At 40.5% G+C, this 72,089-nt stretch overlaps 2 protein-coding genes across 2 annotated transcripts; one reads left to right on the top strand and one right to left on the bottom strand.

The window, feature by feature from the left end:
- Positions 1 to 19,171: 19,171 nt before the first annotated feature.
- TRIM14 (tripartite motif containing 14) lies at positions 19,172 to 44,902 on the top strand. Its single transcript, XM_075208143.1, has 6 exons — positions 19,172 to 20,057; positions 32,334 to 32,429; positions 35,817 to 36,050; positions 37,287 to 37,449; positions 39,395 to 39,487; positions 41,089 to 44,902. Exons 1-6 carry the CDS (start codon positions 19,446 to 19,448, stop codon positions 41,622 to 41,624), a joined length of 1,734 nt encoding a protein of 577 aa, XP_075064244.1. The 5' UTR covers positions 19,172 to 19,445; the 3' UTR covers positions 41,625 to 44,902.
- Positions 44,903 to 48,172: 3,270 nt separating this feature from the next.
- NANS (N-acetylneuraminate synthase) lies at positions 48,173 to 65,503 on the bottom strand. Its single transcript, XM_075208130.1, has 6 exons — positions 65,249 to 65,503; positions 55,804 to 56,019; positions 55,036 to 55,135; positions 51,644 to 51,798; positions 50,999 to 51,265; positions 48,173 to 49,243 (listed from the first exon to the last, which is right to left on the bottom strand). The coding sequence occupies exons 1-6, from the start codon at positions 65,378 to 65,380 to the stop codon at positions 49,034 to 49,036; spliced, it is 1,080 nt and encodes a 359-aa protein (XP_075064231.1). The 5' UTR covers positions 65,381 to 65,503; the 3' UTR covers positions 48,173 to 49,033.
- Positions 65,504 to 72,089: the final 6,586 nt, after the last annotated feature.

Below are 72,089 nucleotides of genomic sequence, written 5' to 3'. Positions count from 1 at the left end.
AGCTTTTTCCTTAATACTAGCATCTAGAGCTTATGTTTTCTTTGAGATTGACAGTGTTGTTTGCATTTTCTTATACTTTCTTACACTTTCTTTTCTCTTGATCTTTATTGCTTGTAGAGGCTGAAAAAGTGCTACTACTGACAGTACTAGTATTGTGTTTCTCTTGATCTATAGACTGATCCATGATTGACAACAGGAGTAAAGCTACTTGAAGTTGGAGCTACTTGTAGCTGTCATCACACCACGTGACTGCCCAATAAGTGCAAATATGATACTGCCCCTCACACAATTATCTTCACAGTCAAATATTTAGATTTTAAAATCAAAAAATACTTTCTTTTGGGGGGAGTGTGCTGCTCAAAGTTAAAAACAGGCAAACAACTCTCACTTTTGCTGGCTTCACTGAAAAGAACCTTGAAAAAGTCTCCCTGTGAGATGAAACGCGTTGGTTAGACAATTTAATGTGAACTCTCCCATACCTTGTAGATAGAAAGTGACGTGCGTGCACTCCACAGTGGAACGCACGCGAACAGCCGATCTTATACTAGCATGACCAGCGCTCTAAGGAAGTACTTCTCGGTCCACCTGACATACGGTGAGTCGTTTATGTAGATGGAGCATGTATTTGGTTAGTTTTATTTACTCATCGTATTAAAGTTCATTTTAAGCAGTACTGCTATTGCTTTTGACCTTATTAGCTTATCCCATATTATTAAATAGCCACCACATGATCATATTTGCCTACTAACTGGGTTCCTGACCCGGATATCTCGGTTTGTTTCCTTTGAGGTTCCTTGATACAAAGTGCGCCCCTATGAAATATATGAACACCCAATCAAGATCCTCCTAACATTCCCCAGGATATCTCTCCAGATTCAATCTCCGGTTGGGACAGTTATCGCCACACACCTAAAGAACAAGCCAGATATGATGTGCTAATTCCTTGCTGTTTATTAGACTGCTCTTTGGCTTTGGACTCTGGTTCACTATTACCACCATCTATTGGGACTTTATCCTTCATATTCTGATTTCTTTTTTGGACTATTCATTGTTATCCATTATTGATTGTATAGCCGTTTGAGAGGGTCTATTTCCAATCAATGTGTTCTTGATTACCATTGGTTTCAAGCTGTACATGCAAGACACCATCTGTTTTTTTACACGAACATCATTCATTTAGTCGTGATAAGGCTATTATAAGTGCAGCTGAGACCAGTGGCGAATCCAGGATCCAATCAGAGCAGCCGGGGAACATACTGTCACTGCCGAACGGACCTGCACATACTGTGCAGCCGCCGGCAGCCTTAGAAGTCAGAAAGGGGGCGGGGCCTTAATCACCCCCCCTAAAATCGCCCCGGGTAGAACAATTGTCTAGATCCGCCCCTGGTTGAGACATCCTATTCATTTTTAAATTGATTAGTTAAGGAAGGTCCCACTGCTGCTGTAATTAAGCTTGTGTTGCCTAGTCTGGTTGAGCGCAGTGTAAATTTGTTGTTTTCATGGTTCACTGAAAAGCATATCTTTGTCAATCTGATAGAAAAACTCAAGAATATCATAGCAAAATGACTCACCCCACTAAGACACTCCCTAGGATTCCTCATTGCTGACAATGGAGGGAACATAGTGTGTGTATTATGACTGGGTGAATTTCAACATGTACCATGCTTTGCACACAAAACTTGGTTGGTCAGAATTTCTTTAAAAAAAAAAAGAGAGGTTAGTGCAGGAGATGCTGTCTGTGTCACGTAAAATTTCTGGGCATTTTCAGCACTCAGCGAATGCATATAGATCATACAGCAGCTACAAAAAAATTACCTGTCATGCCACAAACTGAAGTAAGAGGGTATGCGGTTGACAGCTAGAAGTTCATTTGGTCAACATCTAGAAAGTCGACACATTAGGTCGACAATTCAAGTGTCAACAGTATCATTAGGTCATCAATTCAAATGGTCAACAGTATTATCAGGTCGACAATTCAATAGTAGACCGTATTACACCGATTAGACACAAAATTAAAACAACCTAACTAATATTGTGTAGGTTCCCCTCTTGCCTCCAAAATAGCTCTAACCTGTGGAGACTTGGACTCTACAAGACCTCTGAAGGTGTCTTGTAATATTTGGCACCAAGACGTTAGCAGCAGATCCTTTAAGTCCTGTAAGTTGCGAGGTGGGGCCTCCATTACTCGGACTTATTTTTCCAGCACATCTCACAGATGCTCTATCTGATTGAGATCTTGGGAATTTGGGGGCTAAGCCAACACCTTGAACTCTTTGCTGTGTTCCTCAAACCATTCCTGAACATCTTTTGCAGTGTGACAGGGTGCATTATCCTGCTGAAAGATACATTTGCCATGAAGGAGTCTACTTGGTCTGCAGCATGTTTCGATAGGTGGTATGTGTCAAAGTAACATTCACATGAATGCAGGGACCCAAGGTTTCTCAGCAGAACATTACCCAGAGCATCATCCTGCCTCCGCTGGCTTGTCTTCTTTCCATAGCGCATCCTGATGCCATCTCTTCACCAGGTATTCAACAAACACGCACCTGGTCGTCCACATGATGTAAATGAAATGTGATTCATCAGACCAGGACACCTTTTTTCATTGCTCCATGGTCCAATTCTGGGTCTCACGTGCCCATTGTTGGTGTTTTCGGCGGTTGACAGGGGTCATCATGGGCACTCTGTCACGTTTAAATGCAGAAATCACAGCTAAGAAGTCCGGAATACGGTGAGAAGCACAATGTTTATTAGTGGAAGGTACAAACCAAATGATGTAGGAATGAGGATTGCAGGGAGATGCAGAAAGCAAATACCAGGAACATGGCTGATGCAGGTAAACAGGTAATTTGAAGAAATTCAAGGGAACGGATGAATCAAGAGCACAGCAGGTAACAGCACAGCAACAGCAACAACAATAACCAGCAAGGTATGCTAGGAGTTACAGGTATAACTAGAGAGACATCCAGGTCCAAGTGCAATAAGTTAACCCCTGGTGATGAAAGGGAAGGCACAATAGCAGCACCTCTGATGAACAGAGAAACTGCAGATAGTACATGAAACACAAGTCCAAAGTCCAGGAGGCTGGAGCTGTCAATGCAAGAGGGCTGCAGGCAAATCCTGACACACACACTGACCAGTTTGCGGCTACGCAGCCCCATATGCAGCAAACTGTAATGTACTCTGTCTTCTGACACTCTTCTATCATAGCCAGCATTAACTTTTTCAGCAGTTTGTACTACATTAGCTCTTCTGTGGAATTGGACCAGACAGGCTAGCTTTTGTTCCCCAATTGCATCATTCCTTGGATCACTTTTGGTAGGTACTAACCACCACATACCAGGAACACAGACAAGACCGGCCATCTGGGAGATGATCTGGCCCAGTTGTTTAGCCATCACAGTTTGAATCTTGCCAAAGTTGCTCAGATCCTTAAGCTTGCCCATTTGACCATTTTGGCTTGGCCCCATGTGCAGGTTTTCCATATCTCCTTGCTGGAGTACAGGTGTATTCATTACTGACTGACACATTGTAACAGATCCACAGTGGTTTTGGATTTACAGATTAAGTACCCTAGCACCCTTTATATTAAATGTTGTATTGTAATGTGCGGCACCGTCGCCTTTGAAATAGCACCGGTTGTAGAATGCTAAGAGTTTTCTCTTGGTACATGTAAAAGGATTTACTCCGTTGATGGGTTTTAATCTCCTTAATAATCTAGCGAATGTATGGATGAACATTTAATACCGTTATATATGACTATTACCGTCAACCAACTCCTCGCAAAGGTACTTCTAAATTAACCTAAGAAATATAATTCTTAAATTCCCTTAAATCCACAGGACCAATATTCGTAAAATATCTTATGCTCATATCTTGAAGAACCACAGCAATATATAACTTAATTTAAAGTGTGTTGTTAACATTATAATTGTGAAACGTATGTATATATTATGAAACAGTAAACAGCGTAACAATATTTTACACAATATTTTACACAAAGTATAGATTTTGGTGCCATATATCATTAATTGCCTGTTCTATAAATATACAAGTCATTGTGTGTGTGTGTGTGTGTGTGTGTGTGTGTGTGTGTGTGTGTGTATTGACTAACTATTGTCTAAAGGTGTGTGTGTGTATTGTGTTTTAAGCTATACCTATTTTGCCAGGCGTGTGAATGCATTGTGTATGTGCAGGGGGAGGGGAAGGGAGACCACACAGACACACTCCATTCATCTCAGATATATTTTTCAAAGTCCAACAGCCATTTTAACACATGGTATTTCAACCATATTATCTCAGAGATTCAGAGCCACAAACTACCCGTTTAAACCAACAGTCCAACAAAACGTTATATTTAACAATCTGACCACTTCCTGAACCATCCAATCACCCTCCATGCATCCATGACCAAAACTTAATCAATACAGAACCATGTATAACACAAATGCCTCCATTTAAATCAACAATCTATCCCAAACACAACAGGAACTCCAAGAATTGTACAGCACTACAGGAGTCAAACACAGTGTCAGCCATCTTAATACATGTGCTCACAAAGACCTAATTAACTGCCAATGCAGTCTTATTAGACTACACAATCACATACAAATCAGACTAACACCATACCTATGTTATATCTACACAGCATTGCAACATTATTACAAGGCATGAAATCAACACAAGCTCCAAATAACTCTTGCACTAAACTCAAGACAATTACGTTTACATTTATCATCTGTATTCAAACTTTTATATCACTTACGACAAATGATAATCCAGTCTCATATACTATACACATATGCGTCCAGATTCGACCATCTTCCATTCAACAACATATTACGACATTTATAACATTTATGTTTCCAGTCTCACTCACCTTTCATTCATTCCATTCAAAAACTCCATCATTCCTACTAGTCAGGGCCTTTGTAGGCCATGAGGTAACTCCCTTCCCTGCATGTTCACCTAGGAGCTGTTTGCATGACTGACCAGTCTGGCAGCAGCTCACCAAAAGGAAAATGTCTTCTTTTGTAAGTGTATGAAAAACCATTCTTGTGGGCGGAGTTTACCTTTTCCACTGGAACTGCTCACAGCATTCACATGCTAATTACAGACCAACTGCTTCAAAACCTGTTTATCTGGTATTTACAAGCCTCATGTTTTCCAGTGGGGGAAGGAAGGTTTTGTTCCTAATCAGTGTGCTCATTCAACTATGGCTAAATTCTGATATATGTTATAAAGTGAAACATAAATAATAGATTATTATTACTCTTCATCAGTAAATATTGTTGCTTTATTACCATCCTTTATGGTTTTTGTACTAGTCCCAAACATGGCTGTCTATTTATATATGTATATATTCAATTATATCCCTACTATGCTGGCATACAGCCTAATAAATAATGGATTTTCTCTATATCTCATTAATTCTACATAACGATTATGCTAGTATTACATCCACAATAAAATGGGGCTGTATGGATCCTGAATGGGACTAGTGTATTTGTGTTTTGCATGATGGTGCCGCACATTACAATACAACATTTTGTCCATATTTAGTGTTACTTGGTTATGGCAAATTAAGTTAATTGTTTTTAAGTTTGTCATGGAAAGGAATCTGATCCAATACATTGTCATCTGACCCCTTCCATTTTTTCCAATGTCCACAAATAGGAATTCGTAGTTGGCATCCACTATGGACATTAGAACAATGCTGAAGAATCCTTTATAGTTGTTATAATAGGTTCCAATTTTTGAGGGTGGCATAATTCTTACGTTTGCCATCAATGGCACTGCCACAGTTTTGGAAATTTCAAAGACTTTCAAAATCTTCTGCAATAACTGGCCATTGCTCTACCGTGTGTAGAGCAATGCATGTAATGTATAATCACTACTTTACATTCTGTTTTCATTACACAGCCTGCTGTCTTATCTGAATATTGAATTTATGTGGCAAAGTAATATGATACACCAATGCATGCCAGCCAGTTGACAGTAGACCGCAAAGAAATCACAGATCTACCAGCAGAGCCTTAAAGGGACCAAAGGAGGAAAAAAATTGGTCTGTGATTTTGAGTAATGTGCTCACATAAAAGATGCAAACTAACTGATGTCAAAACAATCTCAAGAAATCAAATCTGATCTGTTTGGAGCAACGCTTGCAAGCAAAATGAGGGGTTCAAGCACAGCAATACGAATAGGGATGGAACGGTTGGTTAATGACATCATTTGTAGGCAGCCAGGGAGGATCTCTCGCCAAACACTATTTTAAAACCATCCACCCACACACAGGAGCAAAGACATTTCAGGCCAACACCATCATATATATTTCAGCCACTCCACATGCAGCGTCCAATCAAGGGAGGACAATCTGTCAACCCGCAAGCCTACATGACTTCTACACTTATGGGTAGCACAAGTATGCGACAGTATACAGGGAGTCCATCCCCAATGGCAAACAGCAAACTTTTGCATTATGAACAGCTGTGAACCGCTTCCTTTTTTTATTGTATAGCAGTTTTAATATAATCTGTATAGTTTCTATTTTAATAAAATAATTTTTTAAAAACATATTTCTTTTACCAACCTTCATATACTGTCCACACAGAACTTAAACTATAGCGTCACAGGTCTCGGGTATTATCAAACCCAGAGCTTGCTGTGAAATTGTTGTTGCTGTATTTCAGATCAGCCAGTGTCCTTCCTGTGGCCAAAAATCTTAGGGTAGCAACCAGTCTCTGCTCTGCAGATATGGGTCTCCTTAAATGGGTGTCCTCCTTCTTAATGAGTGGAGTGAAAAGCTGAAGCAGCTCCTGGACTGTGGGATCATTCATCCACAGGAAATTCTTGAAGTCATCAGGGTTATTGTCCCGTATCTCCTGTAGCCGGGGCATATGTAAAAATGGGTCTCTCCTCTGGAACCACTCTTTGGTCCAACAAGACCGATCCTTTCTCCTTTGTTCCCTCTGGGTCTGTGCTTGCTGCCTTATTTCCATAGCGAGAAGCAAAAGATTACAAGCATGCTGTAGTTCAATGGTATCCATTACATTAAAATAAATTGTTACTGTGCAGTTGCAAAAAAACATACATTATAGACAAAGATGTGTTACAGAATGAATGACAAGTATTGGTTTTCCCAAAGTTTGCTGCTTCAGTATTTTTAGACCTTTTTGTCAGATGTTTCAGTGTCAAAGGCTTTTATTGAAAATTACATTGTTTATGCAAAGAGTCAATATTTGCAGTGTTGACCCTTCTTTTTGAAGACCTCTGCAATTCGCCCTGGCGTGCTGTCAATCAACTTCTGGGATACATACTGACTGATGCCCGCCCATTCTTGCCTAATCAATGCTTGGAGTTTGTCAGAATTTGTGCGTTTTTGTTTGTCCACCTGCCTCTTGAGGATTAACCACAAGTTCTAAATGGGATTAAGGTCTGGGGAGTTTCCTGGCAATGGACCCAAAATTTCGATATTTTGATCCACGAGCCACTTGGGTATCACTTTTGCCTTATGGCAAGGTGCTCCATCATGTTGGAATAGGCATTGTTCGTCACCAAACTGTTCTTGGATGGTTGGGAGAAGTTGCTCTTGGAGGATGTTTTGATACCATTCTTTATTCATGGCTGTGTTCTTAGGCAAAATTGTGAGTGAGCCCACTCCCTTGGCTGAGAAGCAACCCCACTCATGAATGGTCTTAGGATTCTTTACTGTTGGCATGACACAGGACTGATGGTAGCGCTCATCTTTCCTTCACTTGACAAGCATTTTTCCAGATGCCCCAAACAATCTGAAAGGGGATCCATCAGAGAAAATGACTTTACCCCAGTCCTCAGCAGTCCAATCCTTGTACCTTTTGCAGAATGTGAGTTTGTCCCTGATGTTTTTCCTGGAGAGAAGTGGCTTCTTTGCTGGCCTTCTTGACACCAGGCCATCCTCCAAAAGTCTTTGCCTCACTGTGCGTGCAGATGCACTCACACCTGCCTGCTGCCATTTCCGAGCAAGCTGTGACTGGTGGTGCGCCGATCCTGCAGCTGAATCAACTTTAGGAGATGGTCCTGGTGCTTGTTGGACGTTCTTAGGAACCCTGAAGCCTTCTTCACAACTATTGAACCTCTCTCCTTGAAGTTTTTGATGATCCGATAAATGGTTGATGAATGTCAAGTCATGCCTGACATTCAGTTAGGAGCAGCTCAGAGAGGACCAAGAAAGAAGCAAGAAGAGAGAAGACAGAAGAGAAGAGAAGAAAGAAGCTAATAGAAAGGTAAGTAAAAAAAGGGAGGAAAGAAGTAAAGCACAGTATGAGGGAAAAAGGGGGGAGAGAGGCACAGTATGAGGAAAAAGGGGAGGAGAGAGGCACAGTATGAGGAAAAAGGGGAGGAGAGAGGCACAGTATGAGGAAAAAGGGGGGGAGAGAGGCACAGTATGAGGAAAAAGGGGGGGAGAGAGGCACAGTATGAGAAAAAAGGGGGAAGAGAGGCACAGCATGAGAAAAAGGAGGAAGGAGAGGCACAGTAAGAGGAAAAAGGGGGAAGAGAGGCACAATAGGACTATTAATTTAAGATGGGGTGGTTTGGGGGCTACCGAATGTGGGGGTGAGTTTGGGGAGAATTAGGTCTCTTTATTAAATGTGCCTATGAATTATTTAATGGCATTGATGGTTGCGGGAAATAGATATATTTCTGAAATGTAAATACTGTTAATTTATTGCTGAGGCTGTTTGTAGGGAGGGAAATAGGTTTATTTATTAAATGTGAATACTATTATTTTAATGTTGGGGCTGGAGGAAGGCCTAATTATTAATCGTGGGTGCTAGATCCCCCCTTCTAAAAAAAGCTGTATTTGCTGCGTGCTGAAATTGTAATATAGCAGCACTGTATATTTCTGAATTTGCACTACAAAGTGTTTGTGGTGTCATATACCCCCTTATAAAAAAGCGGTATTTTCTGAGTGCTGAAATTCTAATATAGCACTGTATTGTTTAGGGAAGGCCTAGCAGGGATTAAACTGTATTTTTCTGAATTTGCACTGATAAGTGTAGGGTCTAATATACACCCAAAGATGAGTGCTCAATTACGAAGAGTCAGTTATTAAGAGGAAGACAAGCAGGCTTGTCTGTAGAATTTGCAGGCAATACCCAAAGAGAAGAGCTCCATTGCTAATTGTAATTGCTGAAATAGAAATTCTAGGCCTGCCTGGCTTGGTCTAAATCTGCGGTTACATTTTATTGTACCATAGCTCACTCACAAACAGGAGAGGTGGCAGGGTTCAGTGCTAATCTTCCTCAAACAACCCTAATTCATCCCCACTGGAATGCACCATCATAGAAGCCTGTGTACTTTGATGTAATTGCCGATAATGGCCTTCCTCATGGAATTTGTAGTTCATTTTATGGCAGAGCTGTCATGATGTTTGGGCAATTCTTTTAGAGCAAAGCAAATATCAAAATGTTGTGCTGACTCATCTGCATCACCACTGGGTGTCTTGGGAAAGCTAATTTTTTTCCGAGAAGCAGTTGCCAGAGAAACTGAAGGAGGAGGCGTCATTACAAGATGTTGATAGCTCTTGGATCCTGGCGAAGCAAATTAAGTACTTAATCTACAATTACAATACTACAATACTTCGTTTTATTTCATCCGTAAAAATTTCTCTAGCTGCTTCTCAAAAAGTATAATTAAGGCAATCACTTGACTCAAGCTAACCGTGTCTGCACTCTCTTCACAGGTGACTACTTTGCTGGACTAAAGTACATTCCCCTCAAATGCTAGCCTTCTTGCAGTTGCTGCACTCTCCTACATGCTGTTGCAGAATCCTGAAAATGACCCTAACTTTTTTGGGACACAAACAGCATCTCCTGCATGTCATTGTTATTTTTTAAAAGTTCTGTAACACCAGGTTGATTGTGTGAGCAAAACAAGAAATGTGATGGAATTCCCCCCCGCTGCAATGCTCTAACGAAATTGGTGTCATTATCAGAAATCGCATATCCTCTGGAGAGTCCAAGCAGGATTAGCTATGTTGCAATGACATAGTGCAAACATATGAATTGTGCAGAATTACCGATTGAAGATTTAATAGAATTCTAGCCAATATAGATATAAGCATAAAAACTGTGGTAGCGAATGATAACACTCACATATGTAACAAACAGTTGTTGAAAAATAAAATAAAATAAATATTAAACGTGGTAAGTAAATATCACAGTATAGCATGTATACAGAACACATATATATCTAGGTAATCTTTCATAAGAGATATATCGAGAGATAATTAAACAGCATTTGAAACATCGCATAAATCTTAATGAAAGAACGGATAAAAAGATGTAGGTAAATATATGCTCTTGTTCTCATTGAGTGAGAGTCATAAACGTGAATATCTCTCACTCGTGTGAGGTAAATATAGGAGATATCTGTTTCTGTTGTAATCCGGACAATGCAACCATTTTATAATATTCTTGCCAGTTAAAAAATAGAAAATAAGTATGTTTAATTGGAATTACAATATAGCTCCACTGAGATATATAAGAGAAATTGATTCCTTTTGCCGTTCATAAGGCCAATAGAATAAATGAATCATAGATGTCTTAATTGTGCCTTGTAGCTGGAATAATAGATATATTGCGAGCCCAGTTAGTAGGTCTTCTTACCGCTATAGCGGCTAATTAGTAGAAAGAACCACCATATACCTCCAGTAATACTTCATTCGATCTTGTCACCAGCACTGTCCTGAACAGAGAGTCATTAAAGGATTTACCTTTTCTTCGCCGGAGCGGCTCAGTCAAAGTGTGTATAAAGCAAGTCTCTTCGGTGCGCACCTCCAGGGAATCCGGATAAATAACAGTTTCACAAAGAGACGTTCCACTTGTGAACAGAGTATTTGGTAAGCTCATAAACAGCGAGGCAGCATAGATCAAGCGACGCATTTCGTCTGAACAGACTTTCTCAAGCAATTAAACTGTGAATCAGAAGCGGCCTTTTAAAGAGGAATACCTCATTAATGTTGCAATGACATCCCTTACTTTTTGTAACAGATTGTCAGCTGTATGCCTCTTAGTGAAGCCGGTGATACACAGAGAAGCCTGCTTAGGAAAAATGCGACGTACTTGGGTACATGCTGCTGCAATCTCCAACATGCTGTTGGAGAATGGCGGTAAAGTCCAGAAATTTTTCCAGCCACAGACAGCATCTCCTGCACGTCCCTGTCATCATCCTCATCAACAGCAGCTAATTATATAGCGCCAGTAATTGTGCTGCGCTGTACAGAGCAGATGAGAACTAAGCAGAAACCATTATAAGTTATGTTAGTTATGTAGATAGTTATAAGTTATCTTAGTTATGTAGATAGTTATAAGTAGAGATGAGCGCACTCGGATTTCTGAAATCCGAGCCCACCCGAACGTTGCCGATCCGAGTCGGATCCGAGACAGATCCGGGTATTGGCGCCAAATTCAAATCTGAAACTGAGGCTCTGACTCATAATCCCGTTGTCGGATCTCGCGATACTCGGATCCTATAAATTCCCAGCTAGTCGCCGCCATCTTCACTCGGGCATTGATCAGGGTAGAGGGAGGGTGTGTTAGGTGGTCCTCTGTCCTGGTAGATCTCGTGCTGTGCTGTTTAGTTCTGTGCTGTGCTGTTTAGTTCTGTGCTGTGCTGTGCTGTGTTCTGCAGTATCAGTCCAGTGGTGCTGTGTCCTGTGCTCTGTCCTTCTGAGGTCAGTGGTGCTGCTGGGTCCTGTGCTGTGTCCTGTTCAGTCCAGTGGTGCTGTGTCCTGTGCTCTGTCCTGCTGAGTTCAGTAGTGCTGCTGGGTCCTGTGCTGTGTCCTGTTCAGTCCAGTGGTGCTGTGTCCTGTGCTCTGTGCTTCTAAGGGCATAGTTATTTCCCCAATATTCCCCTGTGTTTAAAAAAATAAAAAAAAGTTATTTAAAAAAATACCAAAAACTAATTTAATTTTTTTTTAATTACCACAAAATTTGCACAACCAATCCTGCAGTATAAGCCCATTGGTACTGCAATATTACCAAGTTCACACATTCAGCAGTAAAAGTCCAGTGGTACTGCAATATTACAAAGTTCACACATTCTGCAGTATCAGTCCAGTGGTGCTTTGTCCTGTGCTCTGTCCTGCTGAGTTCAGTAGTGCTGCTGGGTCCTGTGCTGTGTCCTGTTCAGTCCAGTGGTGCTGTGTCCTGTGCTCTGTGCTTCTAAGGGCATAGTTATTTCCCCAATATTCCCCTGTGTTTAAAAAAATAAAAAAAAGTTATTTAAAAAAATACCAAAAACTAATTTAATTTTTTTTTAATTACCACAAAATTTGCACAACCAATCCTGCAGTATAAGCCCATTGGTACTGCAATATTACCAAGTTCACACATTCAGCAGTAAAAGTCCAGTGGTACTGCAATATTACAAAGTTCACACATTCTGCAGTATCAGTCCAGTGGTGCTGTGTCCTGTGCTCTGTCCTGCTGAGTTCAGTAGTGCTGCTGGGTCCTGTGCTGTGTCCTGTTCAGTCCAGTGGTGCTGTGTCCTGTGCTCTGTGCTTCTAAGGGCATAGTTATTTCCCCATTATTCCCAAGTTTTTTAAAAAAAAAAAAAAAAAGTAATTATAACCAAATTTGCAAAACCAATCCAGCAGTATAAGTTCATTGGTACTGCAATATTACCAAGTTCACACATTCTGCAGTATCTTGTGCTACATATAATGGAGACCAAAAATTTGGAGGATAAAGTAGGGAAAGATCAAGACCCACTTCCTCCTAATGCTGAAGCTGCTGCCACTAGTCATGACATAGACGATGAAATGCCATCAACGTCGTCTTCCAAGCCCGATGCCTAATCTCGTAGTACCGGGCATGTAAAATCCAAAAAGCCCAAGTTAAGAAAAAGTAGCAAAAAGAGAAACTTAAAATCATCTGAGGAGAAACGTAAAGTTGCCAATATGCCATTTACGACACGGAGTGGCAAGGAACGGCTTAGGCCCTGGCCCGTGTTCATGACTAGTGGTTCAGCTTCACCCACGGATCTTATCCCTCCTCCTCCTCCCCCCCCTCCAAAAAATTGAAGAAAGTTATGCTGTCAGCAACAAAACAGCAAACAACTCTGCCTTCTAAAGAGAAATTATCACAAATCCTCAAGGCGAGTCCAAGGGTGTTGGTGGTTGTCAAGCCTGACCTTCCCATCACTGTACGGGAAGAGGTGGCTTGGGAGGAGCCTATTGATGATGTAGCTGGCGCTGTGGAGGAACTTGATGATGAGGATGGTGATGTGGTTATTGTAAATGAGGCACCAGGGGGGAAACAGCTGATGTCAATGGGATGAAAAAGCCCATCGTCATGCCTGGTCAGAAGACCAAAAAATGCACCTCTTCGGTCTGGAGTTATTTTTATCCAAATCCAGACAACCAATGTATGGCCATATGTAGCTTATGTAAAGCTCAAATAAGCAGGGGTAAGGATCTTGCCCACCTTGGAACATCCTCCCTTATACGTCACCTGAATAATCTTCATAGTTCAGTGGTTAGTTCGGGAACTGGGGCTAGGACCCTCATTGGTACAGGGACACCTAAATCCCGTGGTCCAGTTGGATACACACCAGCAACACCCTCCTCGTTAACTTCCTCCACAATCTCCATCAGATTCAGTCCTGCAGCCCAAGTCAGCAGCCAGACTGAGTCCTCCTCAATACGGGATTCATCCGAGGAATCCTGCAGCGGTACGCCTACTACTGCCACTGCTGCTGTTGCTGCTGTTAGTCGTTCATCTTCCCAGAGGGGAAGTCGTAAGACCGCTAAGTCTTTCACAAAACAATTGACCGTCCAACAGTCGTTTGCCATGACCACAAAATACGATAGTAGTCACCCTATTGCAAAGCGTATAACTGCGGCTGTAACTGCAATGTTGGTGTTAGACGTGCGCCCAGTGTCCGCCATCAGTGGAGTGGGATTTAGAGGGTTGATGGAGGTATTGTGTCCCCGGTACCAAATCCCGTCGAGATTCCACTTCACTAGGCAGGCGATACCAAAAATGTACAGAGAAGTACGATCAAGTGTCCTCAGTGCTCTAAAAAATGCGGTTGTACCCACTGTCCACTTAACCACGGACATGTGGACAAGTGGTTCTGGGCAAACGAAGGACTATATGACTGTGACAGCCCACTGGGTAGATGCATCCCCTTCCGCAGCAACAGCAACAGCTGCATCAGTAGCAGCATCTACAAAATGGCTGCTCGTGCAAAGGCAGGCAACATTGTGTATTACAGGCTTTAATAAGAGGCACAACGCTGACAACATATTAGAGAAACTGAGGGAAATTATCTCCCAGTGGCTTACCCCACTTAGACTCTCATGGGGATTTGTGGTGTCTGACAATGCCAGTAACATTGTGCGGGCATTAAATATTGGCAATTTCCAGCACGTCCCATGTTTTGCCCACACCATTAATTTGGTGGTGCAGCATTACCTCAAGAGTGACAGGGGTGTGCAGGAGATGCTTGCGGTGGCGCGCAAAATTGCTGGACACTTTCGGCATTCAGCCAGTGCCTACCGCAGACTAGAGGCACATCAAAAAAGCATGAACCTGCCCTGCCATCACCTCAAACAAGAGGTTGTGACGCGCTGGAACTCCACCCTCTATATGCTGCAGAGGATGGAGGAGCAGCAAAAGGCCATTCAGGCCTACACAGCCACCTACGACATAGGCAAAGGAGTGGGGATGCGCCTCAGTCAAGTGCAGTGGAGACTGATTTCCGTGTTGTGCAAGGTTCTGCAGCCATTTGAACTTGCCACACGAGAAGTCAGTTCCGACACTGCCAGCTTGAGTCAGGTCATTCCCCTGATCAGGCTTTTGCAGAAGCAGCTGGAGAAAGTGAGGGAGGAGCTGGTAAGCCATTGCGATTACACCAAGCATGTAGCTCTTGTGGATGTAGCCCTTCGTACGCTTTGCCAGGATCCGAGGGTGGTCACTCTTTTAAAGTCAGAGGAATACATTCTGGCCACCGTGCTCGATCCTCGGTTTAAAGCGTATGTTGTGTCTCTGTTTCCGGCGGACACAAGTCTACAGCGGTGCAAAGACCTGCTGGTCAGGAGATTGCCCTCTGAAGAGGACCGTGACATGCCAACAGCTCCACCCTCATTTTCTTCCACATCTATGGCTGCGAGGAAAAAGCTCAGTTTTCCCAAAAGAGGCGCTGGCGGGGATGCTGATAACATCTGGTCCGGACTGAAGGACCTGCCAACCATTGCAGACATGTCTACTCTCGCTGCATTGGATGCTGTCACAATAGAAAAAATTGTGGATGATTACTTTGCTGACACCATCCAAGTAGACATGTCAGACAGTCCATATTGTTACTGGCAGGAAAAAAAGGCAGTTTGAAAGCCTCTGTACAAACTGGCTCTATTTTACCTGAGTTGTCCCCCCTCCAGTGTGTACTCGGAAAGAGTTTTTAGTGCAGCGGGGAACCTGGTCAGTGAGCGGCGAAGGAGGTTGCTTCCTCATAACGTTGAAAAAATGATGTTTATAAAAATGAATAATCAATTCCTCAATGAAGTACAGCACTGCCCTCCAGATAGTACAGAGGGACCTGTGGTTGTGGAGTCCAGCGGGGACGAATTGATAATGTGTGATGAGGAGGAAGTACACACTGTAGGGGGAGAGGAATCAGAGGTTGAGGATGAGGACGACATCTTGCCTCAGTAGAGCCTGTTTAGTCTGTACAGGGAGAGATGAATAGCTTTTTTGGTGTGGGGGCCCAAACAAACCAATCATTTCAGCCAAAGTTGTTTGGTAGGCCCTGTCGCTGAAATGATTGGTTTGTTAAAGTGTGCATGTCCTATTTCAACAACATAAGGGTGGGTGTGAGGGCCCAAGGACAATTCCATCTTGGAACTTTTTTTTTTGCATTATATGACCAATCAACAGTCGTTTGCCATGTTCAAAAAGTAAAACCAAATTTAAACAAATTCAAGAAATTAAACCAAAAGTAAAATGCCCTGTCATAATTTAAAACAAGAGGTATTGACGTGCTCTAAAACTACTGTATTGTTGTTTATATTTTATAAACACTACACTTGAAAGCTTGAGTCTTTCAATGAAAAAGTAACTGTCCATTGCACGAATATTTGCAACAGGGACAATTTTAGGGTTAAGAAAGTCAACTAATAACACTTCGACGCTGTCTGTCTTTATAAACACTACACTTGGAAGTTGGAGGAGGTATTGTGGCCCCGGCACCAAATCTACTACCGGGGCCACTCCACTGTGCAGTCCATATTTAGGTGTATCAGATATTAAACAACGGTGACAGTTGATGCCCAATTTTTTAATTATATTGTTGGCGCTGTAAAAAATTGTGTTCCGGGCACACCACACTACGCAGTCCATACCCTTTTTTGGTGGAATTCTGACCAGTGGAGGGTTTTTTAATTATATTGTGGCCTCGGTACCAAATTTTGTACCGGGGCCACCACACTACGCAGTCAAGATAGATAGATGCGTATCATAGATAAAGTACATTCAGTGTTGTGGGGCAAATTGAAAAATATTCAAAATGCACTGACATTGTCAAAAACAAGAGGTTTTCACACGCTGAAACTCCAACATGTATATGATGGAGAGGATGGAGGAGCAGCCGTATGTGCAGTGTAATGCAGACCTGTTGAAGGTTTTTTATATATTTTATTGTGGTGCCCAGTGCCCACTACTCTACGCAGTCCAGATACTACTTTTGGGTGTAATTCAGACCTGTTGAAGGTTTTCTATATATTTTTTATAGCAGTGCCCAGTGCCCACTACTCTACGCAGTCCAGATACTACTTTTGGGTGTAATTCAGACCTGTTGAAGGTTTTCTATATATTTTATTATGGTGCCCAGTGCCCACTACTCTACGCAGTCCAGATACTATTTTTGGGTGTAATTCTGACCTGTTGAAGGTTTTCTATATATTATATTGTGGTGGCCAGTGGCCAGTCCTCTACGCAGTCCAGATACTATTTTTGGGTGTAATGCAGACCTGTTGAAGGTTTTCTATATATTATATTGTGGTGGCCAGTGGCCAGTTTTCTACGCAGTCCAGATACTATTTTTGGGTGTAATTCAGACCTGTTGAAGGTTTTCTATATATTATATTGTGGTGGCCAGTGGCCAGTCCTCTATGCAGTCCAGATACTATTTTTGAGTGTAATTCAGACCTGTTGAAGGTTTTCTATATATTATATTGTGGTGGCCAGTGGCCAGTCCTCTACGCAGTCCAGATACTATTTTTGGGTGTAATTCAGACCTGTTGAAGGTTTTCTATATATTATATTGTGGTGGCCAGTGGCCAGTCCTCTACGCAGTCCAGATACTATTTTTGGGTGTAATGCAGACCTGTTGAAGGTTTTCTATATATTATATTGTGGTGGCCAGTGGCCAGTTTTCTACGCAGTCCAGATACTATTTTTGGGTGTAATTCAGACCTGTTGAAGGTTTTCTATATATTATATTGTGGTGGCCAGTGGCCAGTCCTCTATGCAGTCCAGATACTATTTTTGGGTGTAATGCAGACCTGTTGAAGGTTTTCTATATATTATATTGTGGTGGCCAGTGGCCAGTCCTCTACGCAGTCCAGATACTATTTTTGAGTGTAATTCAGACCTGTTGAAGGTTTTCTATATATTATATTGTGGTGGCCAGTGGCCAGTCCTCTACGCAGTCCAGATACTATTTTTGGGTGTAATTCAGACCAGTTGATGGGTTTTTAATTGTATTGTGGGGAACACTCCTCTACGCAGTCCAGAAAGATACCTCGTTGCAACGTTTTGTACTAAAAAAAAAAAAATTATTGTGAGGTGTTAGGTGTTCAGAATAGCCTTTAAATTATTGGAAATTATTGTTATTGAATGTAATTGAGGTTAATAATAGCGTAGGAGTGAAAATAAGCCCAAAAACTTGATTTTTACACTTTTTAGTTTTTTTTCAAAAAAAATCCGAATCCAAAACCTAAAATCCGAACCAAAACGTTTCGGCAGGTGTTTTGCAAAACAAATCCGAACTCAAAACATCGAGAAAATCCGGATCCAAAACACAAAACACGAGACCTCAAAAGTCGCCGGTGCACATCCCTAGTTATAAGTTATATTAGTTATGTAGATAGTTATAAGATATAGTTATAAGTTATGTTAGCTCACATCAGTCCCTACCCCATTTGGAGCTTACAGTCTAAAATCCTAACATAGACACACACAAACGCAGCCAGTTAACCGTCTGTCGCTAGTATGTTTTAGGACTGTGGAAGAGCACCGCAAAGGCACGTGCTGCAAGGTCTTGCATCGTCATGACTGAACTTACAAGAATATGCCTCAAAGAAAGTTGCAGAACTAGCACTCATACAGAAAGGCCTAACTCTTTCCTTGCCACTGCGTGTGTAATGGCATGTTGGCAATTTAATTATTTTCTGCAGTTAACTTTGCCTTGATTACAGGTGTTTTTTAATTTACCAAGGAAAATTTAGCTTTTTACATTTTGGTTTTCCTCACTTTAAAAACACTATACACCTCAGTCTTTAACATAGGCTTTAGCAGATGAAGTACAGGCATTCCTATCATCATGACTGGTGCCAGCAGCTGCTTGGTGCTCCTGGTCTGTTCTCAACTGGTGTGAATCCATATCGATGGCACAGTACAATGTCACTTCACTTTAAAGACCACTGCCAGGCCTATTAATAATGTCATGGCACAATACAGTGTGAGTGGAGAAAAATAAATTCAAGGCCAATTACTTCTGTTGAAGCACTGAACACTGGCAACTATTTGGGGATGAGCTATGGCACAGTCTTTAGGGGAAAAGTATATGAAAATCATAATGTTAGGTGCTAAAAATTGACTGGAAATTAGTGTTATTGAGGTTTATAATAATGTAGGTAAAAAATAATAGCTAAATTATTTCATTTTCGCCCAAAAATTGGCATTTTTTCAAAAAAGGCAAAACAAAACCAAAACACGCAAGGGTGTTTTAGGCAAAACCAAAACCCCAAGGTTATCCAGATCCAAAACCAAAACCAAATCACAGAGGTCAGTGAGCATCTCTAGTTCTTATTCATGTTTATGTATAACTGAGCTTCTAGGTTAATGCAACGCGTCACATGGTAAATAGAGCCAAGTTTCGTTTCCTGGTGTATGTAGTGAGTGAGAGATTAAGGTCCTAGGTCGTATGCATTGTACACGGAGCAGTGCAAAAAGCCAACTACCCAGATTTCGTCAATGACATGTTTTACAAGGACAACGAGAAGATTTCCTTGACGCGGCTTACGTGATTCAGAATATATTGTAAGGCTATTCTCTACAAGTACTCTATTTAACTTGTATTATAGTATCGTCATAGAGAGAGGAACAGCTAAATGCAGTAGAATAAAGTGACCTTTGACACTTGCTGCTTGCAGAGCAGAACAGCTGGCTGGAGGAGCAGATATGGATAGACAAGGTGTAAGTGACAGGCTACACAAGAATCGCAGCTCCTGCACACGTTCTCCGGTGACACCCAAGGGTATACCTGCAGTGGAAACATGTGGTGTATGTGGATTTAGATGCCCAGTGCCCGTGTTATTGGTGTCATGTGGGCACCGCTTCTGCCTTGGCTGTCTGGAAGAATTCTGGCAGCGTCATCCAGATGGTGACAGGCCATGCCCCACATGCACCTTGCCTAGGGGGCACCAAGCGTCTCCCACACAACAGCCATTACAGTGTGACCTGTGCCCATCTCATAGCCCATGCATTGCCCGATGGAGCTGCTTGACTTGTGGAGAATCGTACTGCCCTGAGCACTTTCAGCCGCACATACTGGGCGAAGAGGGTGAAAGTGAGGGTATGGCCGGCCACCTAGTGTGTGACGCTACAGGAGAGGAGGCCCGAAGAATGCGAGAGCTGAGGAGAGGGACACGCCGGTGTCCAGAGCACATGGATCGGACAGTGGAGCTCTTCTGCTCGATGTGTAAGGTGTGTGTGTGCACATTGTGTCCCCTACTTGGAGCGCACAAAGGACACCCAGTGACACTAGTGCTACAGGAGGCTATGCACAAGAAGGTACTGTAATGCAATTTACTTCCACTATTTTATGTATTAAAAAAGTTTCAAACAGTTATTAATACTTAACATGTTATCTATGTCATACCTTAACAACCGAATGACAAGAGGGGAGTTGTCTTAAACATTTGTAAATATTTGTTGTAGAGTTGTGCATGCTGTTAAATGTTATATCATGTTAAACTATATCTAACTTATTTGCTTTCTTTTCTTTTCCATACTGAGTTTCTCCAGATTTTCTGACTTTTTTGTGGCAGTGGCTAGTAAAAGCTGTTCTCCGCATCAATAACTTATCTCTCCCTTCATAGTTCTTTTAATTGGTTTTTAATTAAGTATTTAAATAAAATAATAGTTTTGTAACAATCCTTGAGTGCTAGAGGAAGTGAGTGATGTCCCTGATATATGTGAGCAAGTCCACTTGGAGGGATGGTTGGAGAAATTGGTGCATCCCACTTGTTTAAAAATAGTGACTCAGAAGTACCAAGTAATACTTTCCTTGGGGGAGAAAAGAAGCTTACCTTTTGGGGATTTCCAGTTGTGAGTTGTGACCACTTAGATTCTATGTTCAGGTTAACCATGCTGCTCTGTGATTGGGTCTGTCTGTGTTCAGAGATGGGTGCTCTGGAAGCCCAGTGTCAGATAATAAGATGTGAAGAGGTTGGGAGTGAGATTGAGAGACATTACAGGGCATGATGGTACTGACCTGTCCTGATAGGAAGTTGGGCATATAAGCATGGACAGGGCCGCCAAGAGGAATTTAAGGCCCCCGGTACAGTAACTATTTGGGGCCCACCTCCGTGGGAGAGTGGGAAGGGAGACATTATGTATTGAAGCGGTGTTGCTCTCACCTACCTGTTATTGCAGCTTTTGAAACTAGATACTGGATTCTTGTGTGGATCCTGGAATGTTGAGACCCGTTGGACAATATAAATATGGAAATCAATAAGTGAACAATAGCAATAAGTGAACACAGATCACGCAGTATATAATACATACAATATAATAAAATATTACCTTTATCACGCCCTCTCCAGCCACATCACGCAGCCCCTGAACACATCACGCCACCCCACCAGACACATTATGACACCCCACCAGACACATTATGACACCCCACCAGACACATTATGACACCCCACCAGACACATTATGACACCCCACCACAGACACATTATAGCACCCCACCACAGACACATTATGACACGTCCACAGGCCACTGCACTTACCTATGCTGTGCTATTGACATCTATCAGATGTAAACATCCTGCAGAGTGAGCAGGAATCTTAGTCTTGCAACCTTTAGATCTCCTCGGCTGTGGGGCAGTGTGTGGTGTTACACTCTGTCTGGGGACTAGGAGCCTCTGTCAGCTCCCTCCATCCACCTTAAATCCCCTTAGGCGCACCACCCACTGGAGCAAAAAAACTAATTAAAGAAAAAATTAAATAAATAAATAAATACTTGGCTCCAGTGGAGGATCGGCCCCATTTCCTCTCTCAGCGCCCATGAGCATGGCTGTTCACTCTGAGAGGTAACCGTAAACGACAAGGTTGCACTTCAGTGGGCTCTGAGATAGAAAGTGTATTAGTGCCCAGAGCGAGAGAGAAATTGTGTGGCCTCAACCATGTTAGAGGGAGAGGACTGACACAGGGTGGCAGAGAAATCCAGCTCCTGTGCCCAGTGTTACAACGTGTGTACTATTGCCAACTAACTAAGAATTCTGCTGGAATATAAATTGTTGGAGATGTAAACCAAGCAACTTTGTTTATATCCATCAAAGAGAGATGTCTGGTGCCCATTATTACATCAGCTGGTACCTGTACACCACTACACTTGCTACAGCTGCACTACACAACTCTTTCTGTTATCAACCAACATGTGTGGGGGTCCCTGTTTGCTGAGTCACCCACAAGGGCCTGGGACATAAGAGACTGAGCTAGACTCTGGGTTGCATACCCAAGTGCACATTAAAGGAAGGTGTGGAGTAGAAATGCACATATGACACCTACTAGGTGAGCCTGGGGACCACACTTTTAAATACTCTCAAAAGGGATAACAGTTTTCACAATTATTGCCTCTTTAGAGGCCATGCTAGTCATGATCCTTCACATGACTCAAGTGCACCGAAAGCATTCATCTTCTGACTGGTTTTACCAACATGCCGGTTATTGACACTCTTGCAGTGGCGCACGCAGGGGGGGTTTCTGGGTCTCCAGACACCCCCCCCCCTCTGCTAAAAAGTGCCCTACATATCGGCACTGTAGTATACAGCTGCCGTGGCGCTGTTTAAGAAGCGTCCGCGGCGGTGCTGTATTGTATACAGCACCACCGCGGACGCTTCTTTGACAGCGCCGCGGCTGCTGTATACTACAGTGCCGGTCTCTAGGAATTTTTTTTTCAGGGGCGGAGGAAACCCCCTCCGAAAAATCCTCCGTGCGCCCCTGTCTTGATATCAATAAGATCAATATCGGACATCACGGTCATTTTGGGGCCACATACGTAGCAATAATACAGCATGTGTAGCCCATCATTATGGATACCAAGGCTCAATAACCAACCACACAGAAAATATAAACTAATGGTACCCAACCTTATTTTAGCCTGGACTCTAAAAGATCGTTATTAATGGAATATGGTTAGCACTTCTGCCTTACAGCACTGGGGCCATGAGTTAGATTCCCGACCATGACCTTATCTATGAGGAGTTTGTATGTTCTCCCCGTGTTTGCGTGGGTTTCCTCCCACACTCCAAAAACATACTGGTAGGTTAAATGGCTGCTAACAAATTGATCCTAGCCTGTCTGTGTGTCTGTCTCTGTCTGTGTGTGTGTTAGGGAATTTAGACTGGAAGCCCCAATGTGGCAAGGACTGATGTGAGTTCTCTGTACAGCGCTGCGGAATCAGTGGCACTATATAAATAAATGGTAATAATAATAATGTGTTGCATATTTGACAAACAGGGTACTTAAGGAACATATTGTGACCTACAGGGTGTACACCTCTGCTATAAACAGTGTGCACTTCTGAGATGACTGATTGTTTTGGAAACAAAATATTTTATGTTTTCAGTGCCAGGGCATGTGTGTATATACTAAGACAATAAGATTCTCTACATGCCATTATCGACCCTATGATCCCTGATTGAATAGTAAGTATAGAGGTAGAAATTCTATGTCACCTCAGCCAAAACAATATATTTACCCCCTGCCAGTAACAGCACATATGGTTACAACTTATATAAATTAGCGGTCTATTTATGACCCCAGAACTGTAGCCCTCAATATGTACCGCTACAAATTGTAGTGGTACATAAAGAAGCACTGCTGCAATTTACTATTTCGGGGTTGATCTGGGATCCCCGGGGTTAAACTCCCTCCTATACAAAGACTTTTTTCCGTTCACCAGCAACCAATGGAGAGAGTGCCCGGGAGGTGTCCACTTTATACTTCATATAGATATAAAGGAAAACTATATAAAAAAATACATTTATTTATTATTTATAATAATAGATATTCTAGACATGTGTAAGAATTGAGGTACAATAAATCTTATTTACAGGAGACTTATAAATATTTAACACTGATTGTTTATATTTCTGGGATATCTTATTTAACCCTGCAGAATTTCTATACTTTGGATAAGTGCAACAATAAGTTAATCTGTGTACACCCATTCCTTCCTGTTTTTCTTTGTTTAATCTTCTATAAGTATTTGATTCAAATTAATGGGTCTGATTATAAAGCTCTTACTTGTATATATCAACAAATTTATGTGGTTATTTCTGTAGCAAAAAGATAGGGACTTTGAATTACTAACTAGTTTTCTACAACGTGTTTTGGGTATATACAACGGTTCTCTTTTTAACTATAGATTTTTACCCAACACTCCATGTGAACAGAATCTGATTTGAACGTAAAAGGGAACTGAAATTTAGTGTTATATTAACATGTTTAAGCAACACTGTGTCCTTGAGTCCTTTAATAGACAGCTCTCCAGCAAGTTGTATTATATATATATATATATATATATATATATATATATATATATATATATATATATATATATATATAAAACGGCTCTCTTATGCCTTTTGATATTCACTCGTTATTTATGTATTCCATTTCAACAGAATATTTCACATTTGAGCTGCAGTGTATCCTTTCATATACTAGGCAGATCTGTAAAAAGTCTGTATATTACTGTTATCTAATGTTACGAGGAATTGACTTCACTATTATCATTATGGTTATTATTATAATTTGATTTGCATTTTATCTTTCCTTTAGTATGATGTCTTTCATTTATCATATTATTCCTAATTTATCTGGACAGTATTTAGAACTGATTAGTGATGAATGTATTTCATTTAGACACAGCCTGATTCATTAATTACTAAGTGGGTGTTTTTTTTCTCCATGCCCTATAGAAAGACACTAAAAATAGGACTTTGAAATAGTCTGTAATAACGGTCGTAAAACATCAGAGATAACATATTGTGAACTTTCATACTCCAGCTGAACTTTAACAGCAGTTGTATTTGTCACAACTTGATCAATTAACTCTTCAAAGGTAACGTGAGCTGAGCTACAAAAGCATATTTATAACCCCTTTGCAAGGATTTATACCATTGATGACCATCATTACAGCCATTAGGTCAGACTCCAGCATGCAGTATATACAAAGGCGGTACCCAACACATGACTGCAATGTAGAATATTCCCAACATGGTTTGAGCGCTGAGAGGATCATCTGTTTTAACATGTTTTTTAAGTGTATTATTAAATTGGAAATGTTCTTTTATTAATTTGTGTTTATCTTAAGACATTATTTTTGGAAATAAGTAAAATCTTCCATCACACTTTTATAGAGATTGAGAAAAATTTGGGATATTTATTGTTTTGCACATTTTACATAGCATGTGTATGTAGATTATTGGTGAATATTGCTTCTGTATCTATGCCTAATATACATGGTTTTTTTTTCATGAGGCGGAAAGTTCTAAACTAGTTCTTAGCAATTTGACACTTGTTCCACATAACAGTCTGGTACATAAGATGAGTCTAGGGCATGCCTGTCCAACCTGCGGCTCTCCAGGAGTTGTGAAACTACAAGTCCCAGCATGCCCTTCCAGCTATCAACTGGTTGTCTACCGGCAAAGCATGCTGGGGCTTGTAGTTTCACAACACCTGGAGGGCCGCAGGTTGGACAGGCCTGGTCTAGGGAAAGTATATGGGTCATATTTGCCAACGTTTTGAAACTCCCCTCTGGGATGTTCAAGAGGAAAGATCAAGAGGCAAGCATGGGGGTCGTTGCACTGCGAATCACAGTGACGCAATTGCATATTTACACAGTAATGTACATTTTTGCTTTAGATTCTCCATCTTTAGCGTTAGAAACCCCATGGCAGATGCGGTCATTTCAGCTCTTACCTCCTGCACTTTAGTATAGTCTCATTAGAGAGTTTTGCCATTTTGCAATAACTGACAGTTTTTTGACATGGAAGGCTCTCTAGTGTTTTCAGGCATCGGAGCATCCATTTGGTTTGTCTCTGAAACCAGGGATCAATTTGTTCAGCAGTCCTGGAGCCAGTGTTGATTTGGCAATAGTAGTCAAGTTTAACTACCATTTCATATTATGCCACATATTTGTGCCCCAATTCATATTATGCCACATAGTTGTGCCCCCAGGTCAACTTCAAACATAGCTGGTAGCTTCTTTCTTATGTGCTACTAACCTCTGGACTCAGCTCATGCCTCTTTTTTTCCACATTGGAACCAGGGTGCTGCTTCACTAGAGCGAAAGATTTAAGCAAATTAGGTCAGATGCATTTAATATAGATAAATGTAGATTTATGCATCTCAGCCATGGTAATAACTGTGCTAATTGAACATTAGGTGGAACACAATTGGGGAAGCTGAGATGGAAAATGATTTAGGAATCCTAGTTGACAGAATGGTGAGTAGCAGAACCATGTGACAGACTGTGGTTGGAAATGTAAATAGATCACATCTTGTATATAGGGTACAGTTTTGGGCACCTCATTGTAAGAAGGAAAAAGGAGAATTGGAGATGATACAACGATAGGGATCCTCACTAAAAAAGGAATATTTATATTATAAAAAGAGGTTAAGCAAAACTAGGTTTGTTTACTTTGGGAGACAAAGGCACCTTAGTGGTGACCTAACTGTCATTTCTAAGTTTATATGAGATCAAAACAAAGGATTTCATATTAAGGTACATATAAAATCATCAATTGTGAATGTAAAAAATAGGGTTTTAGCTCCTTTACGGTAATAGCTAAACTGTTTAATTCCTTACCACATGAGGGGGTGATGGCAAATTTACAAGCAGAATGTAAAAACTGTTGGATGCAGTGTTCCCTCTAAGCTGACCAATCTGGAAAGGAAAGAGTTAAAAGGTCACTCTAATGAGGGCTCCACCCGAAAGGTTTGCATTCACAATCTGCAGGATGTTTCCTAGTAAGATACAAATTTAACTCTATCATTTCCAGATTGCTCAGCTTAGAGGGAACACTGGTTGGATGCCTTTTTTCTTTTTCTTTTTTTTTGCAAGAAATCATTTGTAGCTATAATTCAGGAAATTGAAATTGTATATTTTGTGGTCAGAAATGATAGTTTTCTATCCTTTAGGCTAAATTGACAACTGTCACAGTGGGGAATTTCCTTTGGCCTTTACCTACATCAATGCAACTACAATTTTTACCTGGTGGCAGGAGCGGATCTAGAAAAGTATCCTACCCGGGGCGATTTAGGGGGGGCGATTTAGGCCCCGCCCCCTTTTTGACTTCAAGGCTGCCGGCGGCTGCACAATATGTGCAGGTCCGCTCGGCAGTGACAATGTGCTGCCCGGCTGCTCTGATTGTGTTTTAAACATAATCAGAGCAGCCGGGCAGCACACTGTCACTGCCGAGCGGACCTGCACATATTGTGCAGCCGCCGGCAGCAAGCCCCTGCTAGGGGGGGCGATCGCCCTCCCCTGGATCCGCCACTGCCTGGTGGACCCTTGTCTTTTTTCAGTGTTACAAACTAATTATATGTAACCATATTTATAGTTTTCTTATAGACAAAACAAATTATAAAAAATATTTACAGTGTAATTGCAAAGGATAGAAACAGATTTCCGCAGAAGGGGCCTGAAGCTGGATGGCAGTCAGCATAAAGACGTTTTGTGGCAGACTACCTATTCACAATATATTCAGCGTAACATACTTGTACTTTATATTCGCTATGAAGATGTAGATGTTAAAAAACATGTGAAAAGAAAGCAAAATGATAATTTCATGTTAGTGAATGTTTCAAGCTCACTGATAGATAGACAGCCAGAACAAAGGGACTCATATAGAGCTAGACGTATTTTACATAAAAATCACAAATGTAAAATGTGTAAAAAAACAAACAAAAATCTGCAAAATCTGTATGTTGAGTTGCATGTATCTTAAGATAAAGGGCTAGATTTACTAAACTGCAGGTTTGAAAAAGTGGAGATGTTGCCTATAGCAACCAATCAGATTCTAGCTGTCATTGCGTAGAATGTACTAAATAACTGACAAAGAGAATCTGATTGGTTGCTATAGGCAACATCGCCACTTTTTCAAACCCGCCGTTTAGTAAATCTAGCCCAAAGAGTTAATTGAGCTGGTGCATTTATGTTCCCTGGCAGCCCTAAATTTCTTGGGTATACTGGTGCTTACAATCACACGCATGCCCTGGCATCCAGCCCGCTGGGACATGTAGTGCACCTGTAAAAATGTATTTTATCAGTAAATACATTAAATCAGTGTAGCTAATTGCAGTTAGTGGTGAGATCCCAACCAATACAGAACTACTTTACCACACTCTGACCAATCAGAGCGAAGTCACTCTGTTCTGATTAGAATGGTATTTCGCTCGCATCGAAGCTCTGCAAAGAGCAACTTCTCTGTGATATAGTTTTACATTTTTTTCCAATTTGATTGAAACCAGGAAGAAATAAGTGGATGAGGTGAATATTAAAAGAGGGTACAAGATGGTGTGAAGGGGGGTGTTAAAAAAAAAAAAGTAAAAATACTTTCTCATGGTGTCTGTGGTTTTTTACAGGACTTTTTCTAGTCCCAGCGGGCCCTGAATGCCAGTGAATGCTGAAGCTTGAAGTATGTTGGTACAGCAAAAAATTCTGAATAATATATTACCCCACACTCAGCTCCCCAGTGTTTGAAGTGCACTGGGCTCTTTTTCCTAAGTGAACCCAATTTTCCTAGGGAATTCAGCCCCGTGCTGAACAAGCTAGGTCTGGTTGACATTATGACTGTGGGTTTCTCTGTTATTTGTGTCAGCAGCCCTGACTGTTATAGCCCAGTACTGATAGCTGCTATTTCAGCGGGAATCAACGCTGTATGTCCCCCCAAAATTACTGCAACCTGCCTAAGCTATAAGTGCTAGTACTGGTAGCACTTTTGGGAGGAGAGCCACGCTTTCTTTAAATTATTAGAAAATCTCATTTAAACTCCCATCACCAAGTTAATGATGAGGACTGGCGTCTCTCTACTGCTTGATATGCTTTAAACATATCCACCTCCAGCATACATATTTTAACTAGTTTGCTTAACTAGATTGCTTAACTAAGTTGAACTGCATGTTATTTTTTTAGACATTATTTTACTTGCAAAGCGTCCAACTCTACATCAGATGCAGTCTGCTCACTTACTCCTTTCCCAGAGTCCTGGGGACTGCTCCATTTCTGTAATGTTACAGCAAACCTTTTAAGTTAAGCACTTTAAAATAACTATGGAGGGGGTGTGTGGGCTGGAGGACCAATTAGAATTTGCCATCTCCAGGATTAAGACTTCTGACTGATATTCAGGCTGAATCCCCCTCTTTTTAGCATCACACCACACCAGTTTTCATCTGGGGCTGTGAGATGAACCCCAGAGTCCCAGGAAAAAAATGCTACATAGAGCAGACCCAATGGCTCTTATGAATACCGCTATGAACAGGGTGAATTTTTCACCAAATCTGAGAGTACTGCTTTAAGAGACAGGTTATATACAAATTCATAAGTTGTTTCACTTTAACACGCAATATACTGTATCATCATCATCATCACCATTTATTTATGTAGCGCCACTAATTCCGTAGCGCTGTACAGAGAACTCACTCACATCACATCAGTCCCTGCCCCATTGGAGCTTACAGTCCAAATTCCCTAACAGACAGACAGACTAGGGTCAATTTCTTAGCAGCCAATTAACCTACCAGTATGTTTTTGGAGTGTGGGAGGAAACCGGAGCACCCGGAGGAAACCCACGCAAACACGGGGAGAACATACAAACTCCTCACAGATAATACCATGGTCGGGAATTGAACTCATGACCCCAGTCCTGTAAGGCAGAAGTGCTAACCACAACACCACCGTGCTGCCCATCACTGCTAATTCACCATGATTACACCCTTTCGTTTATATATAATTTGGTTTAACACTGATACATTAAGTTCCCAGTATTTTGTACTAATTCTTTTGTTTAGGGGATTTCGGAGGTTACTTAGCTGGACTCTCTCCTTCATAGTCCTCACTGTCAACTTTATTTTCAGTTCCCCAACTCGGGAGACGTCGGGTTCAGTCTATCGTCTGTTCTTATCACTTCCTTCCTCTAGTCTAGTAATTTCTGCACATCGCCTTCTTGCCCCAGTACCCATATGTTTCCCCCTGAAATGCTTAAACGCTAGAGGGAAGCATCTCTCTGACATATGATCCCAGCAGGAATCAGCCTTAAAAACTAAATAAATTATAATAATAATCACAGAAAATATATAACTTAGTAAATGGTCATCAATAAGCAAAGCTGCAACTGTATATCATAATAGTTCCATTTATTTATCTAACAAGTGTAAGCAGAATTATGTTCTCAAGGTCACAACAGAAATATCACTATACAGAGGTCTGGTTGTCTGCTGACATCTGGTGGATCGTTTGAAATATGGAAGAAAACAAAGGCTTGAAAGAACTGGCAGTTAAACTGAGAAAAGTATTGGCAATTTGCCCCTGTCTTTCGTTATTATTTTTCTTTAAGTTGGTAATTAATGACTGCCACATGCTAAAAAAGGAATCCTGCTTAAAAATGCTGACAAATGTACAGCAGGACAAAAAAAAATCCCTCCTGTTAATTAGTATAGCAAAAGCAGTGTTAGGGCATCAATCTTCGTTCACCATTTAGGGAAATTGCAAAAATGGCAAACATCCGAACAAATCAGCTATTCTACTGTATCTTCTACTCTTTAGAAGATCACAAATTACTTTTCTATGAATAAAGTTTACTTTCTGCCCTGTGCACGCCAATTAACCTACTAGTATGTTTTTGGAGCGCCCTGAGGAAACCCACGCAAACACAGGGAGAACATACAAACTCCACACACATACGGCCATGGTCAGGAATTGAACTCATGAACCCTGTGAGGCAGAAGTGCTAACCACTATGCCACCGTGCTGCCAATGTAAACATATTTATGATCATGTTTGCAGTGATGATGTAACAAATGACCAGTAATAACTAACTGACTCACTACTCAAAGATAAAAACAATACAATTAACAGGACATTATGACAGTATACAGTAATATCTGTTTTATTTCTTATGTCCAGTGCATAGTTGAATATTTTTGTGAGCTGAGCTGAATATATGTAGTGTTTACATTTTTATTGCCACAAGATTCACCAAAACATAAGAACGGAAATATAAATGTCCACGCAATAGATAAATGAAAATTATGAGAAGTGGGGATGAGTTAAGCCCGAGGGAAACTAAAAGCTTTGGGTGGGTACATAATCAAGTCAGATATCTGAGGGGTTAACAAAAATAGTAGGAGGTTTAGGTGCAATCAGGTGTCATAAGGGGGCGGGTGTAAGGATTTAGTCTAAAAGATTGGGGTGGAGTTATCTCAGTTTCGTGGCCCAGGACGACAAGCCCTCCCGCCCATCCCCTCAGTCCTGGGGCAAGTGTTCGCTGTCAGCTAAAGTGCAGAGTCTCATGCTTCGGTACATATGGCCAAGGTATGCAAGGGCCAATTAGATGATGCAGTGAGGAAGCAGGCCGGAGATATGAGGAGCCAATTGCAGCACGGGCTGGCGGTATGGTACGGGTGTTAACCCGGAGGTATGGTGGTTCAACGGAGAGTGAAGGTCATGGTATGGTACGAAGGCTGTGGTTCAACCCCGGAGGTATGATGAGCCAACTGCAGCATGGGCTCATGGTATGGTACGGGTGTTGTGGTACAGCCCCGGATCTATGAATGGGTCAGCGATGACATCGAACAGTGGCATAGTACGGGCTGTGGTCCAGCTCTGGATGTACTGGGTACCACATGTTAACTGACCTTGGTACGGTACGGGTGTTGTGGTTCAACCCCGGAGGTAATACAGAAGTCTTCGGTCGGTATGAAAAGGGCACGGTTTTGCCATTCAGCGGCTGGGAAACCTTTACCGTGGCAGGTGAACACTGTACAGGATAAGCAAAGTGGTAAAGCACACATTTATGTTAGTCAGGCTTGTGGAACTCCTGCCCTTTGAAGAGGCGGCTTAGGTTCGGTGCAAGTACAGCTCATCTGGGCTGACTTGCGGTGCATTACGATTAGCCAAGAGGGGTGCGGGTTCCGGGATGCCTGGGGACGGCTGTCCCCCATTAAGTTTAAGAAGCAGTGTGCGCTTATGGATGGACAAGGTCGGGTACAGTGTTCTTCCACCCACCATTGCAGCTTCGGTTTAAGTTTAAATAAACAAAAGTTATTTGCCCACAAGTTGGTGTGGTGTCTTTATTATTTATTACTTAAGAGTAAGGTTAAGACTAAGGTTAATTGATTATGTTATCAACCGTGAGAATTTTAATAGATAGACTCGTTTATCAAACCAATTTTCTCCTTGATCAGGTGATGACATGATTCTGTTGCTTAAAAGTATGTTGACAGAGTTTAAAAATAAATAAATCTATTTCTCTAGCATACTGGTTTGATGGAACAGTTACAAGTTGCCACCTGTGACTTGAAACAACTCTCTACTGTAGGGTATACACAATGTGATGCAATTCATGTATTTGTCCAATTTGGTTTTGAAATACAGACACTGTTGATTGAGCAAGATGGGAGCTGTAATCCAATGGTAGCAGCACAGATATGCCTACAGAGCTTACTATGTTTTTCTGAGAGCACTACATTCCTTCTGCTGCTGAAAAGCCACACTGACTTGCTGAAAACAGTTTGCTATGGTAATAAATGTCTTCCGGTTTCTTGCAGAATCTGACAAGCAGATGCCTGGAGCAGCTTGATCAAAAGAGAAGTTATGTACTTGGCAACATACAGCATATCGAGCAAGCTGCCACTGATCTCAAGGTATGATGTATGTCTAAAATGAAAGAGGACACCACAGGATTTCATTCAGTAAGCAAATGCATGTACTATATTTGCTTAGCTCTGTAAGTTCATAGATTCATATCCCAGGGTTCCCAACCAAAATATTGTAACCTCTTAATAACTACGGGCTGTTGCGGAAATATTTTATAATTTTTGGCAATGGATCACACAGTAACAGACTTCAAGTTAATAGAGCAAAAGTGTCCCCTGGTGCCAAACTATTATAAAACTACATTCTTCATATATGCAGTGCGTTTTGGTTGTGTGTGTTTGTATGTATGCATGTGTATATATATATATACATGATATACTTAGTTGCTGATATGTTGAGCTGTAGGTGCAGGGAGCAGGCAGTTCCAGAGCTTTGCCGAGCAACACTCCCAAGGCAAGTAAGAGATACACAACACGCAGCCTCGATTTTTATTATGCATATTCAGCAGGAGTGGCCTGTGACTCTCACCTTTGCCTTTTATTGTCATTTCACAAGGTATTGATGCAGGTTTAGTAATGACTAGTGTTTATTCTAGTGGCTGATGGTGTGTTTTCTTTGCTCCTTGCTGAGCTTGTTCATCTAGTTAGTAGGAGATGTGAGGAAAGTTTACCAGAGAAACTACATTTATTAAAAGCATGTGCACCACACAGAACATATCATTGTCTGGATCATATGTACAGCTTATGATGCAACTGTGATCGTCCTGCGTTTGGGATCAATGACCGATCTACTAAGGACAACTTCTCAGAATGAACTTTGTGGCTGCTGCAACTTAAACGGGAGCTGGAGTCTAACTAAACTTCGAACTATAGGTTTTATATTTGGAGATTGGAGCAACTGTAGACAAAGACATTTGCAGATAAGCTTGAAAGATTGTACACTTGGTACGCTGCCATCTAATAACACAGATGGTGTGTAATGTTCACCATCTACTTCATGATATAATCACTTAGATATTGATAAGCCATATTACATCTGATATTTGGTACGGAAACTCACATAAGTGGGGTGGTGTGTGCACCATATACCTTTGTTTGATCACACAGTGCTTGGTGTGTTTGGTCTATCTGGTTCTATAGAGTGGTGTTTGCTTCTACATCACACTATTCTCTGATTCATACAGTATATGCTAACTGTGCTATCAAAATACTACACTATTGTGCGCCTTGTCTTTTTGTTTTACCTCCTAGACAAATCCTACCACACCGTTGGCCCATATAAGGACTGGCTGCCGCCTGCACATTGGAAGTGTTTATGAATATTTTATGGACTATATATTCATTTCTAATAATTGACTGTTCTGAGCCATATTTGTATTAATAATTGATCTCATACATATATATATATATATATATATATATATATATATTATTTTTCAGTATTTCTTCTTAGTCAAGGGAGCCTGTAACTTTAATAAGATCTTTTCCAACCACTGCTACTCCACTCTTGCAAAAAAAAAAAAAGTACATTTTCTTCTTACTTATAGTGGCAACGCATCCTCTCACTGTTTAATAATCATCACTAGAATCAGGGCTTCGCAGATAGGCTCGGCCAAGCTTCAAAACCACAGCGATGATGAAACACTAAGCGGAACTATGTCATACCTACCTACTCTCCTGTGCATATCAATGAGTCTACAATTAGCTGCTGGGAATAACATTTTGTGGGTGAACACTAGGCCTCCCATTAAAATAGGAGAAACATATATTGTATTGCTCTTATCGCATTGCTACAATGTACATTTTTCATAGGTTTTCAAGGTAAATCAACCATATCTCTCAATTCCCAATCTCAAAATACCGATCCATCCAGTCTACTACCTGAACTATCTGCACACTTCCCCGATACACACGTCCACACCATTTAGCTGCTTTGGTGACACCAACCAGTTGTTCAGCTGTATCTCTTCTTTTTGCAAAATGAAGTGTGACATGGGTACATAATAGCTGCAATGTACATATAATAGCTTTTTGCTGTTTCTCTAGGAGGCATGTAAAAATGTTGGTTGTGTTTTGAATATTTAACTAGATTACCATCAGTCATCACCAATGAAACTAGTTTGAACTAAAATGCTCATGAAGAAGTCAGCCCATGGACTGCATGCTGTTTGGTTCTAGAGCAGTGGCATTGGTTCTGCTGCTATGGGGCCCAGATGAGATCTTCAGGCCCCAAAAGGGTGATTACAGGAATGTGGGTGGAGCTTAAACAGAAAGTGCATGTGGTTGTGTAGATAATGGCTAGGGTTATGTTGTCCCAATTCTGCCCAGATAACTGTTGGGAGATATGCTTAGGCGGATGTTTGGGAGGATCGTGAAGTTAATTAGTGTGGCTTAGTTATGATTTTACTTTTTACTCTATGTTATGAAATTTCTGGCAAGGACCCAAGTGATGAGCAATTTCCAGTGCAGCATTACATTAGAATATGCAGCTCTGACATAAACTAGCAAGCATTTGTGTCTTAGCATTCTTTTACTTGGCTTGGGGAAGATTGTAAGTAGTGTAGTGCACTGTAAGAGGTGCTATAACCTACACCAGTAAATTATAGCATAAGAAAAGTTCACCTACTTATGTCAACATTTGCACTATACAAAATACTTGTGTGGAATGTATAGTAAATGATTTGTACACTTAGTTTGCGGTAAATGCAGAACATTGGCTTTGACAGAGATCACCTGGGAGATGTCTGAATAAGTGGAGCCATAAGTGCCACCGATTCCCTGCCAATTCCGCCCTCCATAGCACTGAACACTCCCCCTTGCTTAAGCATCTCTGGACAATCACTGTCTAAACCAGCTTTCTACATTTACTGCAAGGCATCTATACAACCCATAACTTGAGGCATAGACATCCGTTATTTAAATACTGAGCCAGCACCAACATTAAACACTTAATATTACCAGTTGATATTGTGCACATTAATAATTGATGGAATGAAACAGTACTAAAATATATCTTGGGTTTTATACACAGCTGTAAAATAAATATATTTTATTGTGAATGAACCTACCCAAAAAATTACCTTACACTTTTTTGCCACAATTAAAAAATAATGTACACACATAAATCCATATATATTATATACACCATCAGTTATATTAACCCATTAAGGGTCCCTACGGCGCTTACACATTGTATATATACACAAAGCACTGAAATAACTGTACTTGGCTGTTTCTCCGACACAGAACCTCAACCATGACATTGTGGGTTTGTCTGGTGCACTCTATAGACAGTAACTAACATTTTATTTTTTGTTTGCCGAAGCCTCTACAAAGTCGGTTCAAAAGCTTAACCAGCCTGTGACCTGTTAATAAATCATGATATCCTTGATTTTATTCCTAACAATTTCCTAATACTTCTATCTGTGTTTCTAGGCCCGTACTTTGGCAAGCAAAGATTCACTGACAGGAAAATTTACAGAGCTAAAGCTACTGCTGGACGAAGAAGAAAAAATTGCAAAGAAATTTATTGAGGACAAGACGAACTTGACTCTCTGGGCCTATGATGGTCAAATAGAGTCAAGTCAGGAGCAAATAAAAGCCATTGACAAATGTTCAGGCCATGTCAGAAGTATACATCAACAGCCTGATGCTGTCCAACTTATTCAGGTAATTTGATGGTATTTGTGACACCGAACCCTTCAGCATACAGGAATGGGATCCCTTGAAAACAAGAAAAATAAATAGCTGCTGTTGGCCAGAGGAATATCTTCTGAGGAAGTTGGTATTGTGATTGCCAATGGCTTTGCATGTTGCCTTCTCCTGAGATGCCACCTCCCTGTTCTTCCACCCCTTTCAAATCTCCTGCTGGCCAATCGCTGACAAATGGAGTAATCGCGTTTTTACCAGGCTGCGGTCGACAAACCATTTCTGAATATATTCAGCCGATTACTCATACCTACATTCACCTTATTAATCCAGTGTGTGGCTTTGGTATTCACCATAACAAGGCCACTTGGAACCTTCAGCTACTTATGAAACCAGAGTAGGATTTGCTATTTGTGTCCTTGAGAATTGTAAATACACCTGCTTATGTACCCACATTCAAAAACAAGATTTTGTTTTGGAGAACATGAATTGCAGGGGACTGTATTGCATTTTCCTCCCTGCTAAAGGACCTGATATGTATGGGTACTTAGGAGGTCAAAGTAATTCGCAGTTGTTCAATGCTTTCAATGGGGTGCCTTTTGTGTTTTGGTTAATGTAATAAGAACCTTCAATCATGCAAAATTCTGCATGTAAATACAATGCAAATGAGCCCCACCTTGCACATTTCAGTTTCATTTATATGGGTACAAATACACACTGCCACTTATAGTGCCACAAGTATGTACTTTAAATGGTGTCCCCATCTGGAAATATTGCCACACCAGAAAAAAATTGTTATTGCCCACTGGTAATGTAATAGTAAACCACTATAATATAATAAAATAAAAAAAACTTCCGTACATATAATCATTAATGAAATTTGTCCCATTAATTTGTTCATAAAATAATTTGGCCCCCCGCGTAGGATAATTACTAATTAAGAGTGGCCAGATAGCTCTAACAGCATGCTTTTTATTTTCTGCTGAATCTCCGGTGAGTTTGGCTAAACTTCCGGCGGGATAGGTGTTTTAAAATTGATACAAATCGCCAGAGATTGGATTTTGGAATGTCAAAATCGCAGGTTAATACATATGCCGACTTAGCACATAAAATCACCAGTGCTCTGAAAAATCGCAGCTCGACACACTTGTGTATTGTAAGTAATAACACAGTTATTTATTGCATTATCCCCTATATAACTGACACCATTGTGTATATTATCCACTATTAAAAAAAATGACCTGTGAATTTATACAGGATTATACCTCGGCAGAGAAGGAAATGCAGAGTCAGTTGGCTCCGGCAGAGCAGGTGCATCCAGTGCCAGTTACATTTGAACATGTGGAGAAGTACTACACCTCCTTCTTAGATGCCTTAAAATCTTCATTCAAGGGAACACTTGCAAAGCGTCTTCAAAAACGTAAGTACAGTATTTATTTTATTAAGGATGTTATAAGCTATACATGTCATATATGAATAATATATATGTGCCAGTAAGACCTACAAGAGAAGCATATGAAAAGTCATTTACAATACTCATATATCATATGATGGCATCACTCGTATAAGAAAACCCCGTGACTGTATCCCCATCACTGCCACACTTGCAACATCTTTGTTTCTGTCTACTGTGTTCATTTATTGATAATTATATTGATAAGTGACATTGGTGGTACACACAATTTCTTAACCGTATTTAAGGCTGGTAAAAATGGATTACAATAGTTATTGATCTGCAAGGGATGTAGCGTCACGGCAGTACAGAGCACTTCTGAAGTGCTAGGCTTCCCTTTACCCCCTCCCCTACAAATTCCCATGCATCATCCATACAGTACAGTGAACAGGTCATACCTCCCAACACTCTGGTGCTGACGTTTGGGATGGTGGGAAAGACCCCTCAAATTGGGACTGTTCCACCTAAATTGGGATATTTAGGAGGTGTGCTAAATTAGTCATAATGAGTCATTAAGGCAAAAAAGGAGTAAATGTTCTCTGGGACAAACCATGTTACAATGCAAGGGGTGCAAATTAGTTTATTATTTTGCACGTAAGTTAAATACTGGCTGTTTTTTTATCTAGCACACAAATACTTAATAGCTTTATTACTACACTAAAATTTAAAGATAATCTAGGACATGCCCTACCCAAACTATAAATCTGTTCCCACATTTTAAATTTACCTCCCCTCCAATGCAACATGGTTTTGCCCAGGTGCAAATGTTAGTCATTAAGGAGAGCAAAGCATAAAAAAGGAGTCAGGCCCAATGTCTTTAAACATTACCTAATATTAACATTACCGACACAGAGGTACTGTTCAACAATGACTGCTTTGGCTGGTTGTGCAGTGTCCTGACCATAGCTTGACACATTTTCCCCACCAGCAACTACATTTCCTCTTTCCTTGTATCATTTTCATTATGTATTTTTATTCTCTGGGTTTTATGCATTAACATTTATAGAAGAATATCTGGGAATGCAAACAAATTAATCTAGGTAAGAATAAAATGTTGGGGATTATTGTTCATTGAGGCCCACCTATACTGAACTACACCCAACACATTTACAATCATCATCATCATTTATTTATATAGTGCCACTAATTCCGCAGCGCTGTACAGAGAACTCATTCACATCAGTCCCTGCCCCATTGGAGCTTACGGTTACAGTCTAAATTCACTAATATAGACTCACACACATACACAAAGACAGGGAGGGAGACAGACAGAGAGGGCAAGACTAAGGTCAATTTTGATAGCAGCCAATTAACCCACCAGTATGTTTTTGGAGTGTGGGAGGAAAACCGGAGCAACCGGAGGAAACCCACGCAAACACAGGGAGAGCATACAAACTCCTCACAGATAAGGCCATGGTCGGGAATTGAACTCATGACCCCAGTGCTGTGAGGCAGAAGTGCTAACCACTAGGCCACTGTGCTGCCCTACAATCAAATATTAGGTGGAGGGGAAGCACCTCTTTCAAACAGTGGTATCTCCTAGTTGGTATGTGATCTGTAAATACAGTGCAGGATAGCTGTTCTAACGAATTGAGAAGCAAATGCAAATCTTCAAGACTGTATTGTTGAAATCTCACACCTCTGCTATAAGGCCTTTTTCACAATTTGTTTTGTGCAACATTCCGCAGTCACCCTGCTCATCTTTACTTGATGGAAGTGTTTGACACATTCAGGTTGGTGAAGAAAGAATCAAGTTCTCCTAAAAGCTTTTTTGAACTACAACTCCTTATATGATTTGGCAGAGGACAAATAGGGAATAGTTGGACAACCAATGTGCTTTGGGTAACTGTACAATTGGACAGATATGTTTGCGTGTTTATAACCAGGAAAAAAAATTTTTTTCCCAATTTAGATGGACTTAATGGCCCCAACGGGAGATCAGCCCAAGAGCCAGGAACATTAATTAAAACTAAATCATTTGTGAATAGACTATCATTCTTAAAATGTAAGTTTTGTTGCAATTTATTTGTATTATTACCATTATTACCATATTATTCTTTAAGAATGTTAATTTATTTGAACATATTGGGCATGATTCATTAAGGAAAGTAAGGCAAAATAATTAGTATGTTTTCTCCGAGACAAAACCATGTTACAATGCAAGTGGTGCAAATTAGTTTTTTATTTTGCACATAAGTAAAATACTGTCTGTTTTTCCATGTAGCACATAGCTTGATAGCTTATTTGTACACTGAAATTTAAAGTTGATGTAGGACATGTCCTACCCCAAATATAAATCTGCCATCACATTTAACATTTAACTCCCCCTCCAATGCAACATGGTTTTGCCAAGATGTAAAGTTACTAATTTGTTTTGCTTTACTTTCCTTAATGAATCAGGTCTATTATATTTAGGTACCATTTAGACACTAGATGGCAGCATTGCAATTTAAAAAAATAAAGTTTTTACTAATGTACTAAAGATTCCTATATGATTTTTTGCAATAGTCTGTACTTATGGAATAAGACAGAATATGGAAGGTATATACAGACATACAGAGATAGATTAAGACCACATTGGACCGTAGGTCAGATACTAGTTTGCCCCAAAGATCTGCCCTTGCCAAAATGCCTTTCCCTTAGCATTCCCTGACACCTTTCCCCCATACCACACTGTTTACAATACGGACCCTGTACATGACCCCAACATTATTTCTACTCCACCCCCTGTATTCATATGAAACTTACATAGATATAGTCCTCCAGACAGCTAGCACTGAGCAAACTCATGTCCCCCCACATAACCATAGAACTCCGGGCCTCATCCAATCCACAGACAGTCTCACTCACAGATAGAACAGAGATTAGTGTCCTGTTGCCCCCTCAATGTACAGCACTATGTAATTTGTTGTTGCTTTACTGTGGCTGAAACATACCATGTGGAAATCCACTGAATGTAGCTGACATGATAGATTGCAAATTGCAATTGCCTTCAGGTTTGTGCTATCTCCACCCGGCATATAACACCATTTTGCCTCAGCTATCTATGCATGCAGACATTAACATGATTAAAGAAAAAACAGAATAAGAATCCATATTTCCACCCCAATTTAGCCATCATCCCGATTAAACAAAAATAGCTAATTTGTAAAAGATGCCGCCTTGTAACTCAAATCCATTAAGACTGGCTTAAAATTAGCTGCAGCAAGCTAAAAAGCTTTTGTCCTGCACTATCCTATTCAGCAGATGGTGTGTTGATATCTTATATTACATATACAAGTTTCCCATCAATGCAATTTATTAACAAATTATAATGTATTTATATTGACACACATTTACTTAGTTCATAGTTCAGCTGTCTAGGACTTAGATAGTCATCATTGAAGCAGTACTCTCTAAAAAACTTAGAAGTGGCAGAGGATTATGGCACATGGAAGAGGAGAGAGAGCAGTACACATGATGTATGGTAATTAATCTCATTTCCATGTGTGCATGTCCTAGTGCCCTGACCTCCTCTGGGGACAGAGAGGAGGCTAATGTGGAGGAAGAGTGAAATGCGCTGCATTTGCCTTACTACATAGACCCCATTGTGTCTTGTCTTCACAGATGCCAGAAGTCCAACACTAGATCCTGATACAATGCACCCTAGGTTAAGGCTTTCAGAAGACCGCCTTACAGTACAATGTGCTTGGTTAGGTAAGTTTAACTCTAATCACCCTCCGAGGTTTGATAAACTCATGCAGATACTAAGTAGAGACTCCTACTTTTCTGGTAGTCACTACTGGGAAGTAGATGTCCTCCAAGCAGGACATGGATGGTGGATTGGCATCACTTACCCGTCTATCCAAAGAAAAGGAGACTCTGAGTTCAGTCGACTAGGTTGGACCAGTGGATCTTGGTGCATTAAAAGATATGACCATGAGTACTGGGCCTTCCACAAAGCAGAGAGGAAAGCGATTCCGCTTAACCAACCTCCAGAAAAAGTGGGTGTTTACCTGGACTATGAATCTGGAGTTCTCTCCTTCTTTGATGTCACATCTGGAATGAAGCACCTGCACACTTTTCGCTGTAGATTCACCGAACCTCTGTATCCAGCTCTGCGGTTATGGGACGGATCAATCACAATGTGTAGACTGACCTAACAATTCAAGCTCCTGGTGCCTCACTGTAATAAAGTATAGAATATCTGTGGTAGCTGGGTAACAGGGGTATACATTATGTTGCACAGCAAAAGATACTCCTTACAATTTATTTGACAATTTTCAGATGTGTACATTGTAAAAGCAATTGTGTAAATTAAAGCTGCACACTCAGGCAGGGTGAAAATCACCATACCCACCTTTCCCTCACCAAGTCCAGGGGCTGCTCCATGGGCTTCACTAAGGGGAACAAGCAGGTGTGAATGTATCAATTAATGGAAAATGGTGCTTTAAGGTTGTGAACCAGAAGGGTGAATGAAGGCATGCTGAGGGTTCTTGTAAATATCCTGATTTTCGAGCAAATATAGCAGTGGGGCAAGGGTGTGATAGAGGGGACAGATGGATGGTCAATTAGCCATCAGTAGTAATGCTGGCATGTACACTGCGATATCAGCAGAGATATTGGGCAACAGGCTCGCAAAGTAAGTGGTCCAAAGATAACCCCCATACCCGATAACAATCTGGCAGAAAACAATATCAAACATATTGGTAAAAAGATTGGGAGATGATGGCAGATGGCCTCTATAGGACTGTCTGACCATGCTAACAGGCACCAGTGATGCAAGCAGAGATCCGGTTGCTTGGCTTGAGCACCAAAAGTCCAATCTTGTCTGATTTAAGCACTTAAATGTGCAGCCAAACTGGACTGTTAGGGGCTAAAACAGAGTGGGACGTAGGTCTGTTTGCATACCACATACATCCACTTGCGCCTCGAGAGGGGGTACAGGGGAGGGAAGACGTGTTTTAACAGAGGCAGAGTACAGTAAAAGCGTGTTTGCCCAAATGCGGCTCATGCAGACCTGCAGAAACACACACATTTGCCTTTAGGAGACGTCTGTTTTGCACCTGTTACAGGGCAGTTTTAAATACAGTCCTATTGATGGCGTGTCGGAATCTCGGTGCATATACTGCCCATGCACAGGCGGATGCGTTTTGAGATGTGTTCTCTGCATATGGGTGGAAATAAGCTATTTTACATTGCTTTTTAATATAATGTAATTTGAGCTCATTTTGCCAACAAGTCGGCATCATCCACCTCTTGCTTCCTTTTGGCTATTCTAAAAGGCATAAAGGAGCCTAATTCTGTTTCTCTATGTGCAGCTGGAGACAGGGTTCTAGGAAAATAAGAAATAGGATTACAGATTGCTTGTGTGAAAGCTCACAAAGATGACCATTACACAGATAAAGGTTACACTCAAAGTTTTGTATACACTGCTGCATATTTGTGTGTTTTGCCTTCACTTTTAAAATTTGTCATGTGACAGGTGACATCACTAACACATAACTTCTCTGTAAAGCACTGTGTAATACGGTGCCCTGATCTGTTGTTAATAATTATCACTACTCACCTAATCTAAGGATGTATCTGACAGGATATCTTTTGCATAAATTGATGTCACTTGTGTTTTATATACCAAATATTACAATTTTCAACACCTAGTAGAACCAATTTAGGTGTAAAAGTTATTTTTTCAGGAAAAGATTGGAGTGGTATCATAGCCGAATTCACCATTAGGCACAATAGTCTTATTTCTGGGTAACTTAGTTTGAAAGGTAGCTTATTCTTTGTATGTTCAATTTTTTTTCCCTCAGCAAATTTAAAATCAATTGATATAGGATAAGAAATATGTAGAAATGGATGAAATGGATATGGTAGTGTCAATATATTCCGATTTGTGACAGGGACCCCAAGGCTATGGAATGTAAAAGCGCGGGACGGGGCTTAGGGCAGCAAATGTTATGTGATTATGATCTCCAGTGAGGTAACTCCGGCCCTGTGAGGAATGTCATAAAATAATGCAAAATAATTTAAAATTATTGTTGGATTACTGTTTTTCAAAAATATTGTGCAGTCAATAGGAAAGTCTAACGGCGTGTGTGATTTTTATATTACCTTGATTACAGCAAATATTTTTGCTGTTCTTATTGGACATAAAAAATGCTTAGGAATTTATTTTTTACATTTTGGAAATGTATTATTTTTGTTTTTTTCTTTCTGCCATTCTGAATGGTAATATGGCTCCTTAAGCAAAAGCAGCTGGGGCGATAATGCTATATGATTACTTGCTTCCTTTTGAATAGTTTAGATCAACAGACCCTGCTTGGCTGTAATGGGCATATTTAAAAAAAAAAAAAAAAAAAAAGAACAAAAAGCAGTGATGTGCTGTAACCCATAGCAACAAATTATGTATCGGATTTTAGCAGTTCGGTGTGTCCAGACTAAGAGAATATCTGGATGTTATGGGTTACAGTACATTTTCTTTCCATAGATCTGTCGACCTAAACTACTACTCACATATATAGACCTCGCTGGGGCCACTCCTCAGCGAGGTCTGTATATGTGAGGGGTTTCATTGTGCTACGAGTACTGGGAGACTCTTACAATCAGAGAGCTGGGGCAGTTGTTTTAATGCGAACAGGAGACTTTATTGCAGAAAACATAACACAGGTACAGTTGAGAACTCAGAAACAACAGAGGTACTACTGAAATAGGCCCAGAGCCTTTCAGTGTGGGTGAAAGAAATACTGAACTATGTGAATATTTACAACCAGATGAAAATATAAAGATAAGCAAAAAAAAATTTCTCATTGGTGTGCATCTAATTAGGTGACGGGTTCATTACTAAACACACCAATTATCTGACATTGCTCTGGTATTTCTGCCTTCCCTTTATATGAGTACAAGACTGGAGTGAACATATATGGTCTTTGAAAAACCACTCAGAGGCTTGGATTAATGCACATCTTTGAAAGTTTTTATTCGTTACGCCTTATACATATACCCACTGAGTTCGGACTGTTAACTCTGAAAAATAGTACACTATTGTGCACCTTCTCTTTTTGTTGCACCTATCAGATTTGTTGTCTCGGATTTGCCAACCGGAATTCCGAAGGAAGGCTGCCTCCTTACGTGGAAGAAGTGTATTAGTGGAATTGGACTTATTGACACTTTTACAATACTGCTTTAAGCGCCATTGTTTGTTTGTGTGTGTGTGTGTGTATATGTATATGTATATGTATATATATATATATATATATAATGTGTAAACAGTGGAACGTCATGTTTATTTTGTAATTGTAATAGCTACGCACTAGAAATGCAAGACCAAAATTATTTTACAATACATGTGTAGGCATCTATGAACATGTATTTATGTAAAACTGTAATTTTTAACATTCCTTTACAAATTTTTCATGAAAATTGTATAAGAAATATACATTGTGACAAATTAAAAACATGCAAATGTTATATTTGTATTTATCCTTACTTTTGGAGTAGATTTCTTTTTTTTTTTGTGGAATTGAATGTTAGTTTTTTCCAAAGCAGCAAACAAGAGACAGTTGATTTGTAAAAAATATCTGATAATGCCCTCCCAATATTATATAGATTGTAGAAGGGCTGGCACCAGCCCTGAGGGCGCCCCTCCCTTCCTTGGAAGTGGCGCCCCCAAGCCTGCTGCATCTTTCCTTAGCAGGTGTATGGTGGGGGCGTTATCCTCTGCTCCTCACACTGGGAGTGTAGTGCTTGGCAGTGACATCATAGTCCAGTGCCACAGTCCTTGGGTATCGCCAATATAGAGGAGCAGCTGCTGACAGCTTTACTGGTAATAAACTGCAGGCTGCTTCTCTGCCATGTCAGCAGACATTGCTCCATGTGAGGGCACAGTGGAGGCATTAAAAACCCTGCATGAGTGATAATACATCACTCCTTTAGGGGTTTTTGTGCTCCCTAACCATTTGTACCCTAGGTAATCTGCTGGGTTTGTCTAATGGTAGCATTGGCCATGGATATTATAAGTCACAGAGAAGCTATAAGACTAAATAAAAGCACAAGGATGTAGGAGAAGTGCTTTTACACAGGTCACAAAAATCCAAGGTGACTTCAGCTATCTGTAATTATTTACATATTGAACCCTAAATAAAATCAGAAATCACTGGTTATACACATTTACATTACAATGTTTCCCACCTTCAAGCATGCACTAGTCATATCAACCCTTAAAAAGACAGGATTTGTCCCATCCTGTATTCGCATCATCTACCGTCTCCTCCCTATAACATCCAAACGTCTAGAACAACTTTTGAAATATAAAAGTCCAAGTAGTATTTCACCTTTCTGCTGCTTTTGATATTGTTGATCACTGAATTCTCACTAAACTGTTCACTCATTTGTATTCATAAGGTAGAAGCCTAGTTATCCCTCCCATCAAATCACTCTGTGTCTGGAACTACCATCTGCTCCTTATGTATCCGATCTGCCTCAAGGCTCAGTTGATCTTCTGCTATTCTCTCTATAGACTTTCTCAGGGAGACTACATTAGAACATTTGGTTTAATTTACCATATTTATGCAAGTTATACCCCTTTACTCGATTGTACCTAACCTACAGGGAGTATGTTTTTACCAGTGTCCTATAGAAAACAATACTTTAAGTGGTCCTTTGCTCACTGCCAGGATGTAATGAAGGCTCATCTGGCTTCTAGGTAAATTTAATATGGATGATTGGTGCAGGTGGACCCAAAAATGTGTGTGTAGCGTTCTAACAAACCTGAATTTAGTGCATCTACTTACCAATAATAGGTATTCAAACTGCATTGTAGAAATATTTAAGAATGCCTCCTCCAGTATGAAGTATCCTTATAGGTGTATTTTTACTTGCCTATTGAAGAACTGAATGGAATTCTTTTAAAGTAGCTTTGTGTGTTCCCACTGTATTAGTTAATTTCAAAAATCATGCATTGACTGACCACACTGCATGAGACAAAACTGGCCACAGATCTGGTGTTTTGGTTTTTTTGATTGCATGGATCTGTCACATCGTCAATTTACACTGTAATTCTTCAAGATGTATATTTCCTCACTGTACTTCTAGCTCCGAGTAGTAGTTTATGAATGTGCAGTGTCTAATTATTTTGTATTTTCACATACCTACTTTTGCACATTGTGTGGGTCAAACTGTTAGTGGTGTCTGCATGGTGCAAAGGTTAGTACTATTGGACATGGGCTGTTCTTTGCTGAGTGCGGAGGCCAGAGGTTAATTCAAATAAATGGTGAAGGACAGTTATTGTTGCCAGCAGCCGATACTACAAAAACGTCATCATTTATGTCGTCTTCCACATTCTGTCCTCTTTCCAACCGCACCAGACCTCCAGTCGCCAATGACTGCTTTATAATTGGGGGCTGATTATAGTAACTACAGTTCCCTCTTGCGCAGGGCACTAAAATGTCTACTTATGACAACATCTACAATTGTTATTCATTACCTTATGTATTGTTCCCCACACACTTTGAATTGGAAGCTTATTTGTGCTGGACCATCTTTACCTTCTGTTTCATGGTATTGTATATTTATTTGTATCCTGATCCCTTCAAAGTACAGTAATGCACACTATGCTGGCACATAAATAATAGTGTCGACAGCAAGTGCATCGTGTTCTGCACTTCAGTGGGAAAAGAAAGAATATTTTATATTTTCTAGAACAGTTATTAAATAGAGAAGGTGGGAAGTGGACCCACATGTTAAGGACAGGCATACAGCCTTTTTCTCCCCGCAAAAGTGCTTTCAAATCCGGCACATTTTTCCCCGTCCAAATCATATTAGTAGGTGCATTAAGTGATGGTGGAGAAGGAAAGAATAGAAAAACACTTTAGTTCTAGGGGAGTGTACTCAAAGAAAGTGAATGAAACCTCTGAGGCGAATAATTAGCCAAGAAGGAACCAGTGCAGGACAGAATTTATTTTGTAGTTTGTAAAGGACTCGTGTTTTCTTTTGCAATATTAGAATAGATGTATATGTATAGTGTTAGAACACTAATTTCATCAGTTAATAAAGACAACTTGGATGACCTCCTCAATTACCAGATCTAAACATGAATGTGGTATATATAGATTAACATGTCAACTTTGTCTCCAAAAAGTGGCAATGTTGTCAATGCTTTTTAGTACCAGTCTTACAAAAAGGGCAGTTTTATGCTAAACAAAATGTCCACATGTACCTGTCCTAAACCAGCTGTTTTTTATTTTATTTATTTTTTAAAAAAATGTTAAGACAAACAAAACTCCATGCATTTCAAATGAATAGCTCTTTCGTATAAATAACTCTTGTAGTTTTAAAGAGCCAATGTTAATGTATAAACATGATCTGCAAATCACAAGTTTACTGGATAAAACCGTAATGCCACCATTGGTTGGCTGTCTAAACAAAGGCATTATAGTTTTTTAAAAAATAAACTGAGCAGATTTATAGTTTTATACAGACTTCCCCCAGAAAATCTCTGTGCATATAGGATCCTAATCTATGTGGATCCAGAAATATCTGTGGGAATGTGTAACGTCTTCAATGATGGAATTCTGGTTTTACTGCATAAGATGCCAAAGTCTTAAAGGGCTCGGTAAATACAATTAGACATGTACTGTTTAACATTTTTAAAAAAAAAAAAACACACACACACACACACGCCAGATCTCCATTACAAATCTTGACAAATTCCTTTTTCACAAAAGATGGTTTATTCAGAAAATGTACCCTCTTTACAAAGTGCAAGAATCTAGTAACAAATTGAAAATGCAAAATTTGAACGATTACACAGCATTCAATAGAATCTTCCTGCAGCATTCAGAGAAAATTGTATTGTCATTTCCTTGGGATGGCAAGTCGTGCATTAAAAAGTTTGTATTAAAAATACAAATTAATATCCCAATGATTGTGGTTGCAGATGCTTATGCATGACATGTAAACATGCTAAGAAAATATACAGCAAAAACTAAGATAACCCAGTAAAACATGCTGTAAAACAGATCATTGAATTCAAAATGGTATAACGAGTGGTCTTAAGGTGTAATTTTAGGATTTATTTCATGCATTAGAATGACCAATGATTTTATGCAAGCATTACATGAAGGAGAGATACTGTACTCTCCCACAAACAATAGGCTAAATCAATAGCCCTACAACACATGGGGTGTAAAATTATTTTCTAGGAAGCAAAAAGGTACATAGCAAAGCAACCACCGATTTTTATTTTTAAATCTTTTTTTCCTTTATGTATGTATATAATCAAACTACGATAACAATGATCCACAAAATGTTGTGATTTGCTAATTTCCAAAGATAATCTGCTTACAAAAACAGTGATTGCCATGCAGTTTTTCACAGCCTTACAACGGACAGCACTTTCCGCCATTTAGACTTAACAGATCTAGTACAGCAACACGATCTGGCATGCCACTGATTAGTTTGTTACAAAAAGTATCCAACAAACTGTGCAATTGACTTCTACATATAACGTGTACTGGTAAAGGTAAAAGGCAACCAGAAAAAGCCTTATGTAGTGCTCAAGCTCTCAATTCTATTAACATTTAGTTCTTGTGTTGTAGTTCTCTATTGCTTCTTCTGTGACAGATTCATCCTCTGCTATGTCTCTCTTAACAGTCTTCCCTTCAAGGTCAAAAATCTCCTCAGGGGGGAAGCCACGTGGTTCAGCCACCTTCACTGTCAACATGTTGAGCGAGATCACAGTGCCCGCAGGAATTTTAGTTTTTGCCACCACAGATTTACCAAGCTGCAAGAGACACAGGTTACATTTATTCAGAGTGATAGAATGCTGCAGGTATAAAACAGCTTTCTGACATCCTCTCTACCCAAACTAGAGCAGAATTGTGCTAATCCATAGCCAGGGACTCCCAACAGTTCAGGAGTACTGATCCCAAGCCTCTTGTTCATAAGAAAGGGAGGTGAATACTGTAGCATGCCGTTAACGTTTCTAAAAGAAATACTTTGTACGATCAACATTATTGATTAATAAGTCAGGAACAGGAATTGTTTGGAGTGCCTGCAAGGTCAAGTTCTCATACATTTCAAGAGTTCCTAATATGACAACCCCATAATTCTTTAAGTTGGAAGGAAAAAAAATAAAAAATATATACATACACTTTTTTTTTTTTAAGTTGAAATGATTCTTTAAAAAGCCAGTGACCCAACATATTCACCACATTTCCCATCAAAATAAATATTCCCCAAAGGTGCAGGAATTAAAGTTATTGGTAGGGATTACTGGTCCTTTCAAAGGATTTGTGTATACACACAGCACCTACATTAAGGGCAATCCAACAAATTTCAGATGTAGACCAAGAATATACAAGTACCTGAAGAAAAGATTGATTGCACCAACATTGAGAGGGGTTCAGAGTAACTCACTACCTAGTAAAGTGGAGATGTCAGATTCAACCAGCTGGATTCTATTGTTCAAATTATATCCAGCAATAAGTAGTAAATATCATAACTAGGTGATTTATGCAGGAAAATAGTTTAACCACCATGTATAAGATCTGGAAGCAATCTAGTTCTTTTCAACTTCAAAAACGGTTACTTTACACAAACCCAAATGTAAAAGAGGTCTAAATAATTAGCCCAAAGTCTAATCCTCATTTGTTGAAGGACATATATATTGACTTTGTATATATAAGCAAAGTCAATATAATGTTTTAGTCTTTTGTGCAGGACAAGACTTAAAATAGTACAAACTTTCTGCACGCAAAAGGCAAGTCATTCCCAATAGGATACATGCAACAAAATATCTTGTTTTCTAGGTCTCAGCCTGTGACTAAATGTTCCAGGAACTTAATTGCAGGGATAAGGAAATGCTTTACAATTTACATCAAGTCCCACTCATTCAGTGAGTCAGGGATGTAATGGTTTCCAGTCAAGTAAACTGACAACTCATTTCAGATATTAAAGATGCAGTAAGATTTTACTACAGTGCCCCTCTCCCTAGTAACTCTTTTCTGGGGCTCATCAGTTTAACTTAGCGCTCCAACCTTAAGACAAAGTTTGGGGCGGTAGGAGGGCAAGCAATTGCAGCTTGTGATAGGGAGATGTGAGTGCTAGAACCTGACTGCTGACATTTAAAAGGGAAGAGCATGTAGGAGTCCCCAAGGCTCTGGCTATGGGAGGAGTATGTTAAAAAACATTTTACATGAGTGGAAGTGCAGATTTAAAATCCCCACAAAGAAAACCTCATGCACAATATACGTTACATGGACATTATACAGAAACACTAGTAATTCTAAAGCATATCCTGTAGCTCTATCCTTGCAGAATACAGTTATAAGCACCACATTGTCCAAGAGAAGTTGAATTCAAGAGCAATTGCTCAGTAACCTTAAAACACTAATCTGCTATTTACCAACTTTAAAAACTGCAGTATAAACTTACTTTACCAAATAAGATGTGTTTTCTCTTCTATAAAAAGCAGTATTTCAGTAGAGCACTTTGCTCAGGAAAAGGAGTAAAAGAGCATTACAGCTGTTGATGTTACCTTGTTGTGACAAGCCAATTCACAAGGCAAGAGACGTTTTACTGTAGAGCCCATTGCCTTCTCCACTAGTCGGATGGACTTCACGAGCTCCGCTAGTTCATTTGGTTCTAATGAAGCCTGGTGGTCACTTCCTTTCCAAGTCTTATCTAGCGTTACATGCCGCTCAACCACTTTGGCACCAATCGCCACCGCTGCAATGGTAATTGCAGTGCCAGATTCATGGCCGGAGTACCCAATTGGGATGTCTGGGAAGGCAGTTTGGTATTCCTAAAAAGAAAAACAAATGAACAAAAAAAAAAAAAAAAAAAAGATAAAAGCTTGAGGCACATTTCATACATCCATGTCAATAGTCAAACAGCTATACAAATGCAGAGACTTGCAAGTGTTTTAGAGGTCAAACATGCCACTTAAGCACTTATATGGTTTTTGTCTTCCAAAACCCTAGTGTGGTAACAAAATGAATATTGAAACGCTTATTTATTTATCAGCACCCTCCTCAATCAATCCTGTTTTCCTAACTTGTGCAACTAATCTTCCATTTTATGGTAGTTGTCCTTTAATTATCACCAAACATTACTAGTTATCGTGACTGCATAGTCAATGTTCTGAAGGGAGAGATCAGTATACAAAGTAGAAACCCCATACCTGTATTATACGCAGATTGACATCTTCTGGAAGGAGAGGATATGCACTAGTACACTGGAGAATACAGAAGTTTGGATTAATTGGTTTCACAAGCTCATAAACACGACGCATTGTATCCATGGACTGCATACCGCTTGAAATTACCATTGGTCGACCTAGGGGGAAAACAGGATTTAAATTCAAAGGCACCGTTTGGATAACAGTAATTCAGAACGACTTGGATTTTGAGAAAATGTATATTCAGCAGCTATTTACTTGAGGAGGCTGATGATTAGATATATATTTTCTATTAGATAGTACCAATGTAGAGAGGATGGGGTATTTAGCATTTAGGAAATGGTGAACACAACATGGTAACTTGACTAAAGCACCAATAAAATGATTTTGTAAGAGTGCTAGAAAAAAATAAAAAAAAAATAAAAAAAAAATAACCTAGAAGCTTCACAAAGGCAACATTTGATCAAATGAGAGATGCACTGAAGCTCCTAGACTGGCAAAGTGGTACTCTCAAACATACATAGTCTAATCCTAAAACATTCCTTCCAAGCACATAAGCAGCATATAAAAACTGATCATATTGGGCTATTAAATGACAAAAAGGAAAAAAATTGAAAACAAAGAAATAGTTGACAAAGAAATGGGGTGTGTGGCATAGTTTCATGAGGGACCATTCATGCCTAACAAATATAGATTCATTTTTATTAAGTAGTGAATTTGATCCTGGTTATTGGTAGTGCAGTTGAGGTCATATTAAGATTTTGCAATGTTTTTCAAAAATATTCCACATAGCAGTTTGGTATATAAGATGAGAGTACTAGATCGAAGTGAAAAAATGTAGATGGGTGGAAAACAGGTTGAAGGATAGAAGACAAAAAGGTAGTTATAACTGCATTAAAACTGGGCTAAAGTTGTGATGTTCCACTGGGATTAGTATTAGGTCCTGTGGCAGATGAAATTTACTGTAGATAAATATAGGATTATGCGCGTGGAAATAAATTATGCTCATTACACAATAAATGGAATATAACGGATATAAATCAAATGGAAAAGGACTTTGGTACCCTATGTGACAAAGCTGTATAGCAGCAACACACAGTGCCAAGAAGTACCTACAAAGGCAAATAAAACCATGTGATGCATAAACGCATGAAATACAAATATATCATTGTAGAAGCAACCAGTTAGACCACATCTTGAATATGGGAGGGAGAGGGAGATCTCCACACACACACACACACACACACAAAGCAGTAATCAATTGTGAATAGAAGAATTACTCTTGTTTAGCAGTGGAAGAGGTTATTGTTCTATAATGGTGGTTATGCTGTGGGATGTCTTATCACACTGAGGTCATGGTGAAATGTGCACAAACAATATTAAATTGAGCAGGATGCCTTATTTTTTTGTAAGTAGCACCTGCAACTATAATTCGTAAGGGACATCGTGGGGGTGGTTGATCCAGGTAATTTACCATACTGACATTTTTTTTTGGGGGGGGGGGGGGGGGAACTGGCAGTTCTGTTAGCTAGGAACCAAAAACAAACCGTTGGCATTGTACCCATTTCACATTTTTCCATTGTAAAGGCTATAGTGAGATTTTTCTCTTTTTTAAAAAAAACAAAAAACAAAACAAAGTCTTCCAAAATGAATTTGGGTTGCTAGACAATTAAAAATAAATAAAATTAGTTTCAAGGGTAGGTGACGGCAGTATCTGCTGATCCCGAATGGAGGAGGTGGGTGGATATGGCCAAGCTCTGATTGCTAGACTCAATACCTGGGCACATACAGGCGATAAGTGGTGACCAAACACCCTGTTAAATGACTGTAAAAGTGGTCTACCTATATTGCCCCATGGACAGGTCTGAAATTCCATTAAAAACAAAACAAACGTTGTTCTTCCTTTTACCATGTAAATTAATCAATCAATTGTTGCAGAATCCAGGAGCATAACCAATACTCTCACAAACATCCAGGAAAACAAACATGGACTTAACGGGGAATAAAAGCAGGTGACAATCCTAGTGGAGAGATATTTCCCCTAGAGAGCATAGCCAGTGATTCAGATGATTAAGTTCACCAGTCACCACAGATTGTTGCAGCCCTCAAAAAGGTCTTCTGGCTCACCAGGTAAACTCTGATCGATCAAGAGTCACTGGGGAGCAACATGGTGATGATGCGTTATTAAGCTGCCACTTTATATCCTTGCACGTTTGCAATTAATATACATTTAATGAGAATCATTAATAAAACCATTACTACACAATTTTTCTGTCTTTAAACAACTATGACAAAGCAATATATACTGATGGGATAAGTGGATACCAAATTAAGAAAAGCCTAGTTCCAGGAGAACCCAAAATTAAGAGCCATGGTTTCTGATTAATCATGAACCCAGATACCATAAAAAAAAAAATTAAAAAAAAAAAAAAAAAATCTGCTTTAGGCAGACCTGTGAAATACTTAAAATGGGTACAGATTACAGGTTTTTCATCCAATTATCGTGCCAATCACATGATAAACGACTGTTTGATAAGATATTTCATTAGTGTTTACGCTCCCACCATCATGTTTTATTGTATCAAAGCACATTGTATCGTTTGATTTGATTTTATAAACTAATCAACAATTGAAGAATGTCGGGCAAGTGTGAAGTGTGTATGCACTCACAACCAGTGGTGTAGGGAGATAGCTATAGAATCAAAATCTTTTCAGCAGATGGTTATGAGAAATGAAGAGCACAGATCTGAAGGTAAATTGTGTAGGTGTGTACGTGTAAATCTGTATGCTCATCAGGACTTTGTCCTTGGTAAAATAGTTACAGAAATTGGATCTTTAGTAATTTTCTGTAGTGTGTACCCAGCTTAAGTTAGGGACAAAAGGACCTCAATAGCACCAACATATGATGCAGCACTTTACAGAGACTAATACTTTGCCTTAATACCTGACCCAGTGGAGCTTACAGTCAAAATTTACTACCACACGAACACCAACATTAACCTAGAGCACCAGAAGGAAACCCACACAAACATGTAGTGTCGGCAACTCGAGCAGACCGCACAAGCGTTTTAGATACCCCCTTCCGGCAGAGAACTACATCTCCCAGCATGCAGTGGGGAGTGAAGGATCTGTCAAATGGCAGTTGGAGATTCAGAGAGGCACTCAGGGAGATAGACATCCTGAGGGAGTGCCCTACAGCCTGAGAGCGGGAGTGTAACGTGAGAGAGCGAGAATTTTACAGTGGAGAGAGGGATAGCTTACCAGATACCTGAGCAGAGAGGAGCCATCTATTTTATATCTCAATGAACCCTATTATTCAAATGTGAGCATCACAGTGGGATGCGTGTATATTTCTCACACTGTGCATTTTAAAAGCGATTACAATATTTACCAACCTTTTTGGGCTGTCTTTTTTAAATAAGGCAGATTATTGGTGTCTCCTGACCCCACTTTGAGGAAAGGAACCTCAATTTCATGTAGAAACTCTACAGCCACCTGAAATAGAAAAAGATACACACGACAATTGTAATGACCATGGCCTCATGAAAAAAAATATATATATAATCCATGCACTAAATATATAAGAATGCACAAGGTTAAAAGTAAAAAGAAAAAAAAACACATAACTAACTTGTAAATTAACATAGGCGCTAGATTCCACTGGGGGGGGAAAAAAAAAAAAAAGCAGATTACCACTACCTTTTATAATTAATCATTACATAAGTAAAAGGCATTAAAGGGGTAAGTAAACTAAATCCCCCACACAAAGCTAATGTGTTTGTCAGCTAAAACCTTAGATGTATGCACCCTTACATGACACATGAACCTCAGTGTCTAGGTGTGATATTTTCTGCAGTAGCACAGCATATCAACTTGCACAGAAGTACATGTGCTTGTGTCATTGCCATGTAGCCTTTGTATAAAGAAGTGCCTATGAAAAGTAAGTGGGCAGCAGCTACATAACCCTGGTACATAGCAGCCACTACAAAATGGAATCTGTGTTCAAGAAAGAAAAATGTTGCAGAAGTATAAGAAAGGAATAGCCAAGAAGCATGTCATACATTAAAATAAGATTTTTTAGGACAAATGATGTAAGTATCAGCACCTCAATATCAGGTATTACTGCCATTTAAGATCATAGCAGTTATTTGCCTTAGCCTTACCTCATCCATTCCAGAGGCTGTAAAGTAAATTCCTATTTCCTTTGCAAACTTCTGCAGCTCCCGATACTGATCATGACTGAACTCCAGGTGGCGCTTGTGCTCCCCGTACGTCTTACCCCAAGAGTGTTGAGAAGTATATGGTCTTTCTAAGGCTTTTTTGTTAAATTTATGCTCTAGCTCACTCTTCTGGAACTTAGCACAATCTGCACCACAGTCCTGCAAGTACAAACATGTTATATGTATGAAGACTACGACAAGATAAGCAATTACTAATAAATATAGCATTATCTGAACTAGTGCAGTCAAATTAGCAGAATGTAGGGATTTGCATTTTATGGCACAAAGGGCCACTGGTGTCCTATCGAAAAACAAATTACAAGATAAACTTGCATAATTAGTCTAAATTTCATAGCATTTTCTCAACCTGTGAAAACAAATACCTATTTTAACAGCTATGTCACACAGGCTACTTAGAATGCTAGATTTCCAAGTGGAAACACTGGAACCAAAACACCGTTCACCAGTCACCCAGAACAATTACACTGTCAGAGCACAGCACGCAGGCGCAGCATTCTAAAGCGCTTATGTGACATTTATGGTAAAGCTGGTCAGACCACGCACTAAGCAGCCCAAAATGCACACTTCCAATAAAAAAAAAGAAAAAAAAAGACAGACTGTATATAAAAAACAAAAACATACATTATTGGAGAGTCGAGAGCTCCTATGCCTACTATAGTAACTGATGAACTGTAAATAATGTGCACATATAGGATATTTTTTTTTTCACAACAACGCCTTCATCGTGTGCTCTCTCAAGTAGACACATTTGTGCCTTTTACACTTTCGGGAACTACCTCCATTTAGATACTTTGTGTAACTATTTGACAGACCGCAGACCTAGACAAGAATACATATGCCAGTAATACCCCATTCATACTGCACCAAAATCCCAGGTTTTTGCCGGGGCGAGCTCAAACGACCCGGGTCTTGGTGCAGTATGAATGGTACAAGTCAAAAATCCCAGGTCTAAAAACCGGGATTTATCGAGGTGTAATTCCCGGGTCGGACCCGGGTTGCCTGCACTATGAATGGTGCAACCCGGGTTTTTCAACCCGGGTTGCACAGAAAACAAGCTGATTGGCTGTCTGCCTGTCTCTGGAGGATGATGTCATTGGTGGGAGCCCGTGGAAGATTCGAGAAGGAGTTTAGGAGAAATGGTGGATGACAAAACCATTTTTCAGCCAATGAAAACTGCTCTGGTGATGACTCCCACAAATTGCCAGGGCACAGACTTGTGCAGTATGAATGGGGTCAACCCGGGAAATTCCCGGGTCCGAGGTGCAGTATGAATGGTGTTTCTGAGCTGGGATGCTCCGAGCCCCGGCAAAAACCCGGCTTGAAAAACCCGGGATATTGCCGGGGCGGCAGTATGAAAGTGGTATAAATGTAAAAACATCACTTCTGTCCTGCCTTTCACTTCAAAATCATTCCCTCCCTTCCCCTTTGATTTTTACTATAGATAGTACTTCACTGCCAAATTAGAAGCAATCCCCACTGCAATTTTGACAGGATAATCAAGGCACAAAACACGCAGAAATAGTCTCATTACAAGAGATTACTTTCTCCCTGCACATAGTCTGTATTTTTCCCAGCTCATAAGTTACCCTTTACAAGACTATATGAAATGATCATAATAATTCAGTGCAACATCTATAATACTCTTAAATGCCCTCTTAAAATGTTTAATACCATATTACACAGCCTATTCTGTAGCTATGTATAAAACACTTTCTATAGAAAGAGCCTTACAAATTATACACACAGGCAAATCTCATTTCTGTCCTCAGAGAGTCTTCTTTCAAACTACATGATTCAGTTCTGCCTCATTCCATTACTTGATATATTTGCATGCTGACTATACTACACCCACTCAGTGAGTAGGATTCTAAGCGTCTGCATAACATTAATTACAGATGGTTTCATAACACAACAGGACAATCTTATTTTGTAAGATTACAAGCCAAGAGAGAGAAGAAAAAAAAAAAGGTGTAAAAGAAAGTGAGGGGGAAAAACACCCTGGCAAAATAAAAGAACCACTTAATTCACAGAAGCTTTCCATTTTCATAAGCAGCAGTGATTGGACACAGCATTTACATAAGGAAATAGGTTGGTTACCCTTCTGTATAGCCCAAAAAATGAATCAGGTTTTATTTAAAAATCAAATTATGCTTACAGTTAATTCCTTTTCCTCACAATACTCTATGGCAGTCATTACAATGGGTAGCCTCCCTTTCCAGTTTAGATAGATACAGGTTAAAAATGCCCCCCCCCCTCCCCCCAGATGATATACAAGACAGCTCCTCCTCTTCCCCTAGGTCTCTGAGTGACTTTCCAATCTTTCTTACAAAAAATAGAAGCATAAACATAAGCATGGGTGGTAAACTGGACTACCATTGAGTATTTGAGTAAAACAGGAATTAACAGTAAGCATAATTTGTATTTTTTTTCCTTCAATTTTCTACAGAGATAAAAGGCTATTACATTTTGCTTGCCTGCTACATACAATGTCGAGAGCAACTTTAGATTTGACTCTGCCCAAGACATGATTCTTGCTACTTTCACCATTAAGGTTCTGCTCCTGGTACCTGCTTGCCGATTTATCCCTGATAAGACACGAACATGAGTCATAAGAATCATTCATTCTAACCCCCTTCACAACCACCTCAAGTGCTTCCTAGCGGCCAGATTCCGATAAGTCTTTTTGCAATCCCATTTTTTTTAGAAGTTCCAACTAGAGATCTTGCATGTGCCATCTTGTCCAAGGGACAATCCCTATGATGGAGAAATCCCTAATAACTGAAGTCCCTTTCTTATTGACATCTGATGAGGAGCATGCAGTCAATGTACCAAGGACCAGATCTTGATACACTGCTCTTCTGAACAACACACTGTGTTCATCTGGAACCCAGAAACTTTATTTGTGAGGAGGACTTCTTTCCTTGTTCACAATCTACCAATGTTTGTAGAAAGGCTATCACCTCGGCTGTACTGTAGTTGGCCATGTGCTCTGAATTCCCCACCATAAGAAGTCATCCAGATACCTTGTTTTTCCAATTCTGCCATCAGTGCAACTAGCACTTTGACAAAATCTCTCAAGGATGTCACCAGCCGAACTGAAAGTGCAGACCCAAATCCTGAGGAATTTCCTGTAATGAACTGCAACAGGGATATGAAAACAAGCATCCTGAAGGTCTATGAACATGAGAAAATCCCCTTAGCTTATAGCCATGAGGACACAATTGAGACTCCATGCTGAAAACGTCTGGTATGGACAAACGTTTCCTTACACTATCCAACACTCACTCTGCGATTCTGTCCCTTACTGGTGTTTACAGGGACTGATCTTGGCAACAGTCATTGTGAAGCCTTCTGACTTGACCTCCCTGCTTTGGCCTGAAAGTCCAAAAGGAGGGTTTGGATATAGTATACATATTTTCTATTTCTTTAATCTTTTCCTTTAGTTTTCAAATATGTCATTACAAAAAAAAAAAACAGGGGGGGGGGGGTAAATACAAAATGTAGTGACTATTTCTTCTGCAAGTTTGCAAGACATAAGACAAGTTTTGTGATGATCAGGAAGAAATAGAGAGGGAGGCAAATGTATAAAGAGAATAAGAGGGGAGAGGAAAAGGGAGGGGGTCACTGCCTTTACAAAAAAGAAAACCCTGAAATCACGAGGAAGAGAGGATAGGTTACTTGTGTAATGGAAGAGAAGCATCCTAGTACTCAGTCCAAGGGTCCAAAGACCATGAAAGTTTATTTGGAGTGTTATGTATGATGCTAGAAATAAAACCATGCAGTAGACCCGCAAGATCTTATTGATAATGGAAAGAGTGGAAGGTGGTTCTGGATTTTTCGAGTACAAGGCAATCTGGCACTTTTTGACATTTAGTATGTGAGATTAGATTTGGTGTGTATTTAGGTGGGGGACAATGAATAGGATAAAGAGTCCAGGATGATTGCATCAGTGAAATTTGCAATTAAGAGATGTATTTTGCCACTACAGATACACCAACAAAGTGGGGAAGAATTATGGAAAAACATGTGGAGCTTATGAGGAACAAGATATCAGCGGTAGTATATCTTGCCAGCGTTCTCACTAATCTTAATGCAGATGGAAGTTTTAGAAAGGCCAAGTTTAATTTTATCCTCAGGGTCAACAGACTCCTCCACATCCTCTTCCCATTTAATCTCATGTGGGTCTTTGGGGGGCGCGGTCATGCTTCAATATTAAGCTGTAGAAAGATGAGATGAGGCCTGTGGAAGAGGATTGGTATATATCCTGGTGGGTGTGCGAAGGATGGAGTTGTAGATATTGATGAAAGTAGGAAGTGGGGATACAAAGTCATTTTTGAACAACTTCAAATGTCGGAAAGAATTGAGGGCTAGATCGCTGAGAAAGTTATTGTCATGTTGTGTCCATAGTAGGCATATTTTGCCTGACTTATAACCTCTGTGTGAAGTGCTGATGAGCCGAGGATGAGTATTTAATCCACCTTTCTTGCGGCAAACAGTTACATTTACCCCAGAGGACTTCTGTATGACTTTGTCTAATTTGTCTCCAAAAAGTAGGGACCCTTCAAAGGGAGATCAGCTATACTATTTTTTGACTGAACGTCTGTGACCAAGGGCACAACCCGATAGCTCTCCCACCTAAAATTGGGGTATTAGACATACTAGCCACAGATGTGTATACTTTTGTGACCAAGCGCCACATCACTGAATGGATACACATGTTCCTATCCCCTTAAGTTAGGCTGATGCTTGTCCACATGTGCCTATTCTTTATAAATAAGTCCCTACACCACCCTACATAAAGGGGAAACATCTTAGGAGTGTCTATGGCAGCATGTTCCTTATCCATACATCTGTATATATACTTGAGTACAATTTCCATATTGTCCAAATTAAACATCTTAGGTGACTCCTTAATCTCTCTGAATTCATTACTGGAGGTATCCTCCAAATGCCCTGGAAGATCCTAGACTTCTCCAAATCTATGTGGGGCTGAGTTTTTCCCTTGGGGAGCGATAACTGCATTTTGTGCAAAATGCTCCTCCAGACTCAATCATTAAAGGCTTATCACAGGTTCCTCTATCTTAGGGGCTTACGTAGTATGGATGCCCTTCGGCTCTCTGGAGTCTGTTTCAGGCTGCATTCTACTGCCAGCTCCCGTTGTTGTACACAGGAGGCAAAACGTTTCCCCAAGGCAGGAAGACATTAGAGCAGTTGGTGTTCCTCGGGTAGCTAGTCTTTTATATACTGTTTCTACCTAAACTTCTAAACTTGAAAAAGAACCTACCCATTATAATGTCTGCAGTGAAAAGGAAAAAAAACTATGATGTTTTTTATACAAATAAATATATTTTATAAAATACCCTTAAATAAAATAAAAAAAAAATAATATATATATATATATATATATATATATATATATATATATATATATATATATATATATATATATATATATATATATAATTTAAGGGTGCAGCATATAGATTACAAAATCAATCATAGTTGTGTCATTTAAAACATGGATGTTTTGTCACATTTCTATGCACCATGTATGTGTCCCAACCCTGTGCATACGTATTAAGGGTCATTTACCACTTGGAGCTGTAGTGCAATTGCCCCACTGCTGGAAAGATATCATGCAAGTATTTCCATCACATGCGCCTATTTATCTAGAACCACGCATGTGTGTGGTGCTGAGCTGTACATGGGCAGATTTGGCCATTCATCAGTGAAAGGCACTGTGTAAAAGCTCCCTGAAAAACATTTTATTTATGGAATAAGATTTATAAATGAGCTGTCTGAAGACTATGAGTATATAAAGAAATTATTGATTTTCCATGGCACCACAGTGCATTAACCATGCAAAATAATAACTTATACTATTGAACAGTTTTCTCATTTTTGACCATTTGTGCATACATTTTGAAGTTCTTTCTGCTAGTACTACTTAATGTTTCTCTTTATACAACAATGTTTTTTAGATTTGTCTTCTGTATTTTCAGCAGATATATTAGCTGCAGGGGCGCACACAGGGGGGTTCCTGGTTCTCCAAAAACCCCTCCACGAAGAACAGTGTCCCTACATAGCGGCACTGTACTATACAGCAGCTGCGGCGCTGTCAAAGAAGCGCCCGTGGCAGTGCTGTATTGTAGTACAATACAGCACCGCCGCTGACGCTTCTTTGACAGCGCGGCGGCTGCTGTTCAGTGCGGTGCCGCCGAAATGGACCTGCTGCGCATCAGCTCTCTCTATGTTTATTATCCTACGTGCGCCCCTGAGCCGTACTACAAAATACTAAGTAATAAAACTTTAGATCAGTACACTGCCCATTTTAAGAAAGGACATTAGCAGCTCTGATACCTTACTTATACAGGCACCATTAGAAACATGAACTGAGCTCATCCATCATTCGGTAATCTTGAGTATGGTTCAGTTAGCACCACCAACTTCCTGCTTGCACTTAATAACCAAATCCCTACTGGGTGGGGGTCTATATTTCAAGTGGCATCTGTATAATCTACAATGGGCAACTGACTAATACTGCTGTGCTGTTTTGTCAGAAAGTGGACTCCCAGCTCCTCACACACTACCGAGAATACGGATTTCATAGCAGCGCTCATGGCCTCTCAGCTCCCTGATTAACATGTATGCACAGCTAGCCTGATGTATTGAAAAAATCAGAATGGATGTCCAACAGTGTTGGTAGTATGAAGGAGAAAGGAGCCTGATGGAGAGGATGGGCCTGTCATTAAGGAGAGCAAAGCAAAAAAGTGAGTAGCTTTGCAACTTGGCAAAACAATGTTGCATTGGAGGGGGAGGCAAGTTTAATTGTGGGGACAGATTTATTTATTGGAGTAGGGCATGTCCTAGATCAGTGTTGGCTATCCTGTGACACTCCAGGTGTTGTGAAACTACAAGTCCCGGTATGCTTTGTCAATATATAGCAGCTTATTGCTGGAAGGGTATTTTGGGACTTGTAGTTTCACAACACCTGGAGTGTCACAAGTTAGCCAACACTGCCCTAGATCAACTTTTGATTTCAGTGTAAACATAAAGCTATCAAGTATTTGTGTGCTACATGAAAAAGCAGCCAGTATTTTCCTTACATGCAAGATGATAATCTAATTTGCACCCCTTGCAGTGTAGCATGGTTTGTCTAGGATCAAATTTACTCCCTTTTTTGCCTTAACGACTCAGGCCCAATGTGAGTAGAGTTCATGTGGTATCCATATAATAAGTAACAAAGCTCCTCCAAGCCACATTCTGAGATCTGTAGTAGTGAAATGACAAATTAAGGAAGATTGCTATGCTGGCAACTGTAGAACAGCATCAAATGCTTTACAACCACCAACAGAAGCCAGGGAAAACAGACTATTGCACCAAACCACTGTGCACAGGTAGTAAGAGTACCAGTGCTTTAAGTATTAACTGTGGGACCCCATTAATGAATATGACAATATTATTATATTATCTGTTTAATATAGCCAACCTGTTTTGCTTTTATGAAAGTAGAAAGCATTAGTATGGATTGGGTGTTGTATTTACCAATTGTTTGACCTAGTTTAAGTACCAAATTGAACTTCTAGAGTAATGTCAGTTGATATCACTAGAGCTATATTAAAACAGCATTTGTTTGTAAATGGCACATCCATGCAATCTTTTGACAGTTCTGTAGTCAGATAATCTGGAGTGCTTATACTTCCCAAAACAGGAATCTAGTTCAAGTTTGCATCCTCAGCATAGGAGCTTATATCACTGACCTTGAATGGGCTCTAACGTACTATACATGAAAAACAAGGTTTCAAAGCTTCAACATCCAGCAAATATTATATTAGTGGAAGCTTTCTTGTCTGATGTAGATCTCAAATATCTTCATATCTGGATGCATTGTGTCTTAAGATACTTATTTTTTTCAGTGTGTGTAACCATCTGAAATGTAATTCAATGGGGTGAGATTTAATAAGGCAAGTCTAAAAGCCAGGTCAGAAAATGAATTTTTTGGACAAACTTAAGAAAACCCAGAGAGAATACAAACGCGTGTCTAACTAGCTTTCTATTGTGATCCATTCCTTTATGCAGACATCTGAATAATGGGATTTGTGCAATTAAACCCTCAATGTATAGGGGACAGATAGATCACAGATGCAATTATTCAGCAATAAGGCCAAATGACCAGATTGCACTGTGTGGGCTCACATTTGGAATTAAACAGAAGGAGCACCCATCTCTCTATCCCGACCAGTTCACTTCAGAAAAGGGATTTTTCCACATCTAGCTTAATATTTACAACTTAGTTATAAATCCTCACATTTGTAAGTTATTTGTTTTCTTGCGTGTGGGAGTTAAGACTCAAGGGAAAAACAATTCCAATAATATACTACAGCACAGAGGTATGCAACCAGAATAATGCTGGAATGTGTTTATTATTAATGGGTCCTGAATTGTTAGATATGCAGTATAAACTATGGGAATCAATCAGTTTTGGGATCCGTGAAGAATGGATATTGAATGAAGTGTATCAGTTTTCTTTTCTCCACATAATATTTACAGTTCTCCACAGTAAATATTTTAAATTCTGACAATTTTTGGGGAACTATTACACATGCACACGAATTTGCAAATGTTGTTGCCTTAGAGGAAGGCAACAAGTGTTTTAGGATTACAAACTAAAATTACCTAAATTAGGACAGCACCCAATACTTAATGCAAGTTCTTGATGGCTTAATATGCTTTCAAATGCCCTGTGAAAATTATTGATGATAACCCCTTCGGCTAGTTTCCTGCAAAGTAAAGATTTCTAGCAATTTTATTTTCATGTGAACTACATCAAAGACTGATCCTGCATTAACATATTTATTATTGGGATATATCACACACATATATATATATATACACACATACACACACACTTCTACTTTTTCATGTTCAGTCAATTAGAAGCAGACTGATGCATCATCCCTCACACATGCAGCAATCTCTTCAAACCCACTCCCACCTCCTCTTACACCCACACTCTAGAAAAATACATTTTAATTTGCCACCTTGTAGATGAGAAATTGCGTGATCTTTTCTATACCAACACAAAATGGAAAGGTAGCCCTTTACTGGCGAACAATTAAGAAGGAGCTGACAATCACTATAAACAGAATGGGGGGGGGGACCTAAATTAGATGATATGACCAGATAGATCACCTCATAGCAATCAACACATTAATCTAGTGCTTTAACCTTTTAATTACTGCAGTGCAGAGACTGCAGGGGAATCCTCAACATGTGTACACAGACCTGGCTGGCTGGCACTCTACATGCCCACCCTCACGCTTACTACAGACACAATGGTATGAAACATGGCATCTCATTCCGTTACCTTAACCATGCGAATCATCTTCTTAGCGATCTCCAGGTCTCCCTGGTGATTCTGCCCAATCTCTGCTATGATGAAACATGGGTGGTCGCCACCAACCATCCGGCCGGGGCACAGCTCGAATTGCAAGGGCATGGTGGTGGCAGCAGACTGTCGGGGAGACGAATGTGCGATGACTGCGGAGACCCTGCTACTGCCTCTCCTGCAGCCTGCCCTGCCTGTCAGCGACGTGTCCCCGCGGCGGCCGCACCCACAGCCAATGAGAGGCCAGGAAAGCAGGAAGCTCGCTCACCTGATCCGGCTGGGGAGGATCGGCCTCCAATCGCACTGGCCACGCCCGGTTTTATTATGCGTGTTGTCGGGACTCTGCAGCACAGTCGAGGCTCTGTATATAACAGTCCATACTGTATTGACGGATTGCTTATATGTGAATCACTGCTACAGACTGCACTCCCCGCACACCCAGGGAAGGTGCAGTAATAAAGCACGTATCTCACCCTGTGGGTTATACAGAGGAGGTGGGGAGCCCACCCCTAGTGGTGACTATACATAGTCCGCTGTCTGGCGGCTAGTGTGGTGCTGTACAGAGCTCAGACTCAGGGGGCCACAAGGATTGTTTTACTAGCAGAAGTAACCGTCTCATTGGTGGAGATGAAAATAGAATAGACATATAATAAATAAACTATTATACAATGACTCCATTGCAGATATTTCTGTATTTTGCTACTATAGTGCAGAGACTATTGTAATATTGTATCTGTATGCGGGATACATATGCGGGATGTGTGTCAGAATTGTGTATGGTCTAAGTAGGATAACGTGGATATCAGTATTTTGTGGGGTGGTAGCGTAGACTGGCCTCTCCCTATACAATCAGCATGATGAAATAAAATCATTCATGCCTTCACTTTTCTGGTCCATGGCTCTACGTCTAGCAGATTGCAGGGGGCAGAGGATGCTGCAGACAGGAAAGTGTGCAGTAGCAGAGATCAGGCAGTGGCAGCAGACACTCACATAGGACCATCTTAACAGCATTATGGGCCCCCAGCAATGCAGTGCACTGGGGCCCCTACCTACACAACCACTCACAGGAATAACAATGTAAATTATTGATAACATTAAGCTTATATTTATTGTTACCTGCAACAAAACAGTGTTTAAACATTAAAAAAACTTGTTGCTTTTGCTCCCCTCTGTCCTCGTTTTACACTGTGCCCTCCAAGCTGCTTTTGCTCCCCTTCTGTCTCCCATATTTCACACTCTGTACCCTCAGTTATGCTTTCATTCCGCCCCTTCTATCTCCCCTATTTCTCACTGTTCCCTCCATTATGCTGCTATTTGCCCCACTTCATTTCTCCCTTATTTCACACTCTGCGCCCTCCATTATGCTGCTGTTTGCTCCCCTTTGCTTAACTTTCTATCGCCTTCTTCTCGTCTGTTTTCTTCTTTTCTGTTTTCTCATGTTTTGTTATCTTTCTTCCTTTCTTGTCCGTCGTGGCTCCTATCGGTGCACTCCTCACTGAAAATGTCAGGCCTGATGACATTCAGTGCGACCGCAGCAGGGAGGAGGGGAGAGGGAGGGAGCCGGATCGCTGATGCAAATTGATAAGATTTTTATTTTTTTTTACTTCCGGGCCATGCCTATGGGGCTCCCTATGCCCGTGGGGCCCCTGGGCAATAGCCCAGTGAGCCCTTTCGAAAAGATGGCCCTACACTCACTGTGTCAGCTAGGCAACGGAGACGCTCAAGGCAGCTTCCTGTCAGCGGTCAGACCAGCTGACCGCCGACCTCCACTCCCACCAATGATTGGGGATCTCTGCCTATTTAAGCCTGACTCTGGCAACACTAGGGTGCCAGATTATCTAGTCTGCTAGTCCCTCTCTAGGCTCCATTGTTACATATATAACCTTGATATACTCCTATTGCTTCCCAGGATTCTGACCCTTGCCTGCCTGACCACTCTCTTGGATTACCCCTGGTTCCAGTATTGACCTCCCGGCTTTGACCCCTGGCTTCCTGACTTCTCTCCTGCTTGTCTCCTTGGTACCTTCATTGCCCGCACGGTATTGACCCCGGATTGACGACTTGTTCATCTACCTCGCTGGTAGCTACCTGGGAGGGCCGCGGCCGACACGTCTCAGCGGCTAAGTCCAGAACTCCTTGCGGGGCGTGGTTAGACTCCGCGCCTCCTTGCGTAGCAGCGCAAATACCAGCAGGTAAGGCCTTCCGATTACTTTGCTTGTGACACACTGTCTGCACTCACTCAGATGCAAGTCATGTGGCCAGAGATCGCTGAGGCAATTTGCCCTTCAGACTCAACATGTTAAGGCAGGGTGAAGGCTCCATAGAAATAGTGACAATACAGAGTATACACTTCATAGCCAGGGCATGCAGCAGGGTGGCAGATACACTCATCCATGGTTACCAGGATCTAATAGCTGATAGCAATAAACATAATAATATCAGTAAGTCTCTGCTCATTGTTCTGATTTAAAAGTTTTTAGTTTTTTTCAGAAACTTAATAAAAATGATTAAACAAGTTTAAAAAACATTGGGAAAAAACTAGATAAAAGAACCTAATTCCCTCCCAAACCACCTTCAAAGCATGACTTGACCAAGAGCTCAGTTTATCAAAATAATGGGCTACATTTTCTATCGCAGCAATATCTTCTTTCAACAAATTTAACAATAACGTTTCGCCAGGGCAGCTGAGTGATGCTCAGCTCCCTGGACATACTGGCTGGCAGTGGTAAGCAGTTGCGGATCCAGGGGGGACAATCAGGGCAATCAACCCCCTAGAAGGTGCGGGCTGCCTGTACTCGCACACTATATACATGTCCCAATCAGCTGAGAGGCAGACAGAGAATCCTGTCTGGCCGCTCTGATTGTCTTTTAAGCACAATCAGAGTAGCTGGATAGCATCTCCTGCCTGGTCTCTGCTGACCTGCATATATTCTGCTGCTGCAGTGGGCAGGACTCTTACCACTTTGCCAGCCAGTGCAGGGTCTCTCTGACAGGCTTACAATTCTACTTTCAACAAAAATAAAAGTTTAAAATAAAAAAATAAATAAAATAGAAATAAAAATTACTTTAAGTAAGGAAAAATGCTTTATTTAAATAATAAACCAGTATGGGTTTTGTTAATAAATGAATGAAAACCTTGGAGTGGTAACTTTGCCATCTCTAAGGTTCCAGCGAAATAGTTTAGAATTTCTCTGCCATTAACCCCACATACATCATTTTTTTAATTGAACAAAATACACAAAATTGTTGATATAAAAAAGTCTGTGCTACTTAACACCATATTGCATAAACTGACTTCTTACTTCAGTTAGAAAATTCAAGGTTTAGTGAGTCACTTTCTGCTCACTACTTCACAGCAGCCCAGAATCTCACCTATAGTGTTAGCTAATAAAAACAGTAAGAGTGATTTTTAACTTACAGAAATAACTTGGAAAAGTGAGAGCCAATTACACATCTCTTAATTAACACCTTGTATCTCGTGTGCTGCTACTAGGGAAAGCTGCCAAGGCTTTAAATTGTGTGCAAAAAAGTATTTGCTATTTGACACCGCATTGAATTAATGTAAATGTGCTTCAAGGAAAAAAACGGGGCTAATGGCTACAATTCTGGCCAGAGAGTAATGAAGCCTGCTCAACACTTCACAGCACCCCAGAATTTACCAGGTTCTTAACTAACTTATAGAGGTATAATTACTAAACTGCAGGTTTGAAAAAGTGGAGATGTTGCCTATAGCAAAACCACCAAAACTTGAAAATGAAAATGAAATTTGTTACATCCATTCTGTATATGCTGTGCACTGACAAATAACAGCGTATGTCTAATAACTCTTCATATTTTGCCCTGACGCTCCTTAAAATTTCCTGAGAATACTTGCACTTCTAATACATACTCTCAGCTTGGGATTCATGTATAGTTTTCAATGTCATTTACGCTTCATCATTAATTATGCAATGATTTACATCACATTCAGGGCTGGATTAACCCGAGGTCTAACTGGGGCCTCGGGCATCCAGGGGGCCCTTGAAAGTGCTCAGCAGCATTATTGATCGGTCAGGGAGGGGGCCCGGCCTGATCAATGCTGCTGAACACTTTCACTGCGGTCCTTCCCCGGTGCGCTGTAGTCTCCTTACTGGGGCTCCTCAGTAAGGAGCATACAGCGTGCTAGGGAAGGACTGCAATGCCAGGAGAAGGAGGTAAGTGCCTTGGGGGCTGGGCGGCTCGGATCACGGGGGGGCCTCACGGGGGAATGGAGGCCCCCTTAGCCCAGGGGCCTCCATTCCCTTAATCCGGCCCTGCTCACATTGTGAAGTTATTTGAAGGCCTTGTATTGTTAGACCAGCTTAAACAATGGTCCATCTCAAGCCTTTGATATCATAGACAATTTTCCTTTATATAAGGTATGTATATGTTCAAATTCACACCTTATTACAGGGCTAATTATAACTGTTTCAGTTCAAATGCATTTTTCTATGTCAAGTTCATTGAATGATACACTGTGCATTCTCATTCTGCACTATTTCTAAGGATTTTGTTTTATTCATATGATTCTCTTACAAGTATATTTCTAACGCACACACCGTCTAAAGATCAGGTTAGGGACAATCATCAGCAGTAGTCCATCAGGATTGGCTGACTAATCAAGTCCCTGACTAGTAGAGTTTAAAAGACAGAACATCTGTATCCTTGTACTTTATCCCTGAGGAAGCCCACAACTCGCAGAGGGAAACGCATTGGATTATTGTGTTTATTTTAGTGAACATTTCCTGCAAAACCTATTCTAAAAAAGCCATCTTTACTACATGTGGAATTAAACCCACCGCTGTACACTCTGCAGAAGCCACTCGTCTGCCTGCCAGAGGCGAGTTGTAAAAGGAACAAATGGGAACTGCATATGACCACACCATCAGGATGGACATCAAGGCATCCTGAGAGCGCCACTCCCGCCCCCCCGCATATCCGAAGGGATGGTAAGAGACATCTACAACACTCAATACGGGATCATTAGCACAAGATCCACTTATGAACTGAGCCACCAATGTACGTTTTTTTTACATTTACATCTACGATTTATTTAGGACTGAGCTCTTTGTTTGGAGACAAGTTATGTGCATCGGATACAAAGTATATCGTGACCTCTATTCGGGACTGAGTTTTTTCTTATCAGAATCATACTTTGCTCTTGCATATTAGTCACAAATTGACTTATGATTATGCACAACCTGTAATATCATTGTAAAAGGATCTATATATAGACTTTGTCAGTTTCCATTTCCAGGATTCCCTGCAGAATTTATACACAGACCATTATTACCGTTTAGTATCAGAGACATTGCGGTTGCCTCTGTGTCTGGTACACAGTAAGATTACCAAGTTGTTACTTGTTTTCTTTGCCTATTCATGAGTCTGTTTGTGACATATACTGCATCTGAAAGATCTGTACTGAGTGCAGTTTTTTCCGTTATTGCAACATAATTTTATGTATGCATTAAGGATGAGCGGGAGTATCAAAATTTGGAGGATAAAGTAGGGAAAGATCAAGACCCACTTCCTTCTAATGCTGAACCTGCTGCCACTATTCATAACATAGACGATGAAATGCCATCAACGTCGTCTGACAAGGCCGATGCCCAATCTCCTAGTAGAGGGCATGTAAAATCCAAAGACCCAAAGTTGACAAAAATTACCAAAAAAAGGAAATTAAAAACATCTGAGGAGAAACGAAAACTTGCCAATATGCCATTTACGACACGGAGTGGCAAGGAACGGCTTAGGCCCTGGCCCGTGTTCAGGACTAGTGGTTCAGCTTCACCCAAGGATCTAAGCCCTCCTCCTCCCCCCCCCTTTAAGAGACTTAAGCTGTCATCAACAACACAGCAAACAACTCTGTCTTCCAAATAGATGGCATCACAAATCCCCAAGGAGAGTCCAAGGGTGTTGGTGGTTGCGAAGCCTGACCTTCCCATCACTGTACGGGAAGAGGTGGCTCCTTCCACCATTTGCAGCACGTCCGCTGCATATGCTGGAAGAATCACCAACAGTCCAGTTACAGATTTGGCTAATGAAGGTGTGAATGTTGTACACCGGGAGCAGGATATTGATGTAGCTGGCGCTGAGGAGGAACTTGACGAGGAGGATGCTGATGTGGTTATCTTAAATGAGGCACCAGGGGGGGAATCAGTTGTTGTCCATGGGATGAAAAAGCCCATCGTCATGCATGGTCAGAAGACCAAAAAATCCACCTCTTCGGTCTGGAGTTATTTTTATCCCAATCCGGACAACAAATGTATGGCCATATGTAGCTTATGTAAAGCTCAAATAAGCAGGGGTAAGGATCTTGGCCACCTAGGGACATCCTCCCTTATACGTCACCTGAATAACCTTCATAGTTCAATGATTAGTTCAGGAACTGGGGCTAGGACCGTCATCAGTCCAGGGACACCTAAATCCCTTGGTCCTGTTGGATACACACCACCAACACCATCCTCGTCAACTTCCTCCACGATCTCCATCAGATTTAGTCCTGCAGGCCATGTCACCAGCCAGACTGAGTCCTCTTCAATCCGGGATTCATCCGAGGAATCCTGCAGCGGTACGCCTACTACTGCCACTGCTGCTGTTGCTGCTGGTAGTTGGTCATCTTCCCAGAGAGGAAGTCGTAAGACCGCTATGTCTTTCACCAAACAATTGACCGTCCAACAGTCGTTTGCCATGAGCACCAAGTACGACACTAGTCATCCTATGGCAAAGCGGATAACTGCGTCAATAACAGCAATGTTGGTGTTAGACGTGCGTCCGGTGTCCGCCATCAGTGGAGTGGGAT

This window comes from Mixophyes fleayi, chromosome 1, assembly GCF_038048845.1.
Source record: "Mixophyes fleayi isolate aMixFle1 chromosome 1, aMixFle1.hap1, whole genome shotgun sequence".
Classification (NCBI taxonomy): Eukaryota; Metazoa; Chordata; class Amphibia; order Anura; family Limnodynastidae; genus Mixophyes; species Mixophyes fleayi.
Note: the sequence above shows the minus strand (reverse complement) of the source record. Positions and strands in the feature narration are given on the sequence as shown.

What these genes read in the sequence shown, in the direction of transcription:
- TRIM14 (XM_075208143.1), top strand. Translation starts at nt 19,446, where the DNA reads ATGGATAGACAAGGTGTAAGTGACAGGCTACACAAGAATCGCAGCTCC. An exon ending in AGGAGGCTATGCACAAGAAG is followed by an intron (nt 20,058 to 32,333) that starts GTACTGTAATGC and finishes GGTTTCTTGCAG; the next exon opens with AATCTGACAAGCAGATGCCT. An exon ending in ATGCTGTCCAACTTATTCAG is followed by an intron (nt 36,051 to 37,286) that starts GTAATTTGATGG and finishes GAATTTATACAG; the next exon opens with GATTATACCTCGGCAGAGAA.
- NANS (XM_075208130.1), bottom strand. Translation starts at nt 65,380, where the DNA reads ATGCCCTTGCAATTCGAGCTGTGCCCCGGCCGGATGGTTGGTGGCGAC. An exon ending in CAGCCTCTGGAATGGATGAG is followed by an intron (nt 55,136 to 55,803) that starts GTAAGGCTAAGG and finishes TTTCTATTTCAG; the next exon opens with GTGGCTGTAGAGTTTCTACA. An exon ending in TCAATCTGCGTATAATACAG is followed by an intron (nt 51,266 to 51,643) that starts GTATGGGGTTTC and finishes TTTTCTTTTTAG; the next exon opens with GAATACCAAACTGCCTTCCC.